Source organism: Ruditapes philippinarum, unplaced genomic scaffold, assembly GCF_026571515.1.
Source record: "Ruditapes philippinarum isolate M1 unplaced genomic scaffold, ASM2657151v2 ctg8428_1_1_1_1, whole genome shotgun sequence".
Classification (NCBI taxonomy): domain Eukaryota; kingdom Metazoa; phylum Mollusca; class Bivalvia; order Venerida; family Veneridae; genus Ruditapes; species Ruditapes philippinarum.
In genome coordinates, this window is record NW_026858685.1 from 2,403 (window position 1) to 63,397 (window position 60,995).

Below are 60,995 nucleotides of genomic sequence, written 5' to 3' on the forward strand. Positions count from 1 at the left end.
CCCGAAAGGAGAAACCGAGCCAGATTGATAATATTAAACGATTGTTGATTGACAGATTCTTGTTCACTCCTCCATTTATACTACTCTTCTTATACGTAGTTACCATTCTAGAGGTAACATTTCTTACTTTATTCTTAACTAGGGGTGTCATGGTGTAAATTATAACTTGAATTTTTTACTTTTCTTAATGTCGTAGATTTATCTCAAGTTTGTTTTTTGTGAAATATTTTCACTCATCTGGAGGCATGCACCTTTAAATCATCATGGGAACCCACAGTACACATTCTGTATATACTATATATTAACATGGTTATACGGTAAAAAGCCTGAGTTACCGAAGAAGCTTTAAATTTTTAATCTTGAAATCCCTAAAATGATAATCAACTGTTCCAAAATTGGAAGATGGAAGTCTTTTTAAAAAATTCAGTAAGTTAAGATAATTTTACCAAAAGAAGTGGAAAAGTTGTATTCAATGTTTTCAAAAACTATGTTTATGTATTTTATCATCGGCAGTTTTCATTTTCCACAGTTCCACCATAATTCTTTTGATTTGACAATTATATGAAACAATTCATCTAAAAGTAACATATGTTACATGTACCTTTAGAAAAGCTGAAGGCCGCTTTAAGTATATTTTGCTTAAAGATATTACCAAGAAACTTATAATGATTTAGGTATAATTGTGTATTGTATTTCATTGTAGGGTCAAGGTTCAGCGGTTGCCATGGAAAAAATACGAACCCAGTTCTGGACGATCTTAAAGATGAATTGGAAAGTGTGGACAATCTTCACATTTATAAATGTTAATTACATTCCAGTTAGAGTGAGTGCCCTTTGATTTCCTATGTGTCCTCAAAACATATATTTGGTTTAAACATATTTAAGCTTGATTGTCAAAGCAATTTCTTGCAACTTATATTAATCACGTTGGCGTCTGTCAGATGCTTATCTCATAGATAGATGCTTCAACGTAAATAATGTCATAAATGTAGCAAAATGTAAACTGTATTTCAGTACTGTGTTATATTATTTCTATGTATCTGTAGTTCAGTACTGTGTTATATTATTTCTATATAAGTACTGTGTTATATTATTTCTATATATCTGTATTTCAGTACTGTGTTATATTATTTCTATATATCTGTATTTCAGTAAGTACTGTGATATATTATTTCTATATCAGTACTGTGTTATATCATTTCTATATATCTGTATTTCAGTACTGTGTTATATTATTTCAATATCAGTACTGTGTTATATTATTTCTATATATCTGTATTTCAGTACTGTGTTATATTATTTCAATATCAGTACTGTGTTATATTATTTCTATAAACCTGTATTTCAGTACTGTGTTATATTATTTCTATATAAGTACTGTGTTATATTATTTCTATATATCTGTATTTCAGTACTGTGATATATTATTTCTATATCAGTACTGTGTTATATTATTTCTATATATCTGTATTTCAGTACTGTGTTATTAGCTCACCTGTCACAAAGTGACAGGGTGAGCTTTTGTGATCGCTTTTCGTCCGGCGTCCGTCCGTCCGTCGTCCGTCCGGCGTCCATCCGTCCGTAAACTTTTGCTTTAAATGACATCTCCTCATAAACCACTGAGCCAATTTCATCCAAACTTCACAGGAATGTTCCTTTGGTGGTCACCTTTAAAAATTGTTCAAAGAATTTAATTCCATGCAGAACTCTGGTTGCCATGGCAACCAAAAGAAAAAACTTTAAATATCTTCTTTTAAAAAACCATAAGAGCTAGAGCTTAGATATTTGGCATGAAACATCTTCTAGTGAGTGTCTACCAAGTTTGTTCAAATAAAAGCCCTGGGGTCAAAATTGGCCCCGCCCGGGGGGGTCATTGATTTTTCCTATATGCATATAGTAAAAACTTAAAAAATCTTCTTTTAAAGAACCCAAAGAGCTAGAGCTAAGATATTTAGCATGAAACATGTTCTAATGGGTGTCTACCAAGTTTGTTCAAATAAAAGCCCTGTGGTCAAAATTGGCCCCGCCCCTGGGGGTCATAGATTTTTCCTTTATGCATATAGTAAAAACTTAAAAAATCTTCTTTTAAAGAACCGTAAGAGCTAGAGCTTAGATACTTGGCATGAAACATCTTCTAGTGAATGTCTACCAAGTTTGTTCAAATAAAAGCCCTGGGGTCAAAATTGGCCCCGCCCCAGGGGGTCATTGATTTTCCCTATATGCATATAGTAAAAACTTAAAAAATCTTCTTTTAAAGAACTCAAAGAGCTAGAGCTAAGATATTTAGCATGAAACATGTTCTAATGGGTGTCTACCAAGTATGTTCAAATAAAAGCCCTGGGGTCAAAACTGGCCCGGGGGGGGGGGGGTCATTGATTTCCCTTATATGTGTATAGCAAAAACTTAAAAATCTTCTTTGGAAAAACCCAAATAGCTAGAGTTTAGATATTACGCATGAAACATCTTTAAATAAATATCTACAAAGTTTGTTAAAATAAACGCCCGGGGGTTAAAACTGGCCCTGCCCCAGGGGTGTCATTGTTTTTAACTATATGTGTATAGTAAAAACTTTAAAAATCTTCTTTTAAAAAAGCCAATGAGCTAGAACTTAGATGTTTAGCATGAAACATCTTCTTATGGGTGTCTACCAAGTCTGTTCAAATAAACAAATAAAAGCCCTTGGGTAAAAATTGGCCCGGGGGTGGGGGGGGGCCTATATACAGGTGAGCGACCTCAGGGCCATCATGGCCCTCTTGTATTATTTCAATATTAGTACTGTGTTATATTATTTCTATAAACATGTATTTCAGTACTGTGTTATATTATTTCTATATACCTGTTTTCAGTACTGTATTATATTATTTCTATTTATCTGTATTTCAGTATCATGTTTTATTTTGCTATGTATTTGTATTTCATCATTGTATTATATTATTTCAATATTTTTGTTTTTCAGTACCGTGTATTATTTGGAAACATGGTTGGACTGTTCTGGTCAGTGTTTGTTGCAGTGAAAAGACGTCAGATGGGAGTGTGAGAAATCTAAATATAGACATGTGTATATAGTGACCATTCATTGGCTGCATTTAATCATGTGATATAATTATACTGTATGTTAAGTACAGTCAATAACCCTGTCATCCTGCATAGTTATTGTGTATATATGTATTTGTCAAATGTTGGTGAATCTTGAAGCAACCTTTAGCTTTTATTTTTTGTCGGAAAAACAATTTTGTGTTGTGGTTTATACTAAGTATTTCAGTAACTTCATCTTGAAAAAGTGCATGATATCACTGTCTTCTTTAATACAGCATCCTGAGAGCTATTTATAAGGCAACAGTGATGTTTGTTTCTAAAAATAGAAGATCGGAAAATGAAGCGTCTGATTTACTAATTTACATTTAAAGAGCATACCAAAGATAAGAGGTATCAAGGGATTTCCTTATTGTGTATGTATTTTAAAGATGGCAAATTTCATTTTCTGCCTTAATTCTTTTGATTGACAATTACCGGGATATATGAAACGATTTATCAAAAAATAACCTATTTAAGCTTTACAAAAGCTGAAAGTCGCTTTAATCATTGGTCTATGATAAAAGTGTCAAAGCAGCTGAATCACACAAGATTTAAACCGATTTTTTTGAAATTTTGAAAAATGTTTACGTTTACTTACTATGATACAAACAAATATTGACATGCGAACAAATAAAGACATTCAACCCTGCATAAGGCACTTACAATGTACATATACTTGATTTACCTAAAATATCCCTTACTCAGGATGTAACCATAGGAAGTCTGGAACAGGACCGCATATTGCGGCGCATAAATCCGAATCCGTACCGGCTTCATATATTGTTTGTCCGACCTTTGAATATCTTTTCATATTATGCGAGCGGGTGGTCTTTAATTATCTAATCTAAATTTAATATAATCTGATAATTTAAAAATCAGTCAAATTTACGGTATATTGAAAAAAGAAAAGGAGTGACATCCGCCATTTGCCGCAACGTTCGGCGTAAGTTACCCCCCTTGATATGCTTGATTTTTGTTTTAATTTTTCTAGTACTCTCTTTATGTCACTCAATACATGGGAAACTTTCACATTTCCTAATAAGGAATACCAGATGAGTGCCTTGAATACTTATCTATGGATCATGTTTTAATATTCCTTTTTTTAGTTAGGCAAAATCTATTAGACCATATTACTAAAGTGTCTGTTTTCTCCATGTAAACAAATCATAACACGAATACGCCCGTTATAATGCCGCCTATACATGTCAAACACTAGTGCATGTCAACCCGTGTAAACAATAAACCGTTACGATACCTGATAGTTGACAACGATAACGGGAACAAAATTCTGAAAAAATAGTAATCAAGTGTAGCCAAAGGGGGAAAACTCATGCCAAACGTTGCGGCAAATGGCGAATGTCACTCCTTGTCTTTTTTTAATACCGTAAAATTTGACCAGTTTTAAAAGTAACAGATTGGGTTCAAGTGATAATATATTGTTTGAGGCCATATGCTCGGATAATACTTAAGATATTTAGATGTAGCAGAAACGTTTTTAAAAACCGTTACACGATCGAAAATATGCGCCGCAATCTGCGGTCCCGTTCTCGAGTTCCTATGGATGTAACAGGGTACAAAAATGTTGAAAAATTATTTAAATAGTTGATTTTTCATTTTTGCATATTACCTCCTAGATGAAAGGCATTGAACGAATTTTGATATATTTCATGGATATTTCTTAAATTATTTTCTGATGTTGGATTTTTTTAAAACTTTTAGACTTACCTTTTGGAGGTATGTAGTTTTAAATAAATGATAAAGGAATCAACGATTAATGTTTTTTATTGTACTACTCAGTCTGGTACTGGACAGTTTCATGCTTATAGCAATAATCAGGTACAAATGGTGTTGTTTAAGTAAGGGGAAATAACTTTTACCTGGTTTTACAAAAGGGAGACTACTTTTGAAAACAATCTATCCCTGCACTATATCATGTCTATTTTCATGTTTCGCAATAAGTTTTTGCTTAAATGTTGAAGTGTAGCTTTAATATTTTATTTGAATCTTTGCAAGATTATTGATAACTGTAAATACATGCCTGATAATTTGAAACCTGACAAATTTATTGTCTTTTTTTTCCATTTGCTTGGTAATAAATAAGTATAATTGGTCTTTAAGGGCATTTGTGGTAAAAAAATCTTACTTGGTTGACTTATTACCAGTGCTTCCTAATACATTTAATGTTACCATAGTAACTAAGTGAAGCAGAACTGCCATACTAAGGTTGTACATGTCCTATGAAAATTAAATTATATAACTTAACAAAAATGTTATTACTTTTAATATCTATATTTAGAGATCTATATTTTTGATTTTTTTGTTAAGAATGAAACCTATTATTGTAAAGTAATTATCATGTTTATCCCGATTTTGTACCTTTTCTTTTTATCGTTATTATTTTTTTTTAATTCTAGCATGTTAGTTATGTTTTTGCTACGTAAATATACTGTATTGAAATACATATGTAGATGATTTAATAAGTCGCGTTTTTTCTGTATTTTAGCAGAATTTTTTTTCTACATGTGTTTATATTCACGACAGATGCTTTATTGTTTTGATCTGTGTCATTGAAAGCTCATGAAGTTATATAATACATGTATATGTGATTATATATATAATATTTCAAGGTCAATAAATTCTTTATGCTGCAAATATATTTATATCATTTGAAGCTACGGATTAAATACATAATCTATAGCCGGCCCGGCTTAGCTCAAGAGCAAGACCATTGGTTTTGTAACCAAGGGGTTGCAGGTTTGATCCTTTGGCAAGGGGAAAGAACTCTTTGACAATTGATCAAGGACATTAAGTGTAATGGTCATTAGAGGCTCTCCCCTGATGCTAAAATCATGTGAGATTCTTAGTTGTTCTCTTGCAGGTAAATTTACATTTTTGTTTATTTTTATAACCTCTTCGATACCACTTGAGGCCAAAAATATATTTTGATCATGTAAATCTTCGAAATATATTAATGCTATTAAAATAAGGACTTACCAATAGTTAATAATGAAAATGTTTAGGTTAAAATATAAAATATAAAAATTACTAACTTAGCATAATTATAAAATGACTGCCCCACTCTATTTAAAATTTGAACGCTACCAATACATTTTGAACCGTACTTGTATTTATAGAAATTTTCATGTGGATTATTGATTACTTTTGCATTGTGAAATATAAATTTGAACATATTATTTGACATGATAATTAGTATATCCCTTCCTGGACATGAGTTTGTGATATAAATGTTGTTGTTGGTTTTTTTTCATGATCAAGGACTGGAAAGGGTCCTATAGACAATTTGTGTTATGTTCATTAAAGGCCCATTAATTCCCAAAAAATATGTCACTACAGAGTCGAATACACTTCAAAAGTATGGTAAAGGTTTTTACATCTTATTACATCAAACAGTATTTTTGTAACATTTGTTGTAAATTTCTATAATTACAGGTAATTTTAGTATTTTGGTATATTTATGTGATAATTTGAAATGATTGTGTACATGTATATGGAATTATTTACATGATATATAATGAGGTTAAGTGTTATAATTGTTTTTTTCTAGAAATATATTTGAATCAAATAAAATTGTTTAAGCAGTATATATGTTTGTTCTTTAAAAAAAAACTCTTCAATTCCACTAGTGGCACACAGATATATCTTGTTTATTCAAAATTTTGGGTGTATTAAATATATACGATGCTCATTTTATTAAAAAGAATAATCAAAGAAATTTATTGATTTCTATGAAATACTTTCTGAATTTGTCTTAATTTGAATAAATAGAATATACAAACTATTCATTGGAAGTTGCATTCACTGTTACTGGTTAAGTAAAGTTTGTCCTTGTAATATTGTGCCTATTTATAGTAAAAAAAAACATATCTACTTGTTTGAAGTCAAAACAGCAATCTACGGAATTAGACCCCTCCGTAGACTGCGGGGTCTATTCCAGAATATAGCAGTCAAAACGTTATTATTTATAAAGATACTGTGTTATTGTAATACCAATATTTTCAAATATCAAATTTAAGCATAGTGTATCTTTAATGCACAACAACTGTCGTCTACTGTGAAAGAACTGGTCTAACTTACTTCAAATATGCTGTGTAGCAACCTTGTATGCCACATAAAGTTCTGAAATATGCCAGTGGTAAGAGATTAGTACACGGCAGACTACGACCAGAAGGTGACAATCGACCCACTAAATGAATAATATCCCTGGAGAGCTTCACTTTATTGAAAGCTGTACATGTAATACTATTTTCAAAAACTTTCATATTTCTGTCGTTATAAATTCCCATGACAGTCTAGAGAGCTTTAATTGGGCTTGCTTTTTCTCACTGTAGGTTCTTACAGCGCAAGCGTCTGGGACTTTTTCATGTGAGAAAGCTATTCAGCAAGTTTACGGAACGTCGTTGGTTCTACTCGGGCGTCTGTTTGTTATTGAAATAACGCATAGAGGTCTTTCCTCCACCAGTAAAGCTGGAAAGTCGTTATATGACATATACTGTGTGGTGGCGAAAAACCCCGAAAAAGAATCTAGTCGTACTTTTTTCTCAGAATAAAACTTCATGTTTTTCTTTTCTTTTGAGTTTCAATAAAGCTGTGTGTTTATATGTCACCAAATATCAACTTGTGTGTTTTGTTTTACTAGGAGACACATCTCGGGTGATTTTTCTACGGTGTAGGTAATGTTGGCTCATTTTATCTTGCCATGTTCCATTGTCCTATAACCTTTCCTTTGGATCAAGACAAATAATAGTTCAAAAAGCTCTGTTAAAAGTGAACCATCGAAAAGGTTCTGGCACCATCGGCAATGTGAAAGAGCCGTCGGCGAATACCATTCTGCAATACTACGTGATAATTTTGTGGAAATATACCGATAAACATTGAATTTATGTATATAGACTCAATTGCATGAATTTATCCATGAAATGTTTTATCTTTACGTATGTGAACTATTTTTTTCATTACCCATAATTGTATAATTAGAATCTTATAACAGATGGTAAGAGATGGAAAAAATAGTTTTTAGCACGATGAAGAAAACAATGTAAAAGATTTTGTCAAAATAATGAGTATTAATTAAAGAAACACTGAGAACATAAAATATGGTTTACTACTAAACGACACTCTTCATTCAGCTGACAATAAAACATCTAAAACATCATTGAATACCACAATTCCAATGCTATTTATTTAGAACTATCATCCAGGAATAGATAATATACAGTACAAAAGTAAGACAGGTGATGGGGAGAAAAACGACAAGTTCTAATTTGATTTAAAAGATATTTATAATCAGTAAATTATATTAAAGAACTTTCGTTGATAATATACTAGTACTTGAATTATCTTTCTGACATCTTAGTTTTTATTTTAAAATAACTGATTGTCATATAACAACTTTTCTCTCTCTTTTACTTCAGGTGGATACTTCCGGTTGTATCGTCTGCTGGTACTCTGTCATATCTATAAGAATATAGAAATAACTTATTTAAAAATTTAAAAATGTATAACTGACATTTCTATGTTACATGTATATTCTAATGTATAAACAAAATATACTGCTTTTATATGAAAAAAAAAGAGGAAATGATTTTTTTTCTTAAATTAATGTTGTTTTAGTGGGCGTGTATCTTAAAGGCCTGTTTAGTGACAAAAAATTACAGTATATTTTTTTTCTTTTCTTAAAACCTGTATATTACAGTGTCTTCAAAGTTACTCATTGACCATAAAGCTGGACCATCTTTTACTTCTATTGAATTTTAGAGTTTATATAGTGATTAAGTATTCTGTTTAAAGTTCTGATTAACTTACCCAGAATGAATCTCACTGTTACAATAGATGGACATTATCCCAAACGAACCTACATCATCCCACTCGTCAATGATCTTCTCGTTTCCCGCTCGTTGACTGTCGTCTGCAGATACATTTTGATCGTCTGCTGTTGTGATTTCAGTCATGGGCTCGTTTTGGAGGCTTAGATTGAATATCTGCAGTACTTCAGATACTTGGTGTTCAAACACGCCATGCGGTTGTTTATTTGTTGACTTCTCAAATATGTTTCCCGTTCGTTGACTGTCGTCTGCAAATACATTTTGATTGTCTGCTGTTGTTGTGACATTAGTCACGCGCTCGTCTTCGAGGCTTAGATTGAATATCTGCGGCACTTTAGATACTTGGTGTTTAAACACGCCATTTGTTGACTTCTCAAATATGTTGAAGTAATGTCTCTGTTTAGAGTTTAATTTTCCGACAGTGATAAATTTGCGTGATGGTTTCGTCCATATGTCTAAAGTGTAATGTTTGGTTATTGGACACATGCCAGTTGCTAGTGAAAGGATACCAATTATATCTTGAAATGCCAACATATAGACTATTGGATGTATTGGCCGAGTGTATCCAATCAGATTTTCGTCTGCTGGAAAACCATAAACTTCCTTTGATATCAGTTTTGCATATATTAAGAACTGATATGCGTAGTTGTTGACTATTTTCTTCAGATATTTCAATGCAGCAGTAATGTTTATTCCGCAAATTGATGAGTACCTTTTTGTACATGGGACTGTTTCTGTAAATGGTACTATTGAAGCATTAGTGCGATTGATTCCTGGTGAATTCTGGGTAATTGTAGACTTATTTTGCGGGTATATTTCTTTGAAGAAAATTGGCATGTCTCTTAAACAAAGATCAAAATTTCCATATTGCAAAGGATTGAGATTTTCGTATGTCCATAATTTTATATTGTTAGCAATCGGATGAAACTGACATCCGTCATTTCCTTGTCATACAATATTGTCGCCTGATTCCCGCTGTAATATATTGTCGAATATTTCTTGCTTCAAAATATTGTCGTCTGCTTCGTGATGTAGCAAAGCGATGCCTGTAAAAATGGCTGGACATATTTTGTCGTCAGGGGATGAGGAACTATCATCGAGAGTTGCTGGAAATTGGCTAGCTTGATCAAACAGTGTGTCATCAACGATATGGCCGATATGTGACTCAATAACTTCTTTACCTACAGAAGTTTCTTTGCCGCTTTCCACACCATCCATATCTTTCTTAATTACCTCATCGTCGTTTTCCTTTGTTGTCAAGGTATTGATACCACTATCGAATGATCTGACTTTTCTATTTTTACCAATACTTGCGGGTCTAACACCAAAACTATAAAGTTCTTCACCTTGTGAATCATCGTTCACTTCCGAGTACTTGATATCAATTTTCGGTTTTTCAATATGTCTTAAAAAAGCGTCTACACTATTACAGAAATTATAGTATGAACGGTTTGGTTTTACTATACTCTTTCTGGCTTCTTTTTCCTCGCTGAAACGGTCTTTTAGTTTACTTAAAAGACTTTCAACCTTACTTTTCATTTCTTTCTCGTCAACTTTTCCAGATACTTTCCAATCAATTTCCTTTTCCTCCTCTAATTTTCTCATCATTCTCCGCCTTTCAAGCACGCTGACAAATCTTTCACTGGTATCGTTATTGATAGAATCATCTTCCTCTGTAACTTTAGATATGTCAACAATGACATCTGATATATCAGGACCATCTCCCGCACCATCCGTGTGTGGTAAGTGACCTGCATTCTCTAACAATTCGCTGTTGATACCTCCATCCGTTTTTGGACAACACAATTCTGAAATTGAGAAAAAAGGAAAACTTAAAAAAAAAACAATTACATAAAATGGTGGACAGGAAACGAACGAACGCACGCACGCTAGACGCACGCACCAACGAACGAACCAACAAACAGATAAATAAATAAATGCATTATCAGAAGATATTCATTTTTTTTCTATAAATACAGGATTTATGTTCATTGAGTGGTATGAAAATAAATATGTGTGTCGGTAGTCCGGCACGACTTCAGTGAAAATATGTTTCAATGCAGTGAAAAATAATTTTTACCGTGAAAATACGGAAAATGAAAATACTTATTTTATTTCATCAATATTTCCCAATATTTCATTAATTTTGATATTATTTAATAAATAAATAAATAAATAAACTAATTAATATAAATAAATATATAAATGAATCAATTTATATATATATTTATATATTTATAATAATTTAAGAAAATATTTCAAATTGATTCTACACCCCTACTGTCAGCACTTATTTCATCCAGTTTATTTCTGGATAATAACAAATGTAAAGCAAACGTCTTACATACCTTTCAAATAATCTGTATATAGGTTTTCCATGCTTATTTTATAAACTTGTTGCTTTTCCGTTTCTTGGTGACATCCTTATATAATTATTTACTTTCCTGCGTTTAAAAAGCGGCTGTCGATATGTTTTTGTATAGCTTACTGAAACCCATAGAGCTAACGTCTTTTTACGCTACGTTTTATGACGTCATGACGCTATTTTTGACATAACGTTCAGGGGCGACTACTATGGAAATTGCGTAGTTTAAAGTTCTTTCCCTTTACACAGCTATGATTTTTTTCTCATGAAAATGAAGGAAATTTGTTATGTTAATATAGTACAAATATTATTATGTGAACAAATGAAAACATACAAGCTTGCATAAGACATTACAATGTACATAATTTACCTAAAATATCCCTTACTCAGGATGTAGATATCCCTTACTCTGGATGTAACAGGGAACAAAAATGTTGAAAATAGAGGATATTGAATGAGTGTTAGTTTAATACTGAATTTATTGAATGAAGACTGATACATGTACTATGCTCGCCCTTGACCGAGCTGAATCACGGACTTTAATTGAAAATTTAAGTCCGTGGTTGAAAAAAGCTCGCCTGATATAGAGGATATTATGGTGGCTGATTTGTGCCATTCGTGTTTTTGCCCCGCGACCCCGCGAAGCGAAAAGTCGAAAATTAAGAAGTTAAACTGGCGGGCGCGCGGAGCGAAAACACGCTAATTAACGAAAGCGCGGGACGAAGTTTAATAAATAAAACGAGCGAGATTTAAGAAATAAAACGGCGGGGTCGCTGGACGAAAACACGCTAATTAACGGGGTCGCGGAGCGAAGTTCAAGAAATTAAACTTCGCCGCCCGCCCCCGCTAATTAGCGTGTTTTCGTCCGCGCCCCCGCCAAGCGAAAAGTCGATAATTAACAAGTTAAAATCGCGGGGGCGCGGAGCGAAAACACGCTGATTTATTAAACTTCGCCCCGCGCCCCGCGCGAAAATTTTTGGACTTGGTTGACCAGTGCTTTCTGAACAGCTTTTCTGACACATTTAATGACACCATAGTAACTGAGTGAAGCAGAACTGCCATACCAAGGTTGTACATGTCCTATGAAAATTAAATCATAAAACTTAAAAAGAAATATTTTTACTTTTAATATCTATATTTAGATATCTATATTTTTGATTTTTTATTAAGAATGAAACCTATGATTGTAAAGTACATGTAATTTTCTTGTTCATCATGCCTTTTTGTACCTTTTTTTCATTCTAGTATGTTAGTTTTGATTTGCTACATAAATATACTTTATTTAATTATACATATGTAGATGATTTAATAAGTCACATATTTTCTGTATTTTTACAGATTTTTTTTTACATGTGTTTATATTCAAGACAGATGCTTTATCTTTTTGATCTGTGTCACTGAAAGCTCATGAAGTTATATAATACATGTATATATAATTATACATATTGCAAGGTCAACACAATTTTTATGCAACAAATTTATTTATATCATATCATACAATTTGATACAAACCTTTGAAATCTATAGCTGGTCGGCTTAGCTCAAGAGCAAGACCATTGGCTTTGTAACCAAGGGGTTGCAGGTTCGATCCTTTGGCAAGGGGGAAATAACTCTATGACAATTGACCTCGGACATTGAGCATAGATGTAGTCGACTTCACCCTGATCTGAATTGGTGTGGGTGATTAGTTGGTCACGTCATGCAACTCATTTATTAATTACATTTGGTTAATTATTTATATTCTTCTCTTGTTTGTTTAATATGTTAATATATCTTTTTTATATATCATATTGGTTGTGCTAGATTATATATTTATCAATTATTGTTTTTTTATTTTATAACATCTTCCTATTATTTCCACTGTATATCTTATCTATGTTATATTATATTTTTCTTTGTCATTGAAAATCTTTTTGACTATAATGCTTTCATATATTATGACTACCAAATAGTTTAATAATAAAAACGTTTTTTAGGTTAAATTATAATAAGCTACTAACTTAACCGTAATTTATAAAAATGACTGGCCTCTATTTTGTTTAAATTTTAACGCTACCTAATACATTTGAACCGTAGCTTTGTATATTTATAGGAAATTTTTTCATGTGGATTATTGATAACTTTTGCATTGTGAAATATAAATTTGAACGTATTATTTGACATGATAATCGGTATATTCCTTCTTGGACATGAGTTTGTGATATAAACGTTGTTCCTTTTTTTTCATGATCAAGGTCTGGATAGGGTTCTATAGACAACTTGTGTTATGTCCATTAAAGGCCCATTAAGTCCCAAAAATATGTCAAAAAAGAGTTGAATTTCACTCAAAAGTATGGTAAAGGTTTTTACTTTTTATTTTATCAAACAGTATTTTGTAAGATTTGTTGTAAATTTCTATAATATCAGGTAATTTTAAGTATTTTTTGGTAAATTTATGATTGTGATAATTTGAAATGATGATTGTATACATGTTTATGAAATTATTTACATGAATGTGGATAATTGTAGTAAAGTTGTTTTTTCTAGAAATATATTTGAATCAAATAAAATTGTTTTAAGCAGTATTTACTTGATTGGATTTTTGTAACCTCTTCTTCACCACTCGCAGTGAGATGGAGGGTCAACACAGATATATCTCGTCATGTCAAACTATCGGCTAATTAAAGATGTATTAAGCTCATCTTTAAGTAAAATATTTTTATTGCAGAAATTTATTTATTTATTTCTATGAAATTCTTACTGAATTTGTTTAATTTTGATAAAAGGAATATACAAACTACATGTATGCATAGGAAGCTGCATTCCTTATTACTAGTCCAGTAAAGTTGGTCCTTTCTTAAAAATAAATGCCAGGTTTTTAGCTCACCTTACAGACGTGGTCAAGTTGAGGTATAGTGATAGACTATGTTCGGTGTGCGTCATCGTCATTCGTCATCAACAATTTGGTTGTTAACACTAGCAGTCACAGTTTTGATTGGATCATCAAACTTTGTCAGAATGTTTGTCTCAATTAAATAAAGGTCGAGGTCGAATATGGGTTATCTCAGGTCAAAAACTAGGTCACAGGAGATAAAGATAGAAAAATCCTGTTTACACTCTAGTGGCTGCAGTTTTGATCCAAATATTCTGCAAATTGGTCAGGAATGTTGTTTTGATGACTTCTGATCAAGTTCAAATATGGGTCATCTCTGGTCAAAAACTAGGTCACAGGAGCTAAAAATAGAAAAATCTTCTTAACACTAGTGGCTGCAGTTTTAATTCAAATATTCTGAAAATTGGTCAGGAAGGTTGTTTTGATAACTACTAGTACTATGTCAAGTTCGAATACGGGTCGTCTCGGTCAATAAATCATGTAATAGGAGCTAAAAATACAAAAATCTTGTTAACACTCTAGTGGCTACTGTTTTGATGCAAATATATTGGAAATTAGTCGGCAAGTTTGTTTTGATCAATTTTCTATGTCAATGTTCGATTTGTGTGTCACCTGAGTCAAACTTAGTCACACTTGCCCAACATATTTGTAAAAACGTTGTTTTAACTACTTAGAGTTTCACATTTTTGAATCTATTAATTTCATCAAATCTTTGGTCAGTTGATGTCTGTCTATAGTAATTGCTCTTTTCCTTTTTTTTTTTATTATGTTTCGATCTGGTCAGGTGAGCGATCTCGGGCCATCTGGTCCTTTAGTTTAATGGCAATGCTAGTCCACTATTAATATCAATATTGTGCACGCCTCTGGTGGGGACCACCAAAACGGACAACCACCAACAACGGACGCCCCGAAAATCGCTTACATTAATAATATTTTTCTTTGTTCATTGGTTGTCGATCTATCAGTCACTTATACAACAATAAATGCAGTTTCTTCTCTAATTAGAGAAATTAGATTATATTTCATATGTAATATTTTTAATGTCTATTTTCAAGAATGTTGACATTGAAAATTTGGGGGGTTAGTGCAATACCTGAACCTCATATACCAGCTAAAAATCAATTTGCAAACTAAACAATAGAATAACCAAAACGTCAGCATTTGCTGCTGAAATATTGTATATCATGTTAAAAAAAATTCAAACGCCCTAGCATTTAAATGAATTAAATCATGTACATATCTGTCCGGACACATGGTACTGTAATGTAGACAATAAAGGTAATTTTGATACCCTCTTTTATAAGTGTCAATATAATCAGAAATAAACAAACTAGTTTGTTAGTCCAGAGAAGAAACTAGCTGTACTGTGTCAAATTTTCAGGTCTCTAGGTTTGAAATTATGAAATATTTATGGAAAAATGTTCAAAATGTGTCCGGTTGATGGTCCCTGACCAGTTTAGTGTGTAGAGTTTAAAATATAACACATGTACATGTTTGAAATCAAAATATGTTTATTTCATAATTATCATTATTTACAAAGATCAAATTGGTATTAGTACTAGTATATCTTTAATGTTCAAACAATGTCCTTTGCATGGAAGTTACTGTCCTAACGAGCTTCAGATATCCGTGTAGTGACCTTGTTACAGAGTAAGCCAGTAGGTAAATAAGCGCTGAGTAGGGATTTGGAAGGTGACAATCGGCCCAGCTAGAATGAATAGTGGATCTCTCAATGCTTCACTAAGTTATATATATATATATATATATCAGAGTGTTTTCAGATACTCAATATTTCGCGCTGACAGTCTATGAAGGTCGTGGCTTTAACTTTCGATCGCTTCTCTGGATAAGAGCAGTCGCGAAAACGTCTCGGAATTCTTTTATTGAGAGAAGCTTATCCAAGGGCGTATATCAATGGAACGTCGTGGTTTAACCAGGAGCCTGTGTGTTATTAGAAATAATGTACAGAGGTCTTCCTCCACCATAAAGCTGGAAAGTCGTTATATGACAGAGTATACGTGTCTGGCCGAAAAACCCCGAAAAAGAATCTATCGTGACTTGTTGTTTCTCAGACATAAAACTCATGTTTTGTTTTCTTTGATGTTCAATAATGCTGGTGTGTTAGAAGTGTTCACCAAATAACTTATGTTTTTTGTATTAATAGGAGACATATGTTGAGCTGATTTATCTACGGGTGTAGTGAAATGTTGGCCATTTTATCGGTGTCATTGTACGCAGTGTCCTATAGGTTTGGGACGCTTGTCCTTCGCATCAACAGCGAAAATAAATTTCACAAAAGCTCTATTTAAAAATAAATACTCATGTGATAGAGCCGTCAAAAAGGTGCTCGCGCTATTAGCAATCGCTGGTCACTACCATTCAATAAGACTTGTAGAATAATATACCGAGTAATATTGTAATGAGCTTTAATTTGCATGACTTGATTTAATGGTTTCAAAAATATTGTTCAATCAAAATCTTCAAAAGTGTTGACATGTAACTAGTGTTTTTGTTTTCATCTACGTGCATATTGTATATTTACAATCTTAATTAAGATGGTAAGTAGATGGAAAAGTAGGTTTTTAGGCAGCGAAATATACTACGTTACCTAGCACAAGTGATATTGTCTTTACGAACACAATGAGCATGGGAATTAAAAGACTTGGGCAAACCAATTTGTTCTGGCGGGGTTTCGCGGTTTCTGCCTAAAACGCCACTGTTCTTTGTTCAGCTGGCAATAAAACATCTAAAACATCATTGAATACCGATACCATTGCTATTTAGTTAGAATTATCATCTAGGTATAGATAATATGCCCAACGCACATTCCCTCAAACTAAAAGGACATTACAAATGTAAGACAGGTGATGGGGAGGGTCGGTTGATTATTGATTTTCACGAATGTACTCAATTTCAGAGGAAAAAAAGACAAATTCTAATTTGATTTAAAAAATATTTATATATAATCAGTAAATTATATTAAAGAACTTTCGTTGAAAATATACTGTAATGATCTTTCTGACATCTTAGTTTTATGTTAAAAAACTGATTGTCACATAGTAGCTTTTCAGTCTCTTTTACTTCAGTTGAATACTTTCTGGCGGATCGCCTGCTGGTACTCTGGCATACCTATAAGAATAAAGAAAGAACTTAATAAATATTTAAAAATTAAAAAAAAATATTATAATTTGGACATTTCTGTTTACAATGTAATATGCCTAATGTATAAAAAAAAATTATAGCTTTTATTGGAAAAAAAAGAGGAAATGATTTTTTTTTCTTAAAATTAAATGTTGTTTTAGTGGGCGTTATCTTAAAGGCCCGTTTAGTGAAAAAAATTACAGTATATTTTTTTTTTTCCCTTAAAACCTGTAATATTCAAGTTAACTCATTGACCATAAAGCTGAAACATCTTTTTACTTCTATTTGAATTTAGCGTTTACTTTCAATATAGTGATTTAGTAAATTTTGTTTTAAAACATATTATATTTCTGAGTTTTAATCGTGCCTTTTAACTTCCCGGAATGAATCTCACTGTTACAATAATGGACAAATTAATCCGCAAACGAAAACCTACATCAATCCCACTAAGTCAATGACTTCTTCGTTTCCCGCCTTGTTGCTGTCGCTGCAGATACATTTTTGATCGTCCCTGCTTTTTGTGAATTTCCAGTCATGGGCTCGTTTTTGGAGGCTTAGATTGAATACTGGAGTAACTTCAGATACTTTGGTGTTCAAACACGCCATGCGGTTGGGTTTATTTGTTGACTTCTCAAAATCTTTTCCCTTCGGTTTGACTGTTCGGTCTGCAAATAACATTTTGAAATCGTCCTTGCCTGTTGTTTTTAGTACGCGCTTGTCTTCGAGGCTTAGATTGAAAAAATCTGCGGCACTTTAGATAATTCTTAATGGGTTCAGTACGCCCATTGCGGTTGTTTATTTGTTTGACTTCTCAAATATTTGAAGTGTGAGAGATGTCTCTGATTTAAGTTTTAAATTTTTTCCGACATTGGAATGAAATTTTGCGGTGTGGTTTCGTCCATAAATGGTTAAAGTGTAATGGTTTGGTTATTGGCACATGCCAGTTTGCAGTGAAATGATACCAATTTATCTTGAAATGCCAACCAGATAAAAAGGATTTGGGTCGCATTGGCCGGAAGTGGTATCCCTAACTCAGGGATTTTGGGTCTGCTGGAAAAACCATTAAAATTCCTATTTTGATATCAGTTTTGAATAATTTTAAGAACTGAATCGTATTGTTGACTTTTTCTTCAGATAATTTTTAATGGAAAAGTCACGTTTAATTCTGCCAATTTAATTGAGTACCTTTTTGTAAACGGGACTGTTTCGTTTAAATGGTACCAAATGGAAGCATTTGTGTGATCATTGCAGGTGAAATTCTGGGTAATTGGATACCCTTATTTTGCGGGTAAATTTTTTTTTTGAAGAAAGATTGGAAATGTCTCTTGGACAAGAAATTGGATTTTTTCCCATTGTAACGGATTAGATTTTCGTATGTCCACATATCGGGTTAAGCAATCGGATTAAATTGAACATCCGTCATTACCCCTGTAATACAATATTTGTCGTTGCAACCCCGAATAACATATTGGTCGAATATTCTTCTTCAAAAATAATTGTCGTCTGCTTCGGTGATGTTAGCAAAGGCGATGCCTGTAAAAAATGGCTGGACATATTTTCCGTCAAAGGGGATGAGGAACTATCATCGAAGAGTTGCTGGAAATTGGCTAACTTGATCGAAAACAGTGTGGTCAGGCAACGATATGGCCGAATGGTGACCTCAATAACTTCTTTTAAACCTAACAGAAGTTTCTTTGGCCGCTTTCCACACCATCCTATCTTTCTGTTAAATTAGCCCCCATCGTCGGTTTTTTTCCCTTTGGTGTCAATGTATTGATTACCAACTAATCGGAATGAGATCTGGACTTTTCTAATTGTTCCAATACTTGCGGGTCTAAACACCAAAATATAAAGTTCTTCACCTTGTGAATCATTGCTCAACATTTCCGAGTACTTGATATCAAATTTTCGGTTTTTCCAATATGTCCCTTAAAAAAGCGTCTACACTATTACGAAATTATAAGTAATGAACGGTTTGGTTTTTACTATAAACGGGCTTTCTGGCTTCCTTTTTCCTCGCTAAAAACGGACTTTTAATTTAGGTTAAAAGACTGTCCCAACCTTACTTTTCATTTCTTTCTCTCCTACTTTGTCCAGATACTTTCAATCAATTTCTTTTTCCTCCTCTAATTTTCTCCATCAGATTCTCCGCTTTCTAGCACGTCTGACAAATTTTCAACTGGTACCGTTATTGATAGAATTCATCTTCCTCTGTAACTTTTTAGATATGTCAACAAAATGACATCTGATATATTAGGACCATCTCCCCGCACCGATTCCCGGTGTGGTAAGTGACATGCATTCCTTCTAACAATTCGCTGTTGATACCTCCATCCTTTTCGGACAACACAATTCTGAAATTGAGAGAAAAGGAAAACTTAAAAAAAAAAACAATTACATAAAATGGTGGACAGGAAACGAAAACGAACGCACGCACGCTAGACGCACGCACCAACGAACGAACCAACAAACAGATAAATAAATAAATGCATTATCAGAAGATATTTTTTTTTCTAATAAATACAGGATTTATTTTCATTGAGTGGTATGAAAAAAAATATGTGTGTCGGTAGTTTCCGGCAAGACTTCAGTGGAAAATATGTTTCAATGCAGTGAAAAATAATTTTTACCGGAAAATACGGAAAATTGAAAATACTTTTTTATTTCATCAATATTTCTCAATTATTTCATTGATATTATTTAATAAATAAATAAATTAAACTAATTAATGATATATAACTAAATGTAAAGCAAACGTCTTACAGTACCTTTCAAATAATCTGTGTATAAGGTTTTTTCATGCTTATTTTTATAAAACTTGTTGGCTTTTGGCTTTTCCGTTTTCTTGGTGACATCCTTATATAATATTTACTTTTCCTGCGTTTAAAAAGCGGCTTTCGATATGTTTTGTATAGCTTACTGAAACCCATAGAGCTTACGTCTTTTTACGCTACGTTTTATGACGTCCATGACCGCTATTTTTGACATAACGTTCAGGGGCGACTACTATGGAAATTGCGTAGTTTAAAGTTCTTTCCCTTTACACAGCTATGATTTTTTTCTCATGAAAATGAAGGAAATTTGTTATGTTAATATAGTACAAATATTATTATGTGAACAAATGAAAACATACAAGCTTGCATAAGACATTACAATGTACATAATTTACCTAAAATATCCCTTACTCAGGATGTAGATATCCCTTACTCTGGATGTAACAGGGAACAAACATGTTGAAAATAGACGATATTGAATGAGTGTTAGTTTAATACTGAATTTATTGAATGAAGACTGATACATGTACGTACTATGCTCGCCCTTGACCGAGCTGAATCACGGACTTTAATTGAAAATTTAAGTCCGTGGTTGTAAAAAGTTCGCCTGATATAGAGGATATTATGGTGGCTGATTTGTGCCATTCGTGTTTTTGCCCCGCGACCCCGCGAAGCGAAAAGTCGAAAATTAAGAAGTTAAACTGGCGGGAGCGCGGAGCGAAAACACGCTAATTAACGAAAGCGCGGGACGAAGTTTAATAAATAAAACGAGCGAGATTTAAGAAATAAAACGGCGGAGTCGCTGGACGAAAAACACGCTTATTAACGGGGTCGCGGAGCGAAGTTCAAGAAATTAAACTTCGCCGCCCGCGGAGCGAAAACACGCTGATTTATTAAACTTCGCTCCGCGCCATGCGCGAAAATTTTTGGATCAAAAATCTTACTTGGTTGACCAGTGCTTTCTTAACAGCTTTTCTGACACATTTAATGACACCATAGTAACTGAGTGAAGCAGAACTGCCATACCAAGGTTGTACATTTCGTATGAAAATTAAATCATAAAACTTAAAAAGAAATATTTTTACTTTTAATATCTATATTTAGATATCTATATTTTTTATTTTTTATTAAGAATGAAACCTATGATTGTAAAGTACATGTAATTTTCTTGTGCATCATGCCTTTTTGTGCTTTTTTTCATTCTAGTATGTTAGTTTTGATTTGCTACAAAATGTACTTTATTAAAATATGTAGTCACATATTTTCTGTATTTTAACAGAATTTTTTTCTTTTTTTACATATGTTTATATTCAAGACAATTGCTTTATTGTTTTGATCTGTATCATTGAAACCTCATGAAGTTATATAATACATATATGTAATAATAATTATATATATTCAAAGGTCAAAAATTCTTTATGCAAATATACTTATATCATTTGAAGCTATGGACTAAATACATACAAACCTTTGAAATCTATAGCAGGCTGGCTTAGCTTAAGAGCGAGACCATTGGCTTTGTAATCGAGGGGTTGCAGGTTCGATCCTTTGGCTAGGGGAAAGAACTCTTTGACAATTGATCAAGGACATTGAGCCTAACGTATCGCTCACCCCTGATTCTGAAATCATGTGGAATTATTAGTCAGGCACTTGCAGATTAATTTACATTTTTGTTTATTTTTATTACATTTTGAACAATATTTAAAAAAAAAAATCCATGGGTCATGTGGATTATTGATTACTTTTGCATTGTAAAATATAAAATTGAACATATTATTATGATTTTGACATGAAAATCTGTATATCCCTTCTTGAACTTGAGTTTGTGATATAAATGTTGTTGTGATTTTTTCATGATCAAGGACTGGAAAGGGTCCTATAGACAAGTTGAGTTATGTTCACTTAAGGACCATTAAGTCCCAAAAATATGTCATAAAAGAGTTGAATTCACTTCAAAAGTATGGTAAAGGTTTTAACTTCTTATTTTTTCAAACAGTATTTATGTAACATTTGTTGTAAATTTCTATAATTACAGGTAATTTTAGTATTTTGGTATACATGTATATATTTATGTGTTCATTTGAAATGATTGTATACATGCATATGAAATTATTTACATGATATATAATGAGAATAATTGTAATAATTGTTTTTTTTTCTTCTAGAAATATATTTGAATCAAATAAAATTGTTTAAGCAGTATCTACGTTGATTGATTTGGTTAACCTCTTCCATGCCACATATATCTAGGTCATGTAAAACTTTAGGTATATTAAATATATGTTATGCTCATTTTTTAGTAAAATATTTTTATGGCACACTTTTATTGAAATTTATGATATTCTTTCTGAATTTGTCTAATTTGAATAAAAGGAATGTACAAACTATGCATTGGAAGTTGCATTCACTTTAACTTGTTAAGTAAAGTTGGTCCTTTCTTAAAAGAAATTTACAGTTTTTTAATGACACTATATATAATATTCATATTTCGCCCACTTAAAAGTCGAAACGGCAATCTCCTGAATTAGTCCCATCTGTATATTTTAGAAGTAACACTTGTATATAATTAACTAAAGAAATGAATCAACCTTATACATACTCCTAGTTTAGACCACGGGGTCTATATAGATGCTGTCAAAACGTGTTTGATATTTTTAAAGAGACTGCGTTATTATATTATGAATGTTTTCAAATATCAAATTTAAGCATAGTATATCTTTAATGCTCAATAATCGTCGTCTGCTCTGGATACTTACTTCAAATATGCTGTATAGCAACCTTGTATGTCACATAAAGTACTGAAGCATGCAAGTGGTAAGAGATTGACACACGGCTGAGTAGGGCCAGAAGGTGACAATCGGCCCACTTAATGAATATTGTCCCCCGAAGGCTTCAATTTGTTGAAAGATGTACATGTAATACTATTTTCTATAAATGTAATATTTCTGTTGTTATAATTCCAGTCACGTGCAGTCTAGAAAGCCCAGGGATTGTCTTTCATCGCCGTAGGTTCTTGCTTCGCAATCGTCTCGGACTTTTTCATGTGAGAAAGCTATTCAGCAAGTTTACGGAACGTCATTGGTTCTACTCAGGCGCCTGATTGTTATTAAAATAACGCATAGAGGCCTTCCTGCACCAGTAAAGCTGGAAAGTCGTTATATGACATATACTGTGTTGCTGCGACGTAAAACCCGATAAAAAAGAATCTAGTCGTACTTTTTTCGCAGAATAAAACTTAATGTTTTTCTTTTCTTTTGAGTTTCAATAAAGCTGTGTGTTTATATGTCTCCAAATATCAACTATGTGTTTTGTATTAATAGGAGACACATCACGAGTGATTTTTCTACGGTGTCGTTAATGTTGGCCCATTTTATCTTGCCATGTACCATTGTCCTATAACCTTTCCTTTTGATCAACACAAATAATATTTCACAAAGCTCTATTAAAAATAAATACTCATGTGATAAAGCCGTCGAAAAGGTGCTCGCGCTATCAGCAATTGCTGGTCACTACCATTCAATATGACTTAGTAAATATACCGGTAATATTTGTGTATAGGCTTAATTGCACGAATTGATTTATGTTTCAAAGATTTGTTCAATAAACTTCCTTCAAAAGTTTACGTATGTGAAGTAGTTTTTTCGTTATCTATAATTGTGTAGTCACAATCTTATTACAGACGTTAATAGATGGAAAAAGTAGTTTTTAGCACGACGAAGAAAATTCCGTACCAATATTTGTGATACTACTACGAGTATACGACTGAATTTGTCAAAACAATGAGCATGAATTAAAGAAACTTGGGCAACATTTGTTCTGTTTTGCTACTAAACGCCATTCTTCATTGTTCAGCTGACAATAACACATCTAAAACATCATTGAATACCGATACCAATGCTATTTATTTAGAAAAATCATCAAGGAATAAACGCACATTTCCTCAAACTAAAAGGAAAGTGCAAAAGGAAGACAGATGATGGGGAGGGTCGGTTGATTATTGATTTTCAAGAATGTACTCAATTTCAGGAGAAAAACGACATATTCTAATTTCATTTAAAAGATATTTATAATCAGTAAATTATATTTAAGAACTTTCGTTGAAAATATACGTTGACGATGTTTCTGTCATTTAGTTTTTTATGTTAAAAATAACTGATTGTCACATAATAACTTTGCACTCTCTTTTACTTCAGTTGGACTCTTCCGGATGGATCGTCTCCTGGTACTCTGGCATACCTATAAGAATAAAGAAAGAGCTTATTTAAAAAATTAAAAATGTATAATTGACATTTCTATGTTACCTGTATATTCTAATGTATAAACAAAATATACTGCTTTTATGAAATAAAGAGGAATGATTTCTTTTATTCTTACTTTATTAAAGATAAGTATGATCTTGTTTAGTGTTAGGGAGCGTGTGTATTCGTACGAAGGGGCCTCGTGCATTTCACGTGCTCTCTATGAAGCAATTACGAGTATTTATTTATTTTTTTCTTTTAATTATAAAGATCCCATGTGCATATTTAGAGAAATAATGAGGCAACGTGTATCATTTCATCATTACTGTATTACTCCCATATGTATCTCCTAGACTGGACTCAATACTTTATTAATTACTATAGTTCTCGTAATCTTTTAGGTTCTTTTTAACATATATTGTATTGGTAGATTTACATTTGATTAATTCTGTGTTTTAAAGAGTTTTCTGTATCAAAACTTTTTTCAGCTCTCGAATCTACAAGATTTATCTGCAAATAATACCGGATGTCTATTGTTTATCTTCGTCCAATATCGAACTGGCCTCATCAACTCCTATTCTATGTTGGTCAATTAATCGCCTGGGACTCTTCTCTCCGTGTTTGATACTGTGTGAACCTCTCTCATTCTGTCCTCATAATCACGTAACACTTTGTCTCCGTCTAGTACTCGTTGCCTTGAATTAGTGGATAATATTTCTCTCATTTACATATGCGCTTCAGTTGTTTGGAACGAGCTTTATAGATTTGCCATAAGTCTGCACGTGGACTCTGCTAGTGAGTGAACCATTGTGTTACCAAACATCTCACATGCTCGTTTTCGCCTCTTCTCTTTACTTCTTATGAATACTTCTCACTATATGTTCAGCTCCCTGTCCGTGGTAGCTGTGCCGGGTGCTACACAATCCATATATACGTCTGCCCTGTTTGTTGTGCATTAGTCACGCGCTCGTCTTTCGCAGACGCGTTATGATGATATTATCTGCTGGCCACTTGAGATATCTTGGTGTTTCAAAAAACACGCCATGCGGTTGTTTATTTGTTGACTTCTCGCATATGTTGAAGTCATGTCTCTGTTTAGAGTTTAATGTTACAACAGTGATAAATTTGCGTGATGGTTTCGTCCATATGTCTAAAGTGTAATGTTTGGTTATTGGACACATGCCAGTTGCTAGTGAAATGATGCCAATTATATCTTTAAATGCCAACATATAGATTATGGGTCGTATTGGCCGAGTGTATCCAATCAGATTTTCGTCTGCTGGAAAACCATAAACTTCCTTTGATATCAGTTTTGCATATATTAAGAACTGACATGCGTAGTTGTTGACTATTTTCTTCAGATATTTCAATGGAACAGTGACGTTAATTCCGCAAATTGATAGGTGCCTTTTTGTAAACGGGACTGTTTCTGTAAATGGTACAATGGAAGCATTAGTGCGATTGAATGCTGGTGAATACTGGGTAATTGGAGACTTATTTTGCGGGTATAAATCTTTGAAGAACATTTGCATGTCTCTTGGACAAGGGCTGGATTTTCCACATTGCAATGGATTGAGATTGTCGTATGTCAACATATCGTTAGCAATCGGATTAAACTGACATCCGTCATTTACTTGTAATACAATATTGTCGCCTGATTCCCGCTGTAATATATTGTCGAATATATCCTGCTCAAAAATATTGTCGTCTGCTTCGTGATGTAGCAAAGCGATGCCTGTAAAAATGGCTGGGCATATTTTGTCGTCAGGGGATGAGGAACTATCATCTAGAGTTGCTGGAAATTGGCTAGCTTGATCAAACAGTGTGTCATCAACGATATGGCCAATATGTGACTCAATAACTTCTTTATCTACAGAATTTTCTTTGCCGATTTCAACATCATCTATATCTTTCTCGGTTACCTCACTGTCGATTTCCTTCGTTGTCAGGGTATTGATATCACTATCATTTACAGGTGTGTCGAATGATCTGATTTTTCTATTTTTACCAACACTTGCGGGTCTAATACAGAAACTATAAAGTTCCTCAACTTGTGAATCATCGTTGACTTCCGAGTACTTGATATCAATTTTTGGTTTTTCAATATGCCTTAAGAAAGCGTCTACACTATTACAAAAATTATAGTATGAACGGTTTGGTTTTACAATACTCTTTCTGGCTTCTTTTTCCTTGCTGAAACGGTCTTTTAGTTTACTTAAAAGACTTTCAACCTTACTTTTCATTTCTTCCTCGTCAACTTTTCCAGAGACTTTCCAATCAATTTCTTTTTCCTCCTCTAATTTTCTCATCATTCTCCGCCTTTCAAGCACGCTGACAAATCTTTCACTGGTATCGTTATTGATAGAATCATCTTCCTCTGTAACTTTAGATATGTCATCAACAATATCTGATATATCAGAACTATCACCGGCACCATCGGTGTGTGGTAAGTGACCTGCATTGTCTAACAATTCGCTGTTGAAACCTTGGTTAGTTGACAACTCTGAAAATGAGTGAGAGAAAGGGAAAACTTACAAACAAACACAAAAAACACCATAAACAAACAATTACTTCAATAGGTTTACAGTGATCCGTATTGTTGATCATTGTTAAAAGTAACTTAAAACAAGTTTTATTTAGGTGTTGTTGTTGATCTTTCTATCATCAAATATAAATTGCTAAATTATTTTAGTATATAGGGATGTCCATTCTGACCAACGTGAAATATGTTAACGTTGTCCTTAACTTCACAATATGTAATAAAAATGATTAATAAATAAATTCCGTCGATCAAATCACTCAGATTTGATAAATGAATAAATAAATGAATAAATAAATAAATAAATAAATAAATAAATAAATAAATAAATAAATAAATAAATAAATAAATAAATAAATAAAATAAATAAATAAATGAATAATTAAATAAATAAATAAATAAATAAAATAAATAAATAAGTAAGTAAATAAATAAATAAATGAATAAATAAATAAATAAATAAATAAATAAATAAATAAATAAATAAATAAAATAAAATAAAATAAAATAAAATAAAATAAAATAAAATAAATAAATTATTTATTAACGATTTAAGAAATATTTCAAAATGATTCTATAGAGCTCTTCCCCTACCGTCAGCAGTAATTTCAACCAATTTTATTTCTGGATAATAACAATGTAAAGCAAAATTTTATCATACCTTTCAAATACTCTGTAGATATGTTTTCCATGCTTATTTTATAAAGTTCTTGCTATTCGTTGCTTCGTGACATTCTTTTAAATGTGTTTGCTTTCCTGCGTTAAAATGCGTCTGTTGATATGCGTTTGTATAATAAACTGAAAACCATAGAGCTAACGTCTTTTTACGCTAATTTATATGACGTCATGACGTTATTTTTGGCAAAACGTCCAGGGGCGACTACTAATGGTGTGAAGTTCTTTCCCTTTGCATGGAGTTCAGCAATGAGAAAGGTCGTATGAATTATTAAAGGCCTCATTATGCCTCAGAAATGCATATTTATTATATTAATCTTTAGAAATGTCCAACATATGTTTAGTTATGTTTTAATAATGGAGTTAGAGTGTGTAAGATGCTTTACAACAGAAGAAAATAACAAATGTTGGATGTGCAGTAATGTTTTGTAAAATGAAAACAAAGTAGTATTTGAAAGAAAAAAAAATGATAGCATTTCTGAGCCATAATGACCCTTTAATCTGTTTTTGTATTTGTAAACTCATCTTGAGTTGAGCCGCTTTAAAGTGAACTTAAAACTTAACACTCAACTATTATAAAAACATCTTTATTTTATAAAATCATATATATAATAAATGCGACAAAATTTAGAAAAAAATCTACATAATTATATAGAGGATATTTGTTTAGTTCAGTGTAAGATCGAAATATATTTCACCGAGTGAGCACCAAAAGGTATATTTCACGAGTGGCGCAGCCACGAGTGAAATATGAACTTTTGGTGTTCACGAGGTGAAATATATTTTGATCTTACACTAAACTAAACAAATTTTCTTTTTATTATATGCAAAGAAACGTTTAAAAAGACATTTAAGCATAGTACTTAATGAAAAGGGCGCCAAATAATAATACAACGTGACGTCATTTACGACGTCACGTCATTAAGTTGGTTTCCATTATTGTGAACGCTTGTATTTCACTGAAACAACGTACCGGGCTCAAATATTCAAAACAGTGAAATTATCAAATTGATAATTTCACTGTTTCAAACAGTGAAATTACCAGTTTATAAATCACTGATATATTTCTATAAACCACCGAAAAGCATGTAATAAATAATAATAATAATTATGTTGAAATGTATATGATATTTGAGACACAAAATATAAAGGGTAAAGTCTGTTTATAAATGAAAAGATGTATTACTTTAAAAGATTATGAACTGTAAAATATTTTTAAGATTGTGAACTATTGAACAACGATGATAAAGTTGTATTTAAAGTAAAGTTCAAAGTTGATGCCACTTCCGCCGTATTCATAAACGGTGATATAGTAACAAGTGACAGTGACGTCTGGAATAACACCCCTGTAATGAAAATAATACATATATTGTATAATTTTGATAACGAATGGCTACCATAAGTAAAAATAAATTGTTCTTATTAAACAAAAGTTTTATAAGGAGAAGCGGTTGAAGTTTTAGCCTAATCGGTGATTTAGCACCAAATAATGCAAAGATCCTTGAACATACGTGATACTTTGAAACAAAAGTGTATTTACAACATCATACGTGATAGTATGAAACAAAAGTGTATTTACAACAACATACGTGATACTTTGAAACAAAAGTGTATTTACAACAAATGGTCCTATATATGCGAATGCGCTGGTTTTTGTTTTCGGACCAAATGTAGCATTAATGTGACTGGGAAATTAGCGGTATTTTACCATCAGCAAGTCCCCACAAGAAGGTCCTGATGCTAGGACCAGGGCAACAAATAGTTTGTGAAAGATGGCTACAATAATTTTGTAAAGAAATTTTGATTTGATTCAAAGAAACACCGCTTAGGTCCGAAAGCCTTAAACATTTTTCCCGGGTATCTTTCTTATAAACCGTTCTGCGTGCTTTTAAACAGTTCATATACATGTATATTAATATAAAATGTTACCTGCTACGCACGCTGTCATGAAGCATGCAATGTTTCCATTTATCATAGACCGTAAAGATAGCTGGGCGAATTGCGAGCGTCTTTCTGGAGCTGATGACGTCAGACTGCCCAGATTTATACCCAGAGCTGCTATACTCCCGAATCCACATAGAATGTATGTTGCCAATACGGCAGACTTTTCCTGAAAACGATAATAAATATGTTGGGATTGTATTAAAATGATGTGATCATAGAGTGAACATGTTACATTTATTGTGAACATGTTAGATTTATTGTGAACATGTTTGATTTATTGTGAACATATTAGATTTATTGTGAACATATTAGATTTATGGGAACATGCTAGATTTATTGTGAACATGTTAGATTTATTGTGAACATATTAGATTTATTGGAACATATTAGATTTATGGGAACATGTTAGATTTATTGTGAACATGTTAGATTTATTGTGAACATATTAGATTTATTGGAACATATTAGATTTATGGGAACATGTTAGATTTATTGAAGCGTTTTCCGCTAAACTTATGCATCGCAAGTTAGAGCACTATATATAGTGGTGTTTTTGTGTAATAAGTTCATGAAAGGGTCACAACACGTGTGAAAATCTAAATTGGTAAATAAACAGAGCGAGTTCGATAATAATAATAATAATAATAATAATAATAATAATAATAATAATAAAGAAACAACAACAAAAAAAAAACACAACAACAAACAAACGAACTCGTAAAAAACATTCTATCTATCTTTCAATATTGTCAAAACCCTAGCGGGAACCTAGATATCATTATTGTAGGAATGCAAATTTAGAAATAGTCTTCTAAGTGGATACAATATTAGCTGCGTCACGACAAAACCAACGTTATGTGTTTGCGACCAGCATGGATCCAGACCAGCCTGCGCATCCGCGCAGTCTGATCAGGATCCATGCTATTCGCTTACAAACCCTATTACAAGAAAGGAAACTGATAGCGAACAGCATGGATCCTGATCAGACTGCGCGGATGCGCAGGCTGGTCTGGGTCCATGCTGGTCGCAAACGCATAACGTTGGTTTTGTCGTGACGCGGCTCATATATTGTATAACTTTACTCCCGCTTCCTGGAGTATTCCAGAAAGTCGAAATAAACTTTCACCACGCTAAATATCTTCAAATTATTTAAACATATTTTAATCTGGACAAAACCATTCATCATTTTTACGGAAAATTTCAGAATATTTACAGATTGAATAGCTGTCAGTGCAGACAAAGATATTTGTATGCTCTTGTTCTTATGGGTAGAATTTATTTACACTAGCAGGTTAAGTGTTAAATGTTTCAAAATATAATTCATAGACACGTTTCATTTTAATGATCATATTTTTTTTGGTAAAATACTACACACATATATACATTATTTATACATTATATCCTTACACACATTTATGCACAATATGCGTAACAAGATACTTTAACACATAGTATAGATAAAACAAGTTCAAGACGTGAGTAGAATTAATACTTACATCAAGGGAGCCTTCTTTAATCATGGTCCCTAAATCGGCGTAAGCGAGGAATTCATTAATGACAATTTTCTTCCCGATCAATGCGCCAACAGTTTTTGTATCAGACCATGGGACGCCGATGACAGCAGCTAGTGGCATGAATATGTATGAACATATTAACTGAAAGTGAAGAAAGCAACTGCCTCATATATTGCATATATTTAAAGACTCATTGTGCTTCAGAAATGCTTTCAATTTTATTTCTCAAAACCATTCATTTTTGGGGTAATTTGTAACAGTTACAAAAGAAAGAAAGAAAGAAAAAAACAACAACAACAAAACCCAATTGGATGAACCAACGTTTGCTTCTTTTGCCCTGTTTGTAATTGTATAACTGTGGTTCATTTGTATTTTGTATGGAAGTGAAATACTACATTGTTTACGTTTTTCTACCTTAACGAACATTCAGGCACGTTCAGCCTACTTTATTCAGTTGTTAAACTTCTAACATGCTCTAAATCTATTTTTAAATCATTATATGTAAACGCATGTTTGAGATTTACTGATTTAAAAGAATTAAAAAATATTGATTTTTATGAAGCATAATGTGAACATGTACGTAATATTTTCTATATTAATATATAGCGAATCTAGCATATGCAACAGGAGACCAAGACATAACAAAATCACTGTGAGATATGGATATTTAATATTCGCTTTGAGATATGTTCAAATATAAGAGTAAGATTCAATATGATGTGTGAGGTATATTCAATAGTTACTTAAAGGCCCATTAGGCCAAAAACAGGCATTTTATTTTTATTTGTCAAAAGCTTTATAAATTTGTTGTCCTGTCCTGTTTACATCATTATTCATTTATTTTTTGTTTACATTTTGCGTTTCTTTCATCACAATCATGATAAGTACAAATGTATCTTACTACATGTATCTCTTAAATCATTATTCAAATAATTATAATAAAACACACATTTGCCATTTATAGACAGGACTGATTTTGAGAATTTGGCTCCCTATAAGATGCTAGAGGCATTTTGTAGTACAAGTGGTATCTTGGTGTATTTTACCTATTTAAGGTTTGATGAATCCGATAAAGGTGGATACCAAACTGAAAAACTTGATCTTGACCATTGAAATGGTCATTTAAAATGACCACTAAAATGGCCGCCAAATTTCTTTATCATTAATGGATGATATAGCAAAAAAATCTTTAAGGAATGGAAAAGCCTGAAATTTGTCACAAAGCATGTTCAGGTAAATACTACGGAATGCCGTTAGGGCCATCGCCTATGAATGTGTTGATCTAAAACGCGATAGTCGATAGTACGATGGTGAAAACGCGAAATCACGAAACTATCGTGTTTTCACCATCGTACTGTCGCGTTTTCACCATCGTAGTTTCGTGATATCGCGTTTTCATCATCGTACTGTCGAGTATCGCGTTTCAGATCAAACCATTCATAGGCGATGGCCCTAACGGCATTCCGTAAAATACAAATTAGACACCAAAGCAGAATTAAAACAAAACAATCCAATATTGCCGAAAAATCCAAGAAGGCGGACATTTTTTATAGGCCAATAATAAGTAATATTAAAGATAGTACTGAAAATTTTAAGGCAGCGAACACTACACTGCCCTATCTGCTAGATATAGAGCTTCATGTATTTTATCTGGCACTCTATCATATAGAGCGGCTACTCAGATTCCTATTAAAGGCACCTTTCTCTGATTCTTGGGTGTTGGTGTTCGTTTTTCTGTTATCGGTCGACGGTCGTCGTCTTCGTTCTTCTGTTATGGGTCCTCGTCGCAGTTCTCTTGTTTTGGTCCTTATCTTCGTTCTTCTGTAATCGGTCCTGGTCTCAGTTCTTTTGTTGTCAGATGTTCTGTTATCGTCCTCGTTTCTGTTGTCAGTTCTTCTGTTATTGGTTCCTGTCCTGTTCTGTTATCAGTTCTCGTCTTCGTTCTTCTCCGTTCTTTTGTCATCGGTGCTCGTCTCTTTTCTTCTGTAATCAGTCCTGGTCTCCGTTTTCTTGTTGTCAATTCTTCTGTCATCGGTTCCCGTCTCTGTTATACTGGTATCGGTCCTCGTCTCTATTTTTCTGTTATCAATCCTCGTCTCAATTATAATTGTCTTGTTGTCAGTTCTGTTTTTGGTCCCTCTCCTGTTCTTCTGTTAGCGGTCCTGGTCTCTGTTCGGTTGTAGTCAGTTCTCCTGTTATCGGTCCCTGTCTCTATTGTCAGTTATTCTGTTACCGGTACCTATCTCTGTTCGCTTGTTGTCAGTTCTTCTGTTATCGGTCCCTATCACGTGCGCTTGTTGTCAGTTCTTCTGTTCTCGGTCCCTGTCCTGTTCTTCTGTTAGCGGTGCTCGGCTCTGTCCGCTTGTTTCCAGTTTTTCTGTTATCGGTGCCTGTCTTGTTCTTCTGTTAGCGGTGCTCGGCTCTGTCCGCTTGTTGTCAGTTTTTCTGTTATCGGTCCCTGTCCTGTTCTTCTGTTAGCGATACTCGTGTCTGTTCGTTTGTTGTCAGTTTTTCTGTTATCGGTTCCTGTCTCTGTTCGTTTGTTGTCAGTTCTACTGTTATCGGTCCCTGTCTCTGTTCTTCTGTTATCGGTCCTCGTCTCTGTTCGCTTGTTGTCAGTTCTTGTCTCCGTTCTTCCTTCTGTTATCGTTTGTCGTCTTGGGTCCTTGTTTCCTGATCCGTTAAGGTCTTCTCTTGTCATTCTGTGTCGATGTCCTGGTTTTGTCAGTCTTGTAGTCATTTATTCGTTCAGTGGAGTACGGGGGATCGAACTCAACGACCCCTTGATTTGTAGGCAGACAGTGTTACCACTGCACCATAGCGCCCGGCTCTGAATAAGGAACCATTTTTGAAATGTCCTTTATACATTAAATAACTTTTTTCAATGGCTTTAACAAAGGGTGTATTACAATTATATTTTAACACCTCTATTATGTAGCCAACCCACGTGACTTTTATATATGGTCAAAGAAAATATTACTCGATTTTTTTTACAAGTAATATTTTTTACAGATAACTTTCTGTTACTTTAAGATATTCTGGAAATTTATTGGAGGGTCCCGGAATTCTAAATGTATATCAAATGATGTGATAATCTTCTTGTAGAATTTTCTCAAAACCGTGACTGAATTCCAAAATTTCGAGGAGCTGCCATGGTATAGCAAGCACACATAGCAATCATCCGGTTTCAGACATTTTATGACTTGATGGAAATATGGTGTTGTTGTTGCTGTTGTTGTTTGTGTTGATTTTGACTTTAACTTTAAATTTTCAAATTAAATCGCCACTTATTTTAAAACAAGATGGTAAACATTTGTTGTTTTCTGTATTTTTGTTAAGAATGTGATAAATTATACAAATGACTTTTTAATATTATCGATTATCCATCGTATACCTTAATGCAGTTTATAATTGAATAAAAAAAATGAATTATGCAGATATTATTTTCGGCAGAAAACAGCAAATACAAACAAAAACACACACAAAAAACTTACATGCAGCATACATGTGTAATGTTCACAGTGTGCTGAAAAAACGGCTCTTTATTAATTTCAACATTTCAGCAAGTGACTCATCTTATAAAAGAATGGGACAAGAAATGTTGTTGTAACCATTTAAAAAGTAAGATTTGTAATTTGTAAGTTCAATATTTTTTACCTACTTTGCTCAAACCTCAATAAATACATTTTATATATAAACCTGAGGTACAGAAAATTAGACAGAAAACAACTTTCATAGATTGAGATAGAGCCATAATGTCTTAGATAATAGGGTTACAAAAGGAGTTTTTTGATTCCTGATAATGTTTTTAAGTAGAATAAACATAATACAAACTTATATTCTTAAAATTTTGTATGCCTTAATTTCAATTTTTTTATTAATACGTGCAATTATGTAATTATTATGTTTTAAGTTAGTTTCTGGAGAGTAAAGGCTTCACAAAGGTGCTATCTATATATGTCCATCTATGTAAATGTCATCAAGAGATGTTTTGCATGTGGAAGAAATGTATTTTTCAGACTGTAAAATGAAACAAAAAAAATTAAGAGACGATATTTGCTGATGTATAGAATTAAGTTTTCTTTCTTTTTATTACTTTTGACATTTAAGTTATTTATCAATTTCAGCTTTGCTTTTCTCTAAACAGCCTCACATTGTCAGAATTGTCAGCAAAAATAAAAATTGAGGTACCACATGGGGAAAATCTTAAGAAAGTTAGTTTTCGTCATTGAAAAGTGTGAAATTATATTTTTGATAATTTTTCACTGTGAAATTATCGAATATAATTTTCAACGGATAAATCAGTAATTCACTGAAATTCATAAAATAAAAACTATAATACTAATGTTAGTGAAAGTCATATCTGCTAAAAATGTAAACGCTATCGTTACTTCGACAGTAGCACAGCTGGTTAAGTGATTGACTGATGTGTGAGAGGTCTATGGTTCGATTCCTACTGTTGCCTTTTTTTAAAGACCTACTGTTTTTGTTTTTTTTTGTTGTTGTTGTTGTTTTTTTTTTTTTTGGGGGGGGGGGGGAGGGGTTGCAATATATATTTTAAAACACTTTTTGTCTCGGTTTGTGTTGTATTTATGACACTGAAATGACATTTTTGACATTTCAAAATAATTTTTTAATACTAATTTAAACCATAAATACCATAATAAGTGCAAAATATATGAAAACAAAATGAACAACTTAAAAAAAAAAATAGCTACAAATTATGTTGAAAATTACGGAACATCTGAAGTAACTTTTTCCACACTTTCTCCCGGAATTGAATTCGTTTTTACGAGATAATAATTCCCAATTAGAAATATTATTTCGTTTTAACGAAATATAAATTTTTTATTTTATGCTTTTCAGTGGATTACTGATTTATCCGTGAAAATTATATTTGATAATTTCACAGTGAAAATTATCAAAATATAATTTCACTTTTTTCAATGACGAAACTACTTTTTTAAGACTTTCCCCATGTGGTACCTCAATTTTATTTTTACTGACAATTCTGACAATGTCAGGCTGTTAAAAGAAATAGCAAAGCTGAAATAGATAAATAACTTAAATGTCAAAAGTAATAAAGAGAGAAAACTTACTTCTATTCCTTCAAATTCCAATCAACAAATTTCGTCTCTAAATTTTTTTGTTTCGTTTTTACAGTCTGAAAAATACATTCCTTCCCCATGCAAAACTGCTCTTGATGACATTTGGGCATATTAAAGTATCCTACGAGCAATAACTGCCGTATGCTTTATGAAAAATTGAAAAGCATTGACAGCCATCACTCGTAAAATAAGTAAAACAACCCAGCGTTCCTTAGCAAGCTTCCAAGTTTTCCATTTTCCTAGCTCCTTTTCTGAATGTTTTCACCTCTGTCAACACTTATTTTTTGTCTGTTACAATCCTCAAATAAGTTTTCTTTCTTTTAAAAAGGTGTATGACTAACAAATCCAAATTATATCCTTCTGAATCTTACACAATTATTTTCCTCCCATGAAATACACAACTTTAAAAAATGGCTGCCGCTTACATTTTACAAAGCCAGGTCTAATATAAATTCGCAGTAAGTAACAGAAATATGGATGGATGGTTGGACTTTTTCTCCTACAAGAATTGTTTGTTTTTATTATTAAAACAAGCGATCATTCATATTTTTTTAATAAAATGAATAAATATCACCGTCATTTAACCTTGATTAGCGGACTTATTTTTCAGCTCAAGACTTCTTGTTTTAAATGAGAAATTCCGTCTAAATGGGGCTCTCAATTGGGGAAACAGATTTTAATATTAACGTTAAAATTATGGAAATTTCGTTTTAACTTGTTTTTAAGCATAAAATAAAAAGAAAATTTGTCTGTTTGTTGTGTAAGATGTAATTTCTCGTGAACTTTAAAAACAGTATTCTCACTCGTGGCTACGCCACTCGTGAGAATACCGTTTTTAAAGCCCACTCGATGAAATAAAATTTCATCTTACACACAAACAAACAAATATCCTCTATAAATTACGAAATATTGATTAGTTATTATGAAATATTATTCCGTAATAATTACGAAATATTAATTTGTTATTACGAAATATTTATTATTTCATAATATTTATAAAGACGGATTTAAAACTAAGTTTATTGTTAAATATAAGTCAAGTAAACAAAACAAATTTAAAGTGATTTTTTTTCAATCCAGTCATATACCTTACCGCGCTAGTAAAACAGTACTGTATATAACTGTTAATTGAGCCATTAGGCTTATAATCGTTATATTTGGTGGCCAATCTCATTAAAATCTGATCATATTGAATAATCATTTGATTTTGACAAGAATAATTAATTGCACCATACTGTATCATAGTTTTAATGACCTATTTTAGTATTATTAAGCGGCCATTTTGAATTGACTTTTTAAAGGTCAAGGTCAATTTTATTTTCTTGGTATCCACCCTCATCGTCTTCAGCATACCCATATTAGGTTAAAACACTCAAGATATTACTTGTACTATAAAATGCCTCTAGCATTCATATTTTCTTAAAATCAGTCCTGTCTATTATAGATATGATATACTTATATATTTTTCAGTAATATCTTCCTGTAATGGGACGATCAAACTTCTCCTAGTCTGGTAACAATGGGAACGTCCTCGGCTATTATTTATAATAACCTCTGAGTTAATACGCCTGGAAATAGTTTGACCGCGTCCTTATCCAAAGACTGACGGAAAGGGCCGAAAAGTTGCGATTGAGTCTGGCAAATAGTCCAATCGTTAAACATCGGCTCTTTCCGTATACTTCGGGTGAGAGACCTTGTCACACCAACACAATTCGCCTGAATTGTAAGGCAGTGTTCGTCTGCTAGAAAAAAAAAGTCCTCTTACACTTGTGAATATTAAAATATTACTGTTATTCTTTCTTCCACCATAAAAAAGAAACATATCTCTAACAGAAAGGACTAACGTTTTGTAGGTTTACTTTTTGTAGGCATTCTTAAATTATGTCGGAATTGAAGAAAAATGCGCTGGTCTCTCGATTCGAATTATTAATCCGTCGACTCAGCACATTTATGAGGCAATATAGAGGCTATTGCCTCGGTCAATATGTCATCTGCCGGTGAATATCATATCATATTCAATGGCTCACTAGTCAATAATTGTATAATATCCGGTTGTCAATATACCCTTTTCGTATAAAAGGGGTTACCATTGATGCGTGTAAATGGTCGCACGGTCATTTTCCATGCATGTCCCTGATGCGTGTATATGGTCGCACGGTCAAAAATATAAAATTTTCACATACATGTACACACTCCACAAGAAACAACACTAGTAACATCATCTACTGCATACTACTCAGTTACAAGCAATATTGCACACTCAAAAACTACAAGAACATTACTTATTGCCGTCTACATACCCTATGTAGTCTAATGCACGCTTCATACACCACAATGAACATCATTTATTGAATTCTACTTATGTCATGAAATCTGCAGAAACATTGCCCACTTAATACTACACGTCATAAGGAACTCTTTGTATACTATTTACGCCATTAGGAACATTACTGATTGCATTATACTCATATCACACCACTACAGTCATAAGTCATTGTATTCTACTCATGTCACGCCACTAGGAACATTACTCATTGCATTCTTCTCATATCACGCCACTTGGAACATTACTCATTGCATTCTTCTCATATCACGCCACTGGGAACAAAAAAATTACTCATTGCATTCTTCTCATATCACGCCACTGGGAACATTACTCATTGCATTCTTCTCATATCACGCCACTGGGAACATTACTCATTGCATTCTACTCATATCACGCCACTGGGAACATTACTCATTGCATTCTTCAAATATCGCGCCACTAGGAACATTACTCATTGCATTCTTCTCATATCACGCCACTAGGAACATTACTCATTGCATTCTTCTCATATCACACCACTGGGAACATTACTCATTGCATTCTTCAAATATCGCGCCACTAGAAACATTACTCATTGCATTCTACTCATATCACACCACTGGGAACATTACTCATTGCATTCTTCAATATCGCGCCACAAGGAACATTACTCATTGCATTCTTCTCATATCACGCCACTAGGAACATTACTCATTGCATTCTTCTTATATCACGCCACTGGGAACATTACTCATTGCATTCTACTCATATCAAACCACTGGGAACATTACTCATTGCATTCTTCTCATATCACGCCACTGGGAACATTACTCATTGCATTCTTCTCATATAATCACGCCACTGGGAACATTACTCATTGCATTCTTCTCATATGACGCCACTAGTAACATTACTCATTGCATTCTTCTCATATCACGCCACTGGGAACATTACTCATTGCATTCTTCTCATATCACGCCACTAGGAACATTACTCATTGCATTCTACTCATATCACGCCACTAGGAACATTACTCATTGCATTCTTCTCATATCACGCCTCTAGGAACATTACTCATTGCATTCTTCTCATATCGCGCCACTAGGAACATTACTCATTGAATACCTCTCATATGACGCCGCCAAGAACAAAACTCATTACGTCCTCATGTCACACCACAAGGGACATTACTTATTGCTTTCTCCTCATGTCACGCAACTAGGAAAATCATTGATTGTATTTTACTCATGTTACGCCACTAGAAACATAATTTATTGAATTCAACTAATGTAAAGTCACAAGAAACAATATTCATTACATACCACTCATATCACGCCGCTATGAACATTACCCATTGCATTATACTTATGTCACGCCACTGGGAATATTACTCATTGCATTATACTTATGTCACGCCACTAGAAGCACTAGTTTTTGTACTCATGTCACGCCACTAGAAAAATTATTGACTGTACTCTTCTGATATCACTCCACTAGGAACATTACTCATTGCATTTTACTCATATCACAGACTACTAATACCACCCAGATTAAAAAAAAATACTCACTCACTGCGTTATTCTTACCTGACTTGTATTGCAAATATACGTTTCAGATAATTTTTAATAAGATATCAATACCAATAATCTTGAAGGCAGACGATAATGTTTTACTGGAAATTAGATAAAACAAAAAGCACAACTGTAGTGCAAATTAAAGTTATTCCTTTAATGTCTTTGAAATTCTTCTATATTAAACTTATATACTTTACTGATGAAATTGAAGGAACTTCACCGAGGTCAAAATAATCTAAAATTCTTCATAAATAAATTGATACACTTAAAATTGAAAACTGTGTAGTAGATAATTGTATTATATCCGAAGTTTGACGGAAAGGTTCGAGAAGTTGTGATTGGTGATATTTACGGAAATTAAAACACTCAGATATAATGATACTTGTATTAATTAGTTAAACTTATTTTTCACTTGAAGGCACATCTTGTCTGAGGAAATGATTTTCATTCTTTATTAAAGGCAGCATTAGTTTTACAATATCTATATATAATGGATTTAGAGCATTTATATGTTCACCACTTGAAGAAAGTATCTTTAAATGTAAAATTATTTATTAAGTAGCAAACTATAAGCAAAGAAGAATTTTGAGTTCATACAAAAACTTAGTCACTATATGATTACAAATTTCAAAAAAGCAACATAAGCAAAAAATGGTTTAATGGTTTTCTGCGGATGTTTCTAAATTCAAAATTCACCTTATAAGTGTTTAAATGTTGAATTCTGCTTAAGCCGGTGCTAGGGGGCGTGGACGGTAACTTGCACTTTCCAGTACCGTCCATGAACAGGCTCAATCAAACCGAGCCTGCAACATTTTACAATTTTGCCGTGTTGGGCTTTCTTTAAGGATTCTGTTTTTCACTATTTTTAGATAATAAATAACTTTTTGGAAAATAATACAAAACAGCAAAATTAATAATGCTGTTGACAAATTGAAATAAAAGTATTTCTGATGACTGAACATTTAATGACTGTCATAAGACCGGAAAGATAAACTTAATCCAAATTACAATTACAATTCTTAACTCGATAAGTGAACATCAAAAACAATTGTACTTCAACTACAGCTTTATATACTCCGCCCCTCTTGGCGATGTAAATAAAAAAATAAATTAATAAATTTAATAAAAAAAATGTATTAAAACCAATTTATCCTACACACATAAATAGAGCATATACAAATTCAGGTTGCGATAAATTCCAAGAAATAAAAATCCCATGGACAGGACAATCGTAATTTTTCGGTCCTTTCCGCCAATCTCCGGAACTATTTAATGCTCCGGTCGTACTTTTTTCACAAATCCTAAACTTGTACGAGTAAATAAGGAAGTTGTTTCTTGTTTAATGATACGGTGTAAAAGGCCCACCTAAATAATTTTTAATTCATAGATATAATTGTTTTCGATAATTTACAATTTAATCAATTAAAAGAAAAGAAACGTGATATAAAAACATATTTCGCTCACTACGTATATCGAAGAGACGAACATATCCCTATTGCGATTATCCAAAAAAATATGTTACTCCATAGCTATATTCGGCTTAACCATTTTATTTCTAAATTTGAAACATCGACTTGACTCTGCTTTTAACTTATATATTTATATAAGGGATTTTAATATTAAGAAACAGACATTATATAATCGCATAAGAAGGTTTCTATCTTCACTAAAGTCACAATAAAAGATATTTTAATTGGTTGAACCTTTCTCGGATTTTTGGAGAACACAACAGAAATAATGACAAATAAAGCCAGCCCACCCAGTGGAATCCACTTCCGCCATTCGTCACAAGGAACACTAAAATACCAACGAATACAGCAATCGTTGTGATCCTGAAAAGACATACGTAGAACGGTACTTATTTTACGCTTCCGTGTTGTATTTTCCTTATACATGTACTAATAAATCATGTCGTTTTGGATATTACAGCTGTTTAGAGCTTTAAGTTTGAAGCAATTACATTATATCTTAATATATCTGAAAGGAACTCCACTCAGGTCGAAGGACCTGATAGCATTAAATTTGAATTTCTTAAGAGAAGTATATACAATTATATTCAGAAATAAATTTAAAATCGTATATATTCCTGTGCTATTCTTAGCTTAGTCTAATGAGTGAAAAGCGTTTTTCAATCTTTTGGTTATTTTTCACAATTGAATAATTATTTTGGGGAAAACGGAAATAGCGAATCATTCTTGTGGCTTAATATGAGTGGTATGCAATGAGAAATGGTCCTAGTGGCGTGATATAAGAAGTATGCAGTGAGTAATGTTTATGGTGGGAATAGCTTGCATTGAAAAATACCCCTAGTGACTTGATATGAGTAGTATGCAATGAGTAATGTTACTAGTGGCGTGATATAAACAGTATGCAATGAGTAATGTTACTAGTGGCGTGATATAAGAAGTATGCAATGAGTAATGTTACTAGTGGCGTGATATAAGAAGTATGCAATGAGTAATGTTACTAGTGGCGTGATATAAGAAGTATGCAATGAGTAATGTTACTAGTGGCGTGATATAAGAAGTATGCAATGAGTAATGTTACTAGTGGCGTGATATAAGAAGTATGCAATGAGTAATGTTACTAGTGGCGTGATATAAGAAGTATGCAATGAGTAATGTTACTAGTGGCGTGATATAAGAAGTATGCAATGAGTAATGTTACTAGTGGCGTGATATAAGAAGTATGTAATGAGTAATGTTACTAGTGGCGTGATATAAGAAGTATGCAATGAGTAATGTTACTAGTGGCGTGATATAAGAAGTATGCAATGAGTAATGTTACTAGTGGCGTGATATAAGAAGTATGCAATGAGTAATGTTACTAGTGGCGTGATATAAGAAGTATGCAATGAGTAATGTTACTAGTGACGTGATATAAGAAGTATGCAATGGGTAATGTTACTAGTGGCGTGATATAAGAAGTATGCAATGGGTAATGTTACTAGTGGCGTGATATAAGAAGTATGCAATGAGTAATGTTACTAGTGGCGTGATATAAGAAGTATGCAATGAGTAATGTTACTAGTGGAGTGATATGAGTTTAATGCAATGAAAATGTTTTTAGTGGCGTAAATAGTATAAAAATAGTAATGTTCCTTGTGGCATGAGAGTATTTAGTGAGCAATGTTCATGATGTTTCTTGCAGATTAAGTGACAAAAGTAGATTAGAATGGATAATGTTCCTTGTGGTGTATGAAGGGTAAAATGGGCTATGTAGCGTAAATAGACTGCAATAAGTAATATTCCTTTTGTAATGTAATGTTCTCTGTTAAATGAGTAGTATGCAGTAGATGATGTTAATAGTGTTGTTTCTTGTGGAGTGTGTATGTGAAAATTTTGATTTTCTGACCGTGCGACCACATACACGCATCAAGGACATGCAAGGAAAGTGACCGTGTGACCATTTACACGCATCACTGGTAACCCCATTTCTACGAAAATGGATCAAATTTGCAACCTATATAATCCCCTTGAGGAAAGCATAGGATTGCATGGTCAACCGGTCTTTCCACTTTATAGCCTTTCTGCTATGAGGAAACCCTGGTTGACAACTTGCTTGTTAAGCAATAGTATTCTTATACTATACATTTCAAAGGGTTTATATATCATATATTAATGACAAACCGAATGGTAATGACTGCTTATTTATTTAAAAAATTAATATGTTTAGTAGTCATTACTATCAAACTATATTCTTTCTTTAGATTTTTTTTAGATTTTTTTTATCATCTATTGTTATTGAATATATACGATTTTAATTAGATTTTACCAAACCGGGAATGTTTTTAAGACGTATTTTTAAACAAAAAGTAAACGTTTGTAAGTCATTTTTTTGCCCGATGCTACACGTCAACCTTGCAAAGCTGATATTACCGAATATAATTGTGACACCAAATATAAACGTATCATGGATCAAATACTCACAAAACAACTATCCTATATAATTTAAAGGCACATTATGCCATAGAAACATTTGTTTTTAAAATCTTTTGTAAGGGAAACTTGAATTTTGAAATGTTTAAATAATGGTACTTTAAATGCTTGGTACTTAAAGAAAGTAGCAACTAATGTGAAATAATTTTTCATATCAGTAGCAAAATGTAAACACAATAGTATTTTGACTTCCATACAAAATATTATTTAAATATTAAAACTGTACTTATTACCAAAAAGCAACAGATGAAAAGACGGTTCAGGTATTTGGCTAATGGGTGCTATAGATACACCAAAACTAAAAAGGTTTTAAGAAATGAAAATAAAAATATTTCTGGAGCAGAATGGGCCTTTAATTCTCACTCCGAGTACGCGCATCTGACATATGGAAAAAATTGTATTTGAAAACCATGTAGTTTTTCATTTTGTCCTTTTTCATTCACATTTCACAGAAATTTACAATAGAATTCTACATGGTTACAAAATAGATTTAGATAAAATATGAAAACTTGTCTTTTGAAATCATACCAATCCGGGAAGCAATCAATTGCGGGAACTGATTCATGGCGATATATTTGAACTACTTTCAGTCACATGGTAAAATGAGAGCCTTCATTTGCCACCGTTATGGCAAAAGTGATAGAGATATGTTTCTTTTTTATGGTGGAAGAAAGAATAACAGTAATATTTTAACATTGATGACAGCCAATTTTCCTTCTAAATTAAGAATAGACAAAGTTTGCAGAAATTGTAGGAGGATGTTTCTTTCTAGCAGATACTTTACGGAAAGAGCCGATGTTTAACGATTGGGCTATTTGCCAGACTCAATCGCAACTTGTCGGCCCTTTCCGCCAGTCTTTGGATAAGGACGTGGTAGAACTACTTTCAATGCGTATGAACGGGGTTATTATGAATAATAGCCGAGGACGTTCCGATTGTTACCAGACTAAGAAAAGTGTGGTTTTCCCATTACAGGAAAATATATCTGTACAGTTTATAAGTATATAATATCTATAATAAAATGCTCAGTTGAATTAATTAAATAAAATTCATGAAACTAATTAAACAATTTTTGGGACAAGTTTACTGATATTTTGTACAGTCGAAATTTATATATAATACTATACCATATACTCAAGTTGTTGTTATTGTTTCTCATGAATATTCAGTACGTATTTGCATCGATTAATGCATTTTATAGAACAACATGTAGCCTTCTCACCGTCACATGATGCACTTTATGACCTCTGGTATAGTAAAAATTTCGTACAGACTATAAAATTGAAATAATGACGATGTAGCCAGTGATAGTAACATAAGTATGTTTATGATTAGAGATTTACTAAGTGGGACAATAGTTTCAGATAAGATGCGACATTCTGAATTTCTAGTTTAAACTGTAATATTTATATTCAGAACACGTGAGTGTACATATTAGAAAAGTTAAATGAAACAGGTTACTGAAGTTCGTGCGTTTTGTTATACCTGCACTTCATATATCGTCTGTTTTGATTCATTTGCATAAATAAGCTATAAACTGACAAAAAAAACACTTATGACAGCTTTACGTTTCAATCGAGGAGCAGATTTTGATGAAGTCGGTAAAGAAAACGACCGTTTATTTACGGAATACGATCGCGAAATTAATAATATATATAAACATAAAAACGCATTAGACGAACATATTCAACTAACGGTACAGAGGATGTCTTTTGCGGTTGAAGATATTGATAAAGAAACCCATTTTGGTGACGCAAAATGTTGCAGGAAGATAAATTTTGGAGGTTTAATTACACGACTGATACCGTTAATTGTTCTAATTGGATATTTAGTATACCTTGGATTTGCTCTTTATCTGAATCCTTCACAGTCCGTGTTTGTTTGCGTTGTTGCAATTTTTGTGATATATATTTGCGTGAATATATTGACGGGCGGTAAAATAAGTAAGTTTGTTACAAAAGGAATCTTCCGGGTGAAGAAATGCGTTAAAATAAGGAATAGACGCATGACATTATGGGCGAGGAGGTAAGTTTTGTTTATTATAACAAAGTTGTATAAAAATAGATATGTAATTGGGATATCTAAATAAACTGGATTATAATACGACAAGGGGATTTAAGATAACCTCTAAGTTGACCCCTGTGTATTTATCTTTATAATCTTAACCACTGACCTTGTCCATTTAGCGAAGAAGTGTTCTTGTTATTGTCGTTGTTGTTTGTTTTTGTTTATGTGTTTGTTCAACAACAAAAACAAACGAAAAAAAAAAAACCCAAAAAACCCCCAAAAAAACCCAAAACAAACCAACGCTAAAGAGCAAAGCGTTGCGAAATATCAAGGATAATTTTTTCCTCTTCGTTTTAGCATGCCCAAAAGTGCTTTAACGATGGTTTAGATCAGCCCAGCCCAGATTCTCTTATAGTACAATCAAAAGGCGTCGTATTCGTACTTAGAAAATACAATTTACATGTATATGTTTTTCAGTTTCACTTCTCGTTTTCCTGATAGTCTCGTATTGGCTATGTGATGTGTTAAAGGGACACCACTGACGTTCTTTTGACATGACGGGACTGGAAATAATTTTTCGTGATCAAATTATTCATTTGATGCAGGTCTAGAACAATTCAATGTGCAAAAAAGTCAGATCATCCGCTTTTCCGTTTTCCCCAATTAATTATTTAATTGTGAAAAATAACCCAAAATTGAAAAACGTCGCAACCCTTTTCACTCTATAGACTAATATAGCACACAATTACGATTTTGAATTTATTTCTGAATATAATTCGTAATTACCATGTGCATATACTTCTCATTTTAAGTGCCCCGGGTGATCTATTGAAGAAATTTAAATTTTATGGTATTAGGATTTTAGACCTCAGTGCAGTTCCTTTAAGATATGTTAAGATATAACACAGTTGCTTCAAACTTAGAGCTCCAAACAGCTGTAATATCCAAAACCGCATGATTAATTAATTAGTGAAAAGAAAATACAACACCGAAGCGTAAAATCAGTTTCGTTATACATGTACTTATGTCTTTTCAGGATTACAACGATTGCTGTATTCGTTGGTATTTTAGTGTTCCTTGTGATTGATCTGTGGGACGAATGGCGGAAGTGGATTCCACTGGGTGGGCTGGCTTTATTTGTCATTATTTCTGTTGTGTTCTCCAAAAATCCGAGAAAGGTTCAACCAATTAAAATATCTTTTATGTGATTTTAGCGAAGATAGTAACTTTCTTATGCGATTATATAATGTCTGTTTCTTGATATTAAAATCCCTTATATGAATATATAAGTTAAAATCAGAATAAAGTCGAAAATTCAAATTAATAAATAAAACGGTTAAGTCGAACATGGTTATGATGTACATTGTAATAATATTTCTTGATAATCGCAATAGGGATATGTACGTCTTTTGCATTATACGTAATAAACGAAATATGTTTTATATCACGTTCTTTTCTTTTAAGGCTTATATCATACAAAGTATTGATTAAAATGTAAAATATCAAAAACCATAACGTCTGCCACTTCAAATGACAATGGTGAAACACTTCAAAAGCGAACAGTATTCTTTTTTAACATTACTATGTTCTATTTAAAAGCTTCTTTTATATATTTCTCTTTCCCAACAGATCATATGGACCCCGGTTATATGGGGAATATATCTACAGTTCGGGCTCGGTTTGCTTATATTACGATGGGGTCCGGGGTTCGAAGCCTGTCAGTGGATTGGAAGACAAGTAACAACATTTCTTGGCTACACGGACGCTGGTTCCCAATTTGTTTTTGGTGATAAATATATTTATCATCCCGTTGTGTTTAAGGTAAAGTACAGAATAAGATTTTAACCATTCGTGAAAAAACTTGAAAGGTGCCAATTTCAATTATTGAGATTGACGGGAAGGCCCGAAATGATGCGACTTACATTTTAACACCAACGTTAAAAACTACATTGATTTATTTTTCTTTCTTTTTTTAAAAAGTAACATTTGCCTATAGTTTTCTTGAACGAACTGTATATATTATGTAAATTCCGGTTCATCAAAATGTTATGTTAGTCAAAATGTCTTGAAAGCTATGAAGCTATGTTTTTATTGCTAAAAATCTATTTAGTTTCATTACAAGAAAATAGTGAAGCCTTTGCAAAAACCATTTGCGTGTATACCTTGTTAAATTCCTGATAAAAAATTGACGATATTTTTTATTTTCTCATTCGGAAACTTTACTAAAAAAGTTTTCACTAAGGGGAGCTTTGTCAAAATGTGCAATTTCCCATTATGATTGATTTTATAACGTGATATCGTCTTCAATGCTGTCGTTTCCAAATGCGTAGACCCAATAACTGCAATATACATGCATACGCGTAACAATTTAGTTCCATGCTATTTTAGTAAATCGTAACAGGAAACTTTTTTTATTTACAAATTAAATATGTAACCTTTCATTAGTATTTTAAGTACTTTGATTTTATGAAGGGTATGATGTCATGTTAAAGAATGAAAGTTATCTAAGTTTTTCTGTTTCAAAACAAGAACCATTCTTCTTGGGGCATACGACCGTGGTTCAAGCAAGGTTTTGTTATAATATTTTAATGTAAAATTTCATTTTTAATTCATTTTGTCAAATTTTATTTCGTTATATGTAGATATTTCCAGTTAGGGGTTATTCTCAGGTGTTTAAAGCACGGTTTTATTTTATTTTATTATGATTATTATCTCGTATTATTTCTTCATATATAGATACTTCCGGTTGTGGTTTTCTTCAGTAGTGTCGTGTCTATATTATACTATTTGGGAGCTATGCAGATTATTATAAAATGTATAGCAATTGTTTTACAAGTGACGTTATCTACGACACCAATAGAATCGTTTGCAACGGCTGCACATATATTTATAGGTCAGGTGAGGAAATTTTATAATACAAATGCACCTTACCAACTTACTAACAACAAGAATATTTTGGGAGTTGGTGCAAAATAGATGCACTTTACGTTTTTCAAATTAATTACCGAACAGTCTACTACTAATAACAGGTTTACTTATTGATTCTTTTTCTAAATTAAAGTTTGTAAAGATATAGAATTGCATCTATTTTTCTATTATATATAATCACTTTAATAGCAACAAACGCTTTTTCTTTAGCTTTCGATGTTTTGTCTTCTTCATAAAAGCATAAAAGCTAGCAGATTAAAAATCCTTGTATTCTTAATAAAGATGTCCGACAAGAACGCTCGATCTACAAGAATATCCAGTACGGCAAATATGTATAAATCATTCTTAGGGTTTACTTTTTGTAGCGGAATACATTAACCGCCAATCGGTTTATCGTGACTCGTGAGGTCTCGCATTACCGAAGTATGACGGAAATAGCCGAACAGTTGCGACGAATAGATTTTTGAAATATTTTTATAATATCTATAAATGAATAGCTCTAAGACTTTCCTATTTACCATTAATGTATGTTCATGATGTTCTATAAACTAAATACGTACACATATTAACAATATATTGATTCTAGTAATATTTCATTAATTTAGGTAGAATCTAGTGTTGCTCTAAGACCATTTTGGATGAAGTTGACGGAATCAGAACTACATGCTATAATGACGAGTGGCTTTGCTACGGTAGCCGGAACAATTATAGCTGCTTATGTCGAATTTGGCGTAGGTTTTAACATAGTTTTCCTTTTTTCTAATACTTTACCTTATTTTGTAATTATAACCAAGCACTGGAAGTACTAAAATCAGAGAAGCGTGATAACCCCCTCTACTTCTTGTTACTACAGTATATTGTAATCAAAGCGCTGAAAGCACTAGAAATAAGTTAAATTAGGAACCCTGCGCGACTGCAAAACACAGCCAAATTCAGTTACAACTTTTCGGCGGTATGTTCCATCTCTATAAAAGCCGGAAAGTTCCGACAGCAATTAACTAAATGGGTTTGAAAAGAAGGGAAAAAAACTCCTTTGCTAGTAATATTAATTAGCATTGTTAAATTGCACGACTGCATAGCAAGGGTTGGTTCTTAAACGACGATTTTATGTGTATGAAGTTCTCACTTCAGACGCTCAAAGAGTCGTTGTTAACCAGACTAAGTTATCATTTCTATTAATTTTACTTCAAGGTTCCGGCTGAACACGTGATATCAGCTTCATTTATGTCAGCACCGGCGGCACTTGCTATAGCGAAAATATCAGTGCCGGAAACCGAGGTGTCGCAAATAAAATCTCAGGCCGAAATCAAGCTCCCATCAGGGTGAGTCAGTTTTTAGCAATACGATACTAGTGTTGAAAGTTCATTATCTGAGTTATTAAGTCTATATAGGATTTTGACATTTTAAAGGTTTAATTATATTTTAATTGTAATATGATAATAAAATCTTACGCCGAAATCAAGCTTCCATCTGGGTAAGTCAGTTTTTAGCAATACAATACTAGTGTAGGAAAATTATTATCTAAGTTTTTAATCTAAACATGTATAGTTTTTTTGTCATTCTTAGAGTTAAATTATATTTTAATTGTAATATAACATTTCAATAAATAAATCAATCAATTAATTAATTAATAAATTAATAAATAAATAAATAAATAAGTGGCGTCTGTGACCGAGTGGTTAGGGTCGTTGACTTCAAACCACTTGTCTCTCACCTCTGTAGATTCGAGCTAGCTTTCGGAACGTCGGTCGTTCTACTCAGGTGCCCGCTTGGGCCTGAAATAATGTACAGAGGGGCACAGAGGGGCACATAGGTCTTCCTCCACCAGTAAAGCTGAAAAATTGCCATATGTGTTGATGTGGCGTTTCACCTAATCAAAAATTAATTAATTAATAAATAAATAAATAATAAATATAGCATATATTTGAACAAAAAACAATGTAAGGTTAAATATCCATCTTTACATTCATTTTGTGAATATCGTGTGATAAAACAACCAAAAAATGACAAAGAAGTTGTATATTTCGTATTCAATATTTCTTTCATTCATTTGTTTACCACAAACACAGTCTCTTTGGGCATGTTATTTAATTCCAATTTATCAAATTTCACCGAAATTTTCAGACAGGAGTCGAACATGATAGAGGCATTGTCAGTGGGCGCTACTACAGCTATAAAGCTAGTAGCTTACGTGGTCGTCAACCTGATAGCCTTCATTGCCGTGCTGAGTTTCCTTGACCAAACCCTTTCATATTTTGGTGAACGAGTAAATTATCCTGATCTAAGCTTTCAGGTAAATAACGGATATTTTGTTTGTTTAAAGGCACATCATGTCTCAGAAACGAACTAACTTTACCTTCTTTAGAAAAAACAAATGTGTGTTTTATTATGTTTACAAACTGTTAGATACTTATCACGTGAAGAAAGTAACGCAAAATGTAAAATAATTTGTCATAAAAGTACTTCAATGTTAACACAGTAGTATTTTGACTTCCGTACAAAAAATTAAAATCAATAAAATTTTAATCATTGCAAAGAAACAAAAGATGGCACAGGGAAATGTCCAACGAGACTAAAGGACAACAAATTTATAAAACTTTTGACAAATAAAAATAAAATGCCTATTTTTAAATATGCATATCTCACTGTGATTTTGTTATATCAGGGCATCATTAATATAGAAATTAGCACAGACATGTTCATATCAAAGGCACATTATGTTTCAGAAATCCATTTTTAAAAAATTATTTTAGTAATCTTATACATGCGTTTATATAATAAAAAATGAATTTAGAGCATGTTAGAAGTATAACAACTGAAGAAAGTAGACTGAACGTGCAGTAACGTGACATTTATGTAGAAAAATGTAAACAAATTTGATTTTTTTGGAAACTGTAACAAATTACCAAAAAATTAAAAGGTTTTGACAAATAAATATATGCAATATATGAGGCAGTTGCTTTCTTTACTTTCAGTTGATATGCTCATACATATTCATGCCACTAGCTGCTGTTATTGGCGTCCCCTGGTCAGATACAAAAACTGTCGGCGCATTGATTGGGAAGAAGATTGTCATTAATGAATTCCTCGCTTACGCCGATTTAGGGACCATGATTAAAGAAGGTTCCCTAGATGTAAGTATTAATTCTACTCACGTCTTGAACTTGTTTTATCTATACTATGTGTTAAAGTATCTTGTTACGCATATTGTGTATAATAAATATGTGTACGCATATTATGTATAACTGTGTGTAGTACTTTAGAAATTGTGTTAATTAAGTAAAATGAAACGTGTCCATGAATTTAATTTTGAATTATTTAAAACTTATCCTGCAGGCGGAAATAGATTCTACCAATACGCACTAGCCGCTACTAAATCCGTAAATATTTTGATATTTTCTGTAATAATGATACAAGTAAATGTTTTTGTCCACATTGAAAGAAATAATCAAATTAAGGTATTTAGCGTGGTAAAAGTTAAGAATACTCAAGCGGAAAACGCTTGATTAAATGAAATACTGTTATATATATATGATCAATTCATTTTATTACAATCCCTACATAGTTATTATCGTTTCCAGGAGCGGTCTGCCGTATTGGCAACATACATTCTATGTGGATTCGGGAGTATTGCAGCTCTGGGTATAAATCTGGGCAGTCTGACGTCATCAGCACCAGAAAGACGCTCGCAATTCGCCCAGCTATCTTTACGGTCTATGATAAATGGAAACATTGCGTGCTTCATGACAGCATGCGTAGCAGGTAACATTCTATATAATTGTATAAAATGTTTAAAAGCACGCAGAACGTTTTATAAAAAGATACCCGGAAAAATGTTTAAGGCTGTCGGACCTAAGCGGTGTTTCTTTGAATCAAATCAAAATTTCTTTACAAAATTATTGTAGTCATCTTTCACAAACTATTTGTTGACCTGGTCCTAGCATCAGGACCTTCTTGTGGGGACTTGCGGATGGTAAAATACCGCCAATTTACCAGTCACATTAACGCTATATTTGGTCCGAAAACAAAAACCAGCGCATTCGCATATATAGGACCATTTGTTGTAAATACACTTTTGTTTCAAAGTATCACGTATGTTCAAGGATCTTTGCATTATTTGGTGCTAAATCACCGATTAGGCTAAAACTTCAACCGCTTCTCCTTATAAAACTTTTGTTTAATAAGAACAATTTATTTTTAACTAATGGTAGCCATTCGTTATTACAATTATACAATATATGTATTATTTTCATTACAGGGGTGTTATTCCAGACTTCACCGTCACTCGTTACTATCTCACCGTTTATGAATACAACAGAAGCGGCATCAACTTTGAACTTTACTTTAGATACAACTTTATCACCGTTATTCAATAGTTCACAATCTTAAAAACATTTAATGGCTAATAAGCTTTTAAAGTAATACCTCTTAATTTATAAACAGACATTCCTCTTTATATTTTATGTCTCAAATATCATACAATTATTTGAACATTTTTATGTAGGTTTTTCTACATTTTGCCGCATTTATTATGTAAATGATATTATGAAATAAACCGTTTTATAAAAAAGTTCTGTGTTACGTTTTAAGTTCAATTTTAAGCGGCTTACCTCCAGATGAGCTTACAAATATCAAAAGAAATAAAGAAAGAAACAAAGAAAGAAAGAAAGAAAGAAACAAACAAACAAAAGAAAAATTTCTGAGGCATTATGTGCCTTTAATAATTCATACGACGTTCCTTCATTGTAAAGGGAAAGAACTTCAAACCATTGTAATTGTCACAGTAGTCGCCCCTGAACGTTATTGTCAAAACTAGCGTCATGACGTCATAAAAAGTAGCGTAAAAAGACGTTAGCTCTATGGTTTTCAGTAGACTATACAAACGCATTTTAACGCAGGATAGCAAATATATTTTAAAGAATGTCACGAAGCAACGGAATAGAAACAACTTTATAAAATAAACATGGAAAACGTATCTACAGAGTATTTGAAAGGTATGTAAGACGTTTGCTTTACATTTTTACAGAAATAAATATTGCTTTAAATCACTGTTTATCGTAGGAGTATAGAGTCATTTTGAAATATTTTCTCAAATTGTTAATAATTTATTTATTTATTTATTTATTTATTTATTTATTTATTTATTTATTTATTTATTTATTTATTTATTCATTCATTATTTATTTATTCATTATCTGAGTGATTTGATCGACGATATTTATTAATTAATCATTTTTTTATATATTGTGAAGTTAAGCACAACATTAACATATTTCACGTTGGTCAGAATGGACATCCCTATATACTAAAATAATTTAGCAATTTATATTTGATGATAGAAAGATCAACAATAACACCTAAATAAAACTTGTTTTATCAATGATCAACAATACGGATCACTGTAAACCTATTGAAGTAATTGTTTGTTTATGGTTTTTGTTTTGTTTTTTGTTTGTAAGTATTCCCTTTCTCTCACTTATTTTAGAATTGTCAACTACATGTAATCAAGGTTTCAACAGCGAAATGTTAGAAGACGCAGGTCACTTACCACACACCGATGGTGCCGCGGGAGATGGTTCTGATATATCAGATGTAGTTGTTGACTTATCTAAAGATACAGATGAAGGTGTTTTTATCAATAACGATACCAGTGAAAGATTTGTCAGCGTTCTTGAAAGGCGGAGGATGTTGAGAAAATCAGAGGAGGAAAAGGAAATTGATTGGAAAGTATTTGAAAAAGTTGACGAGGAAGAAATGAAAAGTAAGGTTGAAAGTCTTTTAAGTAAACTAAAAGTCCGTTTTAGTGAAAAAAAGGAAGCTAGAAAGAGTATAGTAAAACCAAATCGTTCATACTATAATTTCTGTAATAGTGTTGACGCTTTCTTACGACATATTGAAAAACCGAAAATTGATATCAAGTTCTCGGAAGTGAACGATGATTCACAAGGTGAGGAACTTTATAGTTTTGGTGTCAGACCCGCAAGTATTGGTAAAAATAGAAAAATCGAATCATTTGACACCCCTGTGAATGATAGTGGTCTTAATACCTTGACAACAAAGGGTCACGATGATGAGGTAGCTGAGAAAAATGTGGATTGTGTTGAAAGCGGCAAAGATAATTATAATAGTAAAGAAGTTATTGAGCCACATATCGATCATATCGGTAATGACACACTGTTTGACAAAGCGAGTGAATTTCAAGCAATTCTCGACTACAGTTCTTCATCCCCTGACGACAAAATTTGTCCCGACAATTTGCTGCTACAACAAGAAGCAGACGACAATATTTTGCAAGAGGGTATATTCGACAATATGTTACCGCGTGGAGCAGACGACACTATTGTATTACAAGGAAATGACGTATGTCAGTTTAATCCGATTGCTAACGTTATGTGGACATACGAAAATCTCAATCTATTGCAATGTGGAAAATTCAGTCCTTGTCCAAGAGACATGCCAATGTTCTTTAAAGAAATATACCCGCAAAATATGTCTACAATTACCCAGAATTCACCAGGAATCGTTCGCACTAATGCTTCCATAGCACCATTTACAGAAACAGTCCCGTTTACAAAAAGGTACCCGACAAGTTGTGGAATAAACATGACTGCTCAATTGAAATATCTGAAGAAAATAGTCAACTATTACGCATATCAGTTCTTGATATATGCCAAACCGATACCAAAGAAAGTTTATGGTTTTCCAGCAGACGAAAATTTAATTGGATACCTTCGGCCAGTACAACCCATTATCCATCTGTTGACATTTAAAGATATAAATAATATCATTTCGCTAATAACTGTCATGTGTCCAAAAGCCAAACGTAACGTTTTAGACATATTAGCGAAACCAGCAAGCAAATTTATCACTGTCGGAAACTTAAAACCTAAACAGAGACATGACTTCAACATATGTGAGAAACCAACAAATAAACAATCACATGGCATATTTGAACACAAAATATCTAAAGTGCCGCAGATTTTCAATCTAAGCCTTGAAGACAAGCGCGTGACTAACATCACAACATCAGCAGACGATGAAAATGTATTTGCAGACGACAGGCAACAAACGGGAAACATATTTGAGAAGTCAACAAATAAACAACCGCATGACGTGTTTGAACATCAAGTATCTGAAGTGCCGCAGATATTCAATCTAAGCCTTCAAAATGAGCCCATGACTGAAATCACAACAGCAGACGATCAAAATGTGTTTGCAGACGACAGTCAACAAACGGGAAACGAGAAGATGATTGACGAGTGGGATGATATAGGTTCGTTTGGGATAATGTCCATCTATTGTAACAGTGAGATTCATTCCGGGTAAGTTAAAGGCACATTAAACTCAGAAATAAATACATTCTTTAAACAAAATACTAAATCACTTAATAAAATAAACGCTAAAACTCAATAGAAATAAAAGATGATTCAGTTAAATGGCCAATGAGTAACGTTGAAGACCTTGTAATATGCAGCAAAATCGAAACTTCACAGATTTTGAGAAATAAAAAAATACGATTATTTTTGTCGCTAAATGGGACTTTAAGATACATGTTTACTTGAACGACAATAACAAGCCATTTTATTCTATAGTGTGATAAAAATGAATATTGATAAATTTTAATGATGTAAAATGCTTTTTTTTTTTTTTATATTTTAACTGTAATTTTTTTTTTTTGAAATATATTTTTCGTGTTTTCACTGGTACCTTGCCGGACTACTAATACTCACAATTTATGTGGAAACCTTTCAAATTTTTATGTCCAAAAATAGAAAACTGTATATAATAAACAGAAAATTTAAGTTTTTCCTATAAATACAGGATTTTTTTTTCATCTTGCGTTTGTTAAATTGAGTTTATAAGTTATTTCATTGTTCTTATAGGTATGCCAGAGTATCAGCAGACGATACAACCGGAAGTGTCCAACTGAAGTAAAAAGAGAGAACAAAGTTATTATATGACAATCTGTTATTTTTTAACGTAAAGAATTACGATGACAGCAAGATCATCAATTTATATTTTCAACGCACGAACTTTAATATAAATCACTGATTATAGATATTTTTTAAATCAAATTAAAATTTGTCTTTTTTCTCTCCTGAAATAGAGGACTTTAAAATTAATAATTAACCGCCCTTTCCAGTCATCTGTCTTGCACTAGGGAATGCGCTTTGGGCATATTATCTATTCCTGTGCGATATTTTAAATATTTTTTATCGGTATTCAATGATGTTTTAGATGTTTTATTGTTAGCTGGACAAAAGAAAAGTGCCGTTCAGCAGAACAGAGAAAAATGTCCCCGTGTTTTTTTTTATTCATACTCATTATTTTGACAAAATCTTCCACATTGTTAATACGAATTTGTTTTTTTCGTCGTGCTTAAAACTACTCTTTCCATCTCTTACCATCTTTAGTGTCCAGCTTTATTTGTCATCCAATGAAAACGCTGTATTTCTTAAAAATTATGTGTGTTAATTTTCATAGAAGAAAAAAAGTCGATACTATATTGAAATCCGTTCATAGTCGCCTTCTATTTTTCATAGTGCTTCATAGTACCGCGTGGTGACGTAATCAATGGCCAAATAAATCTTGACACTAAATATGTTAGTGTTCATCTTTAGCTGTTCTACAGAAATTAGAAACATTCTCCTGTCGCTATCGCTCCCGTCGAAGTTTCTAATTTTTGTAGAACAGCACGGATGAACACTAACATATACGTAATAACATTGATAATGAAAAAGCTGTTTCATATACGTGAAACTTGAAGGAAGTTGATTGAACATTTTTTTAAAAAGATGAATCAATTCATGCAATTAAGCCTATGTATATGTTAGTGTTCATCCGTGCTGTTCTACAGAAATTAGAAACTTCGACGGGAGCGATAGCGACAGGAGAATGTTTCTAATTTCTGTAGAACAGCTACGGATGAACACTAACATATTTAGTGTCAAGCTTTATTTGACCCTTGATGACGTCACTACGCGGTTTTATGAAACACTATGAAAAATAGAAGGCGACTATGAACGGATTTCAATATAGTATCGACTTTTTTCTTCTATGAAAATGAACGCACACAATTTTTAAGAAGTACAGCGTTTTCATTGGATGACAAATAAAGCTGGACACTAAACACAAATATCATCGGTATATTTCCACAAAATCATCACTTAGTATTACAGAATGGTATTCGCCGACGGCTCTTTCACATTGCCGATGGTGCCAGCACCTTTACGATGGTTCACATGAGTATTTTATTTTTAACCGAGCCTTGTGAACTATTATTTGTCTTGATCCAAAGAAAAGAATATTGGAGACAATAGTACATAACACGATGAAATGGACAACCTTTAATTGAACCGTAGAGAAATTGCTCAAAATGTGTCTCTTCGTAATAGAAAACACACAAGTTGATATTTGGTGACATAATAACTACGGAAGCCACTAGGGGCCATGTAACACCGTAAAACGTCCGTACCGTAAAACATACGCGTGTGGACGTTTTGTGTCGTATATCGTACACATGTGGACGTTTTGCGGTGCATATCGTATTTAGAACGTTTTGCGGCGAGAGTGTGTCTTTGCATCGCATATCGTCCATATTTTCTGTATTAGAATATATTCATTATAAACGTTACTTTTATTGGTTCTGTCACTTTCATATTGTTTCAGGTAAAGATATGACGAAATAAACATAAAAGTGCAATATTTATGTGATCCTATATAATTCTGACTTTTTTTATTTAAAAAAAAAGAAATATGCTTAAGCCGAGGATGTTTTTCGAATAGATTTTTTATGGAATGGAACAAAACAGCAGCAGCAGCAGCAGCAGTAGCAGCAGCAGAGATATAAAAACGATGGTATTGAAGTAAATGTAATAATAGGGCGCATTTTTGCTTGACGCGACTCAAATATTTTGAACTACAAATCTAGTAAATGCAAGTTTGAAATTGTCATAAAATATAACTTTGAAAAATGATTTAATTTATAGATTAGTCGGAAAGTCGGTCTTTTTAATAAAACCGTATTATTTTATCGCCTGAAGAACAAAACATTTCGTCTATAAGTTACATAGATGATGTATAATAGAGTATATTATAACAAACTTTTCATCCACATAGGAAATGATGAAAAAGAAGTTCAATGTGTTCTATTGATAAAAAATAAAGCATATTTTAAAATATCGTAATGCAGTGTTCAATCTAGAACTAATTCCCAGGGGGCCCTTCGGGCCCATAAACTTTTCAAAAGGGGGTCATTTGAGAAAAAAGGGGGCCCACACTTAAAATGAACATCAAATTCAAATTAAGGTAAGTATTGTATCATATTTAAGTTACTTGATTCACGACATACCATATTTAGACCAAAAACGGTTGCAAAAATCCAAAACAACTCAACTAAAAAAAAAAAATGACATTAGCGTTGATACAGGCATAATTTTATGCAAATGTTTTTAGCGCTTCCGACAGCCAAAGACCAATCAAAGTTCAATTTATAAAAACTCCCTTAAGGGGGCCAATCTGATTGGATTGCTTTCCCTCTTTTAAAACTTTTTTAAAATTTGGATGAAAACCCTGTTTTTTAAATTTAATTTTTTGCCCCACTCTCTAAATTTTAAATCGCCCCCTTTTCCCCCAAATATTTTAAAAAAATTTTTTTCCCTTTGGGGGAAAATAAAAATTAAATATTTATTTGTTTTTGAAACCCCCTTTAAAAAAAAAATATAAAATACAAACCAAAGTATTTTTGGGTTATCTGTGACAATTTTTTTTTGGGTTATAAAAACTGTTACTTTAAAAAATAAATTAATAGTTACGGACGGAAAAACAAGTCTAATTTGTATTTTTCGGGCCGGACCGAGGGGAAGGGGTTTGCGATTTAAAAATTTTAAATGGAGTTTTCCAAGTGCGGGAAACATCTTACCAACATCCTTGTTTTTCAATTTCAAAAATTTTTAGTTTTGAATTTTAGTTTTTTATTAATATTTTTCACAAGAAAATTCTTTTTTGTACTTAAACAGGGTTTTAAGAAAAACATTCTAATTCAAATTTTGGATATTTTTTTTATGAGTTGCGCCTCGGGGCCCCCAGTTTATTTTTTTTTTGCGCCGGCCCGGGCCTTTTTTTAGGGGGTCAATGGCGCAATGGGGGCGCTCTAGATTGAACCCCCTGGTAATGTTAAAACGTTTTTTTTGGGAATTTCCATTAAAGCAAATTTTTTTAATTGAAACCAATTTAAAATTTTTTAAAAAAAAGCCAAAAAAGGGCTGGGTTTGGGCCCTTTTTCCCAGGCTTTCCCCAAAACAAGGGTAATAACAATTGAATATTACAAAAAAAAAAAAAGTAATTTAATTTTACGGGTCAGAAAATTTAGGGGAAGTTTAAAATTTAGTACTCCAAATTTTACTCAGAAAGGTCAAACAAAAACCAAATTTTCTGTAAATGACAAAGATATGGTAATTTTAAGCAAAATTCAATAATACATTGAGGTCAAAAGGGTAGTCATTTCAAGGTCAATATCATAGTTGAACTATTCAAGATGTCCGTCCTGTCCATAAATGTAATGAATGGACATTGATCATTGATAAACAAAGAAATGCAGTTTTATCACAATTCAAATAATTTGACTTTTAAAATATGTCTTTTTTTTTTATTATTCAAAGGAAAATAACTCTTGATTATAAATGTTTCATCGTTTTAGCTCATAAATGAAAACTTGATCGAGACTTTATTGTTATACATATTCTGTATAAAAATTTAAGAATGAGAAAAACAAAAAAAACACTAACAAGGTGAATTCGTTTCTTGTAAGTTTTTGTTGTTGTTTAGATTTAGGCCTATAATCTAACTTTTTGAGGATTTTATGGTCATAGATTTCTGTTGAAAAATTTTTTCAAGATTTGGGAAAAAGGGGGGGAAAAACGTTTGAGGGTAAAAAATGGGGAAAAAATAACGGGTATTGTAATTTAGGGGGGATTAAAACTAGACTTATTTTCTTAGGGATGTGGAAAACTAGAGTGGTTTAAAAGGTTTTAAAATTTTGGAAGGGCAGACAGACAGGGCAGGGCAAAAACCTTTTAGGTTTGGCCCAAAAATTTAACCCCACAAAAACACCGATAATAACTGTCAAAAATTTAAAGAAAAATTTTATAAAAATT

The 60,995-nt window shown here is 32.6% G+C and overlaps 5 protein-coding genes across 5 annotated transcripts in view; 3 read left to right on the plus strand and 2 right to left on the minus strand.

The window, feature by feature from the left end:
• Positions 1-5,325, plus strand: part of LOC132753944 (peroxisomal membrane protein 2-like) — a 6,947-nt gene extending 1,622 nt beyond the window's left edge. Inside the window, exons 2-4 of the mRNA XM_060744515.1 lie at positions 1-113; positions 704-823; positions 2,957-5,325. The exon at positions 1-113 is cut by the window's left edge and continues 59 nt beyond it. Of these exons, the coding sequence (XP_060600498.1) occupies positions 1-113; positions 704-823; positions 2,957-3,037 (314 nt within the window). The 3' untranslated portion in view covers positions 3,038-5,325. The remainder of the gene's footprint in view (positions 114-703; positions 824-2,956) is intronic.
• A 4,534-nt stretch (positions 5,326-9,859) lies between these two features.
• Positions 9,860-12,028, minus strand: LOC132753946 (uncharacterized). The gene is made up of 2 exons (XM_060744517.1): positions 11,267-12,028; positions 9,860-10,726 (listed from the first exon to the last, which is right to left on the minus strand). The coding sequence occupies exons 1-2, from the start codon at positions 11,295-11,297 to the stop codon at positions 9,867-9,869; spliced, it is 891 nt and encodes a 296-aa protein (XP_060600500.1). The 5' UTR covers positions 11,298-12,028; the 3' UTR covers positions 9,860-9,866.
• Positions 12,029-28,628: 16,600 nt separating this feature from the next.
• On the minus strand, positions 28,629-31,122 carry LOC132753947 (solute carrier family 28 member 3-like). Its single transcript, XM_060744519.1, has 3 exons — positions 30,963-31,122; positions 29,452-29,632; positions 28,629-28,868 (listed from the first exon to the last, which is right to left on the minus strand). Exons 1-3 carry the CDS (start codon positions 31,098-31,100, stop codon positions 28,738-28,740), a joined length of 450 nt encoding a protein of 149 aa, XP_060600502.1. The 5' UTR covers positions 31,101-31,122; the 3' UTR covers positions 28,629-28,737.
• Positions 31,123-45,434: 14,312 nt separating this feature from the next.
• LOC132753945 (solute carrier family 28 member 3-like) lies at positions 45,435-53,344 on the plus strand. The gene is made up of 10 exons (XM_060744516.1): positions 45,435-45,930; positions 46,949-47,090; positions 47,542-47,733; positions 48,649-48,810; positions 49,446-49,571; positions 50,032-50,162; positions 50,965-51,133; positions 51,816-51,974; positions 52,422-52,602; positions 53,099-53,344. Exons 1-10 carry the CDS (start codon positions 45,461-45,463, stop codon positions 53,227-53,229), a joined length of 1,863 nt encoding a protein of 620 aa, XP_060600499.1. The 5' UTR covers positions 45,435-45,460; the 3' UTR covers positions 53,230-53,344.
• A 2,131-nt stretch (positions 53,345-55,475) lies between these two features.
• LOC132753948 (uncharacterized) lies at positions 55,476-56,851 on the plus strand. Its single transcript, XM_060744520.1, has 2 exons — positions 55,476-56,162; positions 56,724-56,851. The coding sequence occupies exons 1-2, from the start codon at positions 55,645-55,647 to the stop codon at positions 56,773-56,775; spliced, it is 570 nt and encodes a 189-aa protein (XP_060600503.1). The 5' UTR covers positions 55,476-55,644; the 3' UTR covers positions 56,776-56,851.
• Positions 56,852-60,995: the final 4,144 nt, after the last annotated feature.

Bases quoted from the DNA above. Each gene is read 5' to 3' on its own strand.
- LOC132753946 (XM_060744517.1), bottom strand. From the start codon at position 11,297: ATGGAAAACCTATATACAGATTATTTGAAAG. The intron at 10,727-11,266 runs GTATGTAAGACG...TCTCAATTTCAG, and splicing joins ATATACAGATTATTTGAAAG to AATTGTGTTGTCCAAAAACG.
- LOC132753947 (XM_060744519.1), bottom strand. From the start codon at position 31,100: ATGCCACTAGCTGCTGTCATCGGCGTCCCATGGTCTGATACAAAAACT. The intron at 29,633-30,962 runs GTAAGTATTAAT...TATCGTTTTCAG, and splicing joins TTAAAGAAGGCTCCCTTGAT to GAAAAGTCTGCCGTATTGGC. The intron at 28,869-29,451 runs GTAACATTTTAT...TTTTCATTACAG, and splicing joins CATGACAGCGTGCGTAGCAG to GGGTGTTATTCCAGACGTCA.
- LOC132753945 (XM_060744516.1), top strand. From the start codon at position 45,461: ATGACAGCTTTACGTTTCAATCGAGGAGCAGATTTTGATGAAGTCGGT. The intron at 48,811-49,445 runs GTGAGGAAATTT...TCATTAATTTAG, and splicing joins CACATATATTTATAGGTCAG to GTAGAATCTAGTGTTGCTCT. The intron at 51,134-51,815 runs GTAAATAACGGA...CTTTACTTTCAG, and splicing joins ATCCTGATCTAAGCTTTCAG to TTGATATGCTCATACATATT.
- LOC132753948 (XM_060744520.1), top strand. From the start codon at position 55,645: ATGTGTCCAAAAGCCAAACGTAACGTTTTAGACATATTAGCGAAACCA. The intron at 56,163-56,723 runs GTAAGTTAAAGG...TTGTTCTTATAG, and splicing joins AACAGTGAGATTCATTCCGG to GTATGCCAGAGTATCAGCAG.